General features: G+C 40.6%; 4 protein-coding genes across 4 annotated transcripts; 2 read left to right on the top strand and 2 right to left on the bottom strand.

Annotated features, from left to right (window-relative positions):
- The first annotated feature begins 7230 nt into the window (after positions 1 to 7230).
- Positions 7231 to 8631, top strand: tmem119a (transmembrane protein 119a). The gene has a single exon (XM_066689938.1). It carries the CDS (start codon positions 7231 to 7233, stop codon positions 8629 to 8631), a length of 1401 nt encoding a protein of 466 aa, XP_066546035.1.
- A 227-nt stretch (positions 8632 to 8858) lies between these two features.
- On the bottom strand, positions 8859 to 13144 carry iscua (iron-sulfur cluster assembly enzyme a). Its single transcript, XM_066690323.1, has 5 exons — positions 12999 to 13144; positions 10468 to 10581; positions 10034 to 10144; positions 9847 to 9925; positions 8859 to 9584 (listed from the first exon to the last, which is right to left on the bottom strand). Exons 1-5 carry the CDS (start codon positions 13095 to 13097, stop codon positions 9487 to 9489), a joined length of 501 nt encoding a protein of 166 aa, XP_066546420.1. The 5' UTR covers positions 13098 to 13144; the 3' UTR covers positions 8859 to 9486.
- A 906-nt stretch (positions 13145 to 14050) lies between these two features.
- On the top strand, positions 14051 to 26504 carry sart3 (spliceosome associated factor 3, U4/U6 recycling protein). Its single transcript, XM_066690324.1, has 19 exons — positions 14051 to 14266; positions 16478 to 16604; positions 16886 to 16990; positions 17150 to 17334; positions 17617 to 17722; positions 18343 to 18467; positions 18826 to 18981; positions 19378 to 19516; positions 19826 to 19933; positions 20300 to 20377; positions 20509 to 20567; positions 20981 to 21090; positions 21393 to 21505; positions 21793 to 21869; positions 21965 to 22142; positions 22321 to 22766; positions 23006 to 23158; positions 23310 to 23497; positions 23777 to 26504. The coding sequence occupies exons 1-19, from the start codon at positions 14072 to 14074 to the stop codon at positions 23970 to 23972; spliced, it is 2844 nt and encodes a 947-aa protein (XP_066546421.1). The 5' UTR covers positions 14051 to 14071; the 3' UTR covers positions 23973 to 26504.
- Positions 26505 to 26799: 295 nt separating this feature from the next.
- Positions 26800 to 31064, bottom strand: ficd (FIC domain protein adenylyltransferase). The gene is made up of 3 exons (XM_066689620.1): positions 30945 to 31064; positions 29987 to 30330; positions 26800 to 29337 (listed from the first exon to the last, which is right to left on the bottom strand). The coding sequence occupies exons 2-3, from the start codon at positions 30252 to 30254 to the stop codon at positions 28259 to 28261; spliced, it is 1347 nt and encodes a 448-aa protein (XP_066545717.1). The 5' UTR covers positions 30255 to 30330; positions 30945 to 31064; the 3' UTR covers positions 26800 to 28258.
- Positions 31065 to 72089: the final 41025 nt, after the last annotated feature.

Consider the following 72089-nt stretch of genomic DNA (forward strand, 5'->3'; position numbering starts at 1 on the left):
CCAAAGAGCTGTCCAAGGATGTCTGGGACAAGACTGTAGACCTACACAAGGCTGGAATGGGCTACAAGACCATCGCCAAGCAGCTTGGTGAGAAGGTGACAACAGTTGGTGTGATTATTCGCAAATGGAAGAAACACAAAATAACTGTCAGTCTCCCTCGGTCTGGGGCTCCATGCAAGATCTCACCTCGTGGAGTTTCAATGATCATGAGAACGGTGAGGAATCAGCCCAGAACTACACAGGAGGATCTTGTTAATGATCTCAAGGCAGCTGGGACCATAGTCACCAAGAAAACAATTGGTAACACTACGCCGTGAAGGACTGAAATCCTGCAGCGCCCGCAAGGTCCCCCTCCTCAAGAAAGCACATGTACAGGCCCGTCTGAAGTTTGCCAATGAGCATCTGAATGATTCAGAGGAGAACTGGGTGAAAGTGTTGTGGTCAGATGAGACCAAAATCGAGCTCTTTGGCATCAACTCAACTCGCTGTGTTTGGAGGAGGAGGAATGACCCCAAGAACACCATCCCCACCGTCAAACATGGAGGTGGAAACATTATGCTTTGGGGGTGTTTTTCTGCTAAGGGGACAGGACAACTGCACCGCATCAAAGGGACGATGGACGGGGCCATGTACCGTCAAATCTTGGGTGAGAACCTCCTTCCCTCAGCCAGGGCATTGAAAATGGGTCGTGGATGGGTATTCCAGCATGACAATGACCCAAAACACACAGCCAAGGCAACAAAGGAGTGGCTCAAGAAGAAGCACATTAAGGTCCTGGAGTGGCCTAGCCAGTCTCCAGACCTTAATCCCATAGAAAATCTGTGGAGGGAGCTGAAGGTCCGAGTTGCCAAACGTCAGCCTCGAAACCTTAATGACTTGGAGAGGATCTGCAAAGAGGAGTGGGACAAAATCCCTCCTGAGATGTGTGCAAACCTGGTGGCCAACTACAAGAAACGTCTGACCTCTGTGATTGCCAACAAGGGTTTTGCCACCAAGTACTAAGTCGAAGGGGTCAAATACTTATTTCCTTCATTAACATTCAAATCAACTATAACTTTTCTGAAATGTGTTTTTCTGGATTTTTTTGTTGTTATTCTGTCTCTCACTGTTAAAATACACCTACCATTAAAATTATAGACTGATCATTTCTTTGTCAGTGGGCAAACGTACAAAATCAGCAGGGAATCAAATACTTTTTTCCCTCACTGTAGACCGTGGGTCTTTCTCATCTCTGTGAGGCGTTATAGAGCTAAGAGTGGTAAAATCTTCCATTTGAGCTGAAATGAGAGGTCAAAGGTCAAAATCAAGGATGTTTTCAAATAGACCACTTATGGTTTCCCATACATGTTCAATACTAAGTGTGAATCTATCTTCAATCTGAAAGCGGTTATAAGGCAAGACAAGACATACTAAAGTGTCAAAGTTCAAACTTTATTTTTTCAGAACATATTTGGCCCCTTATGACATGATGTCGGATGACTGTGATGCCTTTGGACTGGAACTGTAACCCTGAAAATGTACAATGCAGATTAATATATACAAATATTTTTAGGAACATCTGTCTGTTTGTTTAGGTTTGTGGATAGTTTGATTCCTACAGATGTATTACAGAAAAAATACACGAAAGGTTGAATTCTTTAGTGAAAAAGTGGGTTATTAAAAGAGAGGTGGGCATGCATTTCATTTGCTTTAGTTCATATGGGAATTATTTCCAATAATTGTCACCACCGATCAAAAACCCTGCCAGGAGGGAGAAGCAGGGACTGTGTGTCAGTCTGTAGTCTACTCTACACAAAAATTGTATTCCTTGAACAGCACAACTGTTTCTCTGTGCTGGATCCTACTAACTGATTTTATTGTCCCGTGATTCAGGAAAATGCTTTAACAGGAGGTTCAGAACAGAACAGATCCTCTCTGCACTCTGCCAGTCAAAGCCATCGTAGCTCTGGTTTAGTATGTGCTGTGTGGTGCCCAGGGAGAGTGACAGGCAAGGTAGACCACTTATTAAAGCCCAGTTTGTGTATATGGCTCAGGTCGAAGAGAACATCTGTTAGACTGACACTGCATGATATTTGCAGCTGTGCTTAAAATCCTTGAATATTGTAATGCGTGCAAGACTCTGAAACCAAACCACATTTTCTACAAGAAGAATATTGTAGCAATAAAACAACAACAACTTATGATTAAAAGTTCTTATTTGCAAAAGAAGCAGAAAACAACTCATAATTTCTCCTGGGCACTTTGTAACACTACCACTTTCATGCTCATGTTCAGGCTGGTGTTTATAGCTGTTTGCTGACTTTTAACTGACAAGATGCCCGACTTCAGAAAACTATGTACCTACATGGGAAAAAACTAACCATGACTTGGCACCACAGTGACTGGCATCAAGAGGCAGGCTGGCACTGAACAAATCCAATGAATACACTGATGCCAAGGTCTGAAATCTTGGCAATGTTTCAAAATTGTATAAATATTTCAGCAGGTAATTACATGGAATGGTGGACATTGAAATTGAACAAGCACAGAGCTGAATAACTTATTGTTTAACTGATTTGTGTAATGTACTTTCCAGAACTACATTTCTTCTTGTGTGTGTTTAATTATCTAATTGTGATTGTTTTCAAGTGTAGTTGATGGCAAAGGTTAAAATAAGGTCATTAAACAGTTTATCTAATCTTTTTATTTCTTTTTAAAGAAAAGCCAATTTCCCTTCAATGCAAATCCAATACAGTTTGTTTGCATGGCAAGTCTTTGTCTCAAGCAGATTTCCAAAACACATTTTTACATTCCAGAGGATCAGCTGTTATTGGCACACTGTCATTTCTGTGGCACATTAATGCTTCTGTTATCAGAAACACTGCAGTTGTTTTCCAGTTCAGGATTTTCCTGAACAGTTGTTTCAAAACAGAAGAGTAATTCAGATAAATTCAAATAAAAGTATTGTTTGAATTGTATTGAAAGAGAAATTTAGCAATGACAGAATAATTAATTTGGATTTGAAAGTGCCCCTTATGAAAGCTTTTTAATATCACACTATACCCATGCTTTCCCTGTGTTTATACCATGCATCCATCATCTTCAATGTCAACAATATTACATCATTACATATATATATATATATATATATATATATATATATATATATATATATATATATATATATATATATATATCTAACTACATAAAGGTGTGTGTGCTGTACATGTTGTGCATAGCTCAATTTCGTCACCTTGTGGATTCTTTAGGTGTTGCATTAGAAGGCAAATTTAAAACTAGATAAATACCCTGAAACAGCCTTTCCAAGAAGGCTTTCGAAAGTAAGTGCATTGCAACGCAGAGCATGTAACACATTGCTCAACACTATGGTATTTAATTTTTTTTTTTAAATGAAAAAGTAAAAAATGTGATCTTTATCAAAGACTAAACAAAAAACTAAAAAGAATGTTTCACTGAGCCAGACTAAGAGATTTTTGTTTAATGTTTAATTCTTCTCAACAGAAATCCTAAAGGAGGTTGTTTTCTTAAAGAGCAATACATCAGAGATGAAAAGTGACAAGTCATGAGGCAATGTGCAGATCACTCTGTCAGTGGAAACCAAAGGACTTCAAGCTGCCATGTTTCAGTGTCAGATTTCATCACCATATGTCAGTGAAGTGCTAAATAATTCTGAAATATACAACTCCCCACCTGCTTCCTTGGAATCAGCATTTTGGGGAAACTACAGCTCAAGTGATATGAGCCTGTTTCCACTAAAGCTCATGTAGGTTTTCAAATCTAATTCAATGATAAAACTATGATCCCAGAACAGTACAAAGAAAACACAATAAAAATCAAGCACAAAAGTGGCACATTTCCTAATGAAAACTGGTGTTTTAAAATGCAGTCACCTTTTAGAAAACCAAAGCTTTTGATATTTTCAGACTGAGCAACACTTTCCCTGCTCTTGTGTTGGGACAAAAGAGTTCAATTTATACAGATAGCAAAGACACAAACAAGTAATGGAACACCTTAAGATCACATTAAACTTTGATGACTTGCTGCTTGCAATTTGCACAGACCCAGCGCTTTCTGTAAAGCATCACAGACGCCAACTGGGCTGTGTGAACGTCAGATATCCCGATGTTTCAAGATAATTATATACTGGGGATGAGAAGAGCTTCTTTCCTGCATAAACAGAAATGGTATGTAATGTTTTTTTAAACCAGCGTTGCATGTTTTTATTTGTTCACTGTTCCCTGGAGTTTATTTGAGACGTGATTACCTTTGATGCATGTTGAATTAGTACAGATAATTCTGACCAGAACTGCAATGTAAATTAAAAAATGTAATTATCATGCGTCTCCCAATGTAAGAACATAAGAACATAAGAAAGTGTACAATTCGACCCATCGTGCTCGTTTTGTGTCCATTAATAACTAAGTGATCCAAAGATCCTATCCAGTCTATTTTTAAATGTTCCCACATTATCAGCTTCATCCACATCGCTGGGGAGTTTGTTCAGATTGTGACACCTCTCTGTGTAAAGAAGTGTCTCCTGTTTTCTGTCTTGAATGCCTTGAAGCCCAATTTCCATTTGTGTCCCCGAGTGCGTGTGTCCCTGCTGATCTGGAAAAGCTCCTCTGGTTTGATGTGGTCGATACCTTTCATGATTTTGAAGACTTGAATCAAGTCCCCACATAGTCTCCTCTGTTCCAGGGTGAAAAGGTTCAGTTCCTCAGTCTCTCAGTAGGACATTCTCTTCAGACCTGGAATAAGTCTGGTTGCTCTCCTCTGAACTGCCAGCAGCGATATCTTTCTTGAAGTGTGGAGCCCAGAACTGTACACAGTTTCCAGATGAGCTCTAACTAGTGCATTGTACAGTCTGAACATTACTGCCCTTGTTCTCAATTCTACACTATTGACAATATACCCTAGCATCCTGTTTGCCTTTTTTATTGCTTCCCCACGTTGTTTGGATGGAGAAAGTGAGGAGTCCACATAGACTCCTAGGTCTTTCTCATGCGTTACTTAATCTAGTTCTGTTCCTCCCATAGTGTAATTATAGTGGACATTTGTATTACCTACATGTAATACCTTGCTCCTGTCCACATTGAATTTGATTTGCCAGGTGTCGGCCCACAACTGAATATTATCTAAGTCCCTTTGAATAGCCTGTGCTGCCAAGATTGTATCTGCTGAGCCACCTGTTTTAGTATCATCTGCAAATTTGATAAGTTTGCTAACTATCCCAGAGTCCAGATCATTAATATAGATTATAAGAAGCAAAGGCCCTAGTACTGATCCCTGTGGAACTCCACTAACAACCTCACTCCAGTTAGAAGCGACTCCTCTAATCAACACCCTCTGTTTCCTAGACATCAACCAGTTCATAATCCATCTACTTACATTACCCTGAATGCCTACAGCTTCCAATTTGAGGATCAGTCTTTGGTGAGGAACCTTATCAAAAGCTTTTTGGAAATCTAAGTATATCATATCATATGCTTTCACATGATCTACAGCTGCAGTTGCATGTTCAAAAAATTCTAATAAATTAGTAAGACATGATCTGCCTCATCTAAACCCATGTTGACTATCTCCAAGAACATGGTTTTCATTAAGATGCTCCTCTATTTTCTGTCTAATAATTTTTTCCAACATTTTACAGGTGACACAGGTGAGACTGTAATTTCCTGGCTCAGTTTTGTCCTCTTTCTTGTGGATGGGTATGACATTTGCTGTCTTCCAGTCAGTTGGCACATCCCCTGTTTTAAACGTCATTTGGAATATTTTAGTCAGTGGCCTATAAATAATTTATCTCATTTCTTTAAGTACTGTTGGAAATATACCACCTGGCCCAGGTGATTTGTCAGTTTTCAATTCTGCGAGTCCCTTTAGTACCTCCTCCTCATTTATGCTGATCTCTCTTAGGGTTTGACTGGACTGATTGTTAACCTGTGGCATGTTATCTGTTTTTTCTTTTGTAAAAACCTAATTTTGTTTGTTTTCCAAGATACTTCAGTTTTTGCCCTTTATCTGTTTCACTTCCTCCTTTATGTCCTTTTGCTGTTATTGAAAAAAAAGCTCTTTGCATTATTTTTAGCTCCAAGAGCTATGTTTCTTTCTATTTCCCTCTTTGCTTTCCTGATCCCTTTCTTAAGATCTCTTTGCAGCTCAACATATTCTTTGTATTTTGTTTAATCTCCATCCTTTTTGTATGCGGTATACAACATTTCTTTCTCTTGATATTTTTTTGCATACTTCTATTAAACCATTTTGGCCAATGTTTTTTGGTCCTCAATTTGCTACGTTTTGGTACAAATTGCTCCTGAGCCTCAAGCAGTATATTCTTAAAATATAACCATCCATTTTCAACTGACTCTGTATCCAGTGTGCTCCAGTCTACCTCTTCTAAGTGCCGCCTCATACCTTCAAGGTTTTCTTTTCTGAAATTGTAGATCATCGTTTTAGACTTGGTCCCTGTTTTTTGAAAGAAAGCCTCAAAGCTAACCATATTGTGATCACAGTTTGCCATTGGTTCTCTAACTAGTGTCCCTCTGGTCATTTGAAAAGATCAAGTCAATGCATGCGCTCTCTCTGGTTGGTTCCCTGACAAATTGAGTTAGAAAGCAGCCATTTACCATCTCAACCATTTCTGTTTCTGCTTCTGTAGTCCCAACTGGGCTTTCCCAGTCCATGTTTGGGAAATTGAAATCCCCCATTATAACAGACACATCCTTGCTACATGCAGTCCTGATTACACTGTACAGTGCAACATCTTGCTGAATATCTGAGTTGGGTAGTCTGTAACACACTCCTACCACTAATCTTTCGGATCTCTTGTTCAAAAGGTTAACCCAGAAAGATTCTGTTCCGTTACTGGGATCTAATTTGAGTTCTTCTACCTCAATGTAATTTCTGACATATTATGCTACCCCACCATTTTATTGCCTGTCTCTCCTGTCTCCTATCTACAATGATATGATACTCACTCATACATATTTTTTAAAATCGATTCAGCACAATTTTGTTGAACATTTTAGAGAGTATAGATAGTGTGGTAGGTACAGGGTAATGTCTGAAAATGATATTCACCCTGAATATGAAGATCTTATTTTGTATTGCACATTGAATCAAGTTGTTTAAAGTGTACATCTGTATACATGCATAAACAAACCAATTTTTCTACAGTTGTGCCGCACCTTTGCCTTTGTTTGACTGTGCCTCTTCCTTCTCCCACAGTAAGTCATGCTTGGGCGCCACTGTGCCCTGTTACTGATTCTCAGCGCTTCACACACCAACACCGGGTGCCCTGCAGGCTGCTGCTGCCCCAGCCCTGGTTCAGCCGTGTTCTGTGAGGACCTGGCCTTGAGACGTCTCCCCCGATCCTTTCCACTCAACCTCTCCGTCTTATCGCTAGCTCGAAACCAGCTCTGCGATGTGGACCGCGCATTTCTCCCTTTCCCCAGGCTGCAGGAGCTCAGTCTGAGTCACAACCAACTGAGCTACTTCCCACGAGGTCTGCCTTCCAGCCTGGAAGCTTTACTGCTGCAGGCCAATAGGATAAGTTACCTCACAGCCAACAGCCTGAGGAAGCTGGGCAACCTGACCAGACTTGACCTGGAGGACAACCGCATCAGTGTGATCCAAGTCGGGGCCTTCAGGATGCTGAGGAAGCTGCAGATTTTGAGTTTAAAAGATAACAGACTGGCCACCATCCCCGACTCTCTGCCAGCCTCTCTAATACAGCTCAACCTAGCGAATAACTGCATCTCCACCATGGGCCGCAAAGCTCTCTCTGGCTTAGTGAACCTGCAGGTGTTGAAAATAAACAATAATTGCTTAACAAAGATCCCAGACAGAACTTTTGAGAACTTGTCGAGGCTCAGAACAGTCGAGTTGGCTGACAATTCATGGTGGTGCGAGTGTGATATTTTATACCTCTACAGGTGGCTTTTAAACAGCAGGTTGAAGATTGCTGCCCATCTAATGTGCGCGTTGCCCATTCACTTGGAAAGACGTCCTCTTCTCACTTTGTCTGTGGTAGACATGTGCCCCAGTGCACTCGAGTCAAATGACAGAGTCCTGCTCAACACCACAGTGTTGTATAATACCTCACAAAAAGATCACACAGGAGAAGAGGCTTCCCTGGGTCACTCTCGAGTCTCTACAGATACCTCGAAACCTCTCGAGAGCTCAGCCAACGTGACAAACGATCATTCTGAGGTGGCCTCATACTCTAATCAAACCCCTACACCTGAAACATCATCCAGACGTTACACTTTGGACAGAATGAACCATGCAGACTGCCAAGCTCTGACTACAAGTACAAATGTCCCTTCCGAAGCCCCAGCCATTACCACAGCCAAACTAATTCCCCAGCGGCTTCCCCTCTGTTCAGAGGACGTAACAAACTCCTATCACGTTGAAAACGTGACCAACTTGGAATTGAATGGTCCAGTATTCCTGACGATGAAGACCAGTGAAGACCAGCCTCCAACACACCCAGGGCCTTTCAGCCAACAGGCTGTCACAGCCGTCCTGGCCGTGCTGTGTGTGCTGGTGCTCCTCGTGCTGCTGACTGTCCTGGCGTTACTGAAGCAAGCACTACGGAGGAACCAGAGGGTGGCTCCTGCAGAACAGCCTTGAACCAAAGAAGTTAAAAAATGTGACTACACTTCTCTGTACTTTGATCCCAAGTATTCCATGTGGCCAAGTCATGACTACTGGGTCTGACTTTTAAAGCATCCCAAAAGTCTTAAAATAGCCACTCCCTCCCCTTTATCTTTATGCATGAAAGTTTTAGAGATCCGATCTAGAAAAAAAGCACCCCATTCCAACACAACTCTTGATGCAAGTAAACAAAAGCCTTTCACTTCAATTGATATTACATCTTTATTATGCTTCACTCATCCATGAAGTTTCTATAAACACTGCACATTTTGTTATGTTTTATACAGATGTATTTTACAACCATTCAGCCAGCAGAGCACTGTAATGCCAAAATACACAAATAAAAAGGACTTCAAAATGTAAGAATGCTGAGTGGTGTTTTTTTTCCTCCCCCTCTTCCATTACAGAAATGTTAGAATGCAAATTGAAATGCAAATTAATGATTTGATGATTGTGTTGGCTGCCTGTTATGGGTGTGTAATGTTGTGATTTGAGCTTGTGTTCTTCAGTGTAATTTTTTTTCTTTTTTTTTTAATATATATATATTTTTAATACATATCACACAGTAGTACAAATCAGAAAAAGTACTGGCTGTAAAACAACCAACCAGAAAACAAAAACTAAAAAAATAACACAGCTATGCAGTTGGACTACAATAAGGCTTTAACGTCACATCAATCTCCAGTAGAGCTATATTACATTGTGCGTTCCATGTTATACTAGAGTGATTGTGTAAAACGTTCTATGTTGTGTTGGCCTTTGTGGAAAATGCACGGCTTAGTCAGATGTTGGAATGAGAAATCTCTGCATGGGATTCTTCAGAAGCCTGGTCTAATTGCTGGCTGCTGCGGCTGCTGCCGTTTTGTCATTGTCCTGCTGTTTCAGTCTGTAGTCGGCGAGGGCGGCTTTTATAGCGTCTTCTGCCAGCACTGGAAAAAACAAGATAATGCAAACTATTAAGATTGAAGAGTTCACATTCTAAACAAAGGGGGACATCCGATTATAAACCAGACAAAAGAATACAAATATCTTCCAAGTATTTACAAAGGTGTCTGCAAGTCTACCCTCTGGGGCAAACTATCCCAATGTTATTTATATTGATCTTTAAAAAGTACACTTTACCCTTTACTGGGAACACAGATAATAGGTTTTATAATCTACAGGAACAATGGCAACAGTAGCACTACTTACTTGAGCAGTGCAGTTTGACTGGCGGCAGGCTGAGTTCTTGGGCAATCTCTGTGTTCTTAATCTGAAGGGCTTCGTCAATCTGGAAAAAAAAGAAAAAGCAATGAAGTCTAAGACAAACACGAACAAAGGAGTTACTATTTCAAAAGTGCATCTGGGGAAAACTGGATAAATAAATAGGATTACTCACCGATTTCCCCTTAACCCACTCCGTTGCCAATGAACTGGATGCAATCGCAGACCCGCAGCCAAACGTTTTGAACCTGGCATCAGTAATCTTCCCGTCGTCGTCGACCTCGATCTGTATACGAATACAAACAGGCACTACTCAATACGAGAGACTTGATGGACCTGAGAATCTTAAAAATCCAAATATTTTGCATTTAAATATAAATTACAAGCACTAACTCAGTGCCTTCACTGGTTCATTTATAGAGACCATGGAAATCAAGGCAGATTTGAAGCTCACAGAGGAAGTATCCTATAAGTAGACCTGGATAATTTGATGTTCATTATACATGGTGAAAAACTAAGCTAATTCATGAACATAGCAAAATGTGTGATTGTGGTTGAAAAATAATTACAAATCCAGTCAAAGAACATAATAGAAAAAAAATGAGTTACCTGTAATTTCATGACATCCCCACAGGCGGGGGCTCCCACTAAACCCGTCCCCACGTTCTTTGCATTCTTGTCCAGAGACCCTACATTCCTTGGGTTCTCATAGTGATCCACCACCTTCAAAGAGAGAGGAGTACATTTAACAAGATTTTAGGCTGAAAGAACTGTAGTATGTGATTACCTTAATCTTTAATTAAATACATAATAATAAAAAAAAGACTGGTCAAGTGGCTGAATATTTAAGTTGCGGTTTACTGATGTATTTTATAGTAACTGAATATCAAATTTCTTTCCAGCTCACTCCAAACCAGGGTCTCTACTTTACCACAAACTATAAAACCTTAAAACTAGCTGTAATCTGCCATGTTTGTGATCTAACAGCTAGTTAATCTAAGTAGGTTACTGGGACACCCCCCACCCCCTTGCACCTAAGGACACCATTCACCATTCTGTCACCTGTACAACACCGGTGCTTTGGCCATGTCTAGACGCAATCCCACAGATCCCTCTAACTCGATTAAGATGGGGAATACATGGGCAGGATTCAGAGTTTAAACAGAACAGGCACTCCAGTGGTGAAACTCCCTGAAGCGATTTTCATGCACCATCAAATGCATTTTCTGTATCCCAGACACTGATGTCACCGTGTCCCGAAGGGAGCATGCTAGATGGTGCCCTGCCATAGTCTAAACCACAGAAAGAAAATGTCATGATTGCTCCCGTCGCTGCAATAACACCGCAGTAAAATATCTCTGAGGATGAGTCATTACATCTAGTTCTCCCATCCCTGACCTGGGGATTTCAATTATTGTGCCAAACATGTGATGGAGCTAATCAGGGCAGGGATAATGTGCGTTTCCCAGTCTTGCATCAGCAATAACCTTTCCTGCCACCAAAAGGAAGATCTCTTAAGCCAATGAATAGATGTCAGGAACTCTGACCTGCCAAGATTGTTTTGAAGGCAAAATCTACTTAAAGCAACTAACCACCCAACAGAAACACTATCATATCTGAACCAGATAAATGGCAGTTAAATCCTAATAGTGTACAGTTAGAGGCATTCCAGCACCCCACGATCTTTATGCACAAGAGGAGAACACAATTCATCCTCAGTTTTATGAACATATTTCAGTTTGAATGGATATTCATAACAAAATGCCTAATTCCAGCATGCACTGAAGACATGAAAATTAAAAAGCGGGGAAAACAAATACAACAAACATTATCTGTGTACAGTAATCACAATACACAAGATACTGCGACAGCTGTGAAAAGAAAGCAGATTAACTAAAACACCTGGTGGGTGCAACAAAAATACCTCCTGAAAGAATTCACATTTTAATGTACCCAAAGTCAAGAACAAAACACTCCCTTATGTTATTCAAGGCTAAATGTACATTTGTATTGTGGCAAGTCTAAATATAACTGTACACAACTAGAGCCCACATGCCAACGTCATGCAAAGAGACTTGTGCATTTCTACAAAAATGAAGAACTAAGCTTTCCTTTTTCTTGTAAGGCTCAGAAGAATGTGCTGGAAAGTGAAAAAAGAAAAGTTGGTACAATCTGACCGTGACCTTGGGCAGGATTTATGACCATATAAAACAACCCCCCCCCCATCCATCATTTCTTACCATGTATTTTCTCAGAATATCAAATTTCCTGCAAGTCCTACCAAATGCCAGAGCATAACATAGCACTAGTGTTGGTGAGGCGAATAAAACGTAATCTAACCTGATCAGCAATCATTTTGGATGACCCATCTAAAGAGCACTGGGCAGCCCAAGCCTGGTGCTGATGCGGGTCTGTGCTGGCAGCCCTTATATAACTGCTGTCCGGCGCACTTTGCTGCTCGCAGCAGATTTATATAACGGAACTAGATTTGAAATCACACGTGATTAGAGGCCGAAACAAAAACATGGTGATCTGGAATATGTTCAAATGCATGAAGCACTAATGACGCAAAACGAAAAGAATAAACCAGCTATATCCGACATGTATTTAGCTCTCCAGTTGTTTGGCATTTCTTTATCAGGAACAGGAAGAGACCCGCGGGCAGTTTGCTGCAATCTAAGGTATGTAATCCATTGAGACAACTGATGACGAATTAAATATGCAATATCTGTTAAACATTTAAGACACGGAAAAAAGTAGATGCATTAAGAAGAGATGCATGGGTCATTTAAGCAAGCCAAGGTAACCCGATAATGTCATCTGACGTTTTTAGTTGTTGTTGTTGTTTTTTCCAATAACCTGGCTGATCACATAGATTGCTAATTGGAAGTAAACCTCTAACTACCAATAGCTGTGCTGGGAAGTTTGCTGGGCTGTAGAGGCACCACTTCCGTCCCTGCTATTGCATTTTCTTTTAGATCAATAGAGAGGTCGGCGCTGCAGAAACGCAGTACAAGGTAAAGTTACAGCAACGCTTAGGCCACCGTGACAGCTACTGCGCAGACACTAAAACCGTGCGGGCATGGAAACAAACCGCGAAACTGTACAAACACAGCGCGGTCCAAGTCTTTCCACGTTACCTTTTTGTGATAGGGTAGCTGGACACTAATCTCCGGCGCAGACAGTCTTCTGAAGAAGAACAGAGGGGAGCAACACCGCTTGACGATCGCAGCGGCCATGTTCACCCGGCGCAGACTCTCACAGTGCTGCGCGGAGCCGCGCCGCAGCCATATAAAACCTCTGCGCCGTGCGCGTCCCCGAGGGGGCGGGGCCAGGCGGATCTGCGGGAGCGCGCAGCGGAAAGATGATGAAGAGGATCTTCGCTGAGTGTATATTGCAGTTTTCAGAAATAGGCCACCGTGTCTGTGCTTCTCTCTCCCTGTAGTAAGGTGCGATGGACGTATAAAACTCTACGCATTAAAATCTTATAAATATGTTGCATCTACGTCATAATTATTACTGCCATGTACTTTGAAAGCTAGAGGAATATGCACATGCTTCGGTTAGACGTGAGGCGGTGACCCCATTATTATTATTATTATTATTATTATTATTATTATTATTATTATTTACTTTTGTAATACATAGGCATTTGCATATTTTCATTTTACTGTGCCAGTCTCCTGTTAGAAATCTATTCGAGTACCTTGACCTGGTTGTTGGGTATGCCACATATTTTTTATGTAGGCAAAAAAAAAAAACATTTTATTAAATTGTAACAGATGTTAGTTGCTGTTGTATTTTGCATTTAATATACGATATGTATGCTTATTGATTAAATACGTATTTTAAAGGGAAAACACGTGGTTATCATAACTACATAGAGAACGCACTTCGCCCCTTATAAACATGGCGCTGGATTGACTCCTTTCTGATCACATGGTCGCTTATCTCCTGTGACTGGAAGCTGAGGTCGTAAACAGATATTGACGATAGAAGCCACTGAGATTGCCTGAATACATATGTATATACGGTTAACCTAAATTAATAAATATAATTATCTGCTTTCACTCGTTTTTGTTGTTTATTATTTAAAAATAAATAACTACATCGTGTATGATTTCTGTGCTAACCATTAGAGTCTTTTGAAGTAATGAGTTCCGGCGGTTTTTCGGGCAGACCTTCACTGTTACCAGGCAGATCGAGTCCCAACATGGCGGCCACGGGGAGCGAAGAGGAGACGCAGTTGCAAGAGATGGAGGAGGAGGCGGCGGCCGGGGAAGAGAGAGAGATGGAATCCGAGGAGGAAGAAGAAGGAATGGGAGTCGAGGGCTCCGACGAGGAGCAGGACGAGTCGTCGGACGATGAAAAGGAGAACGAAGCGGAGATACAGCGCCTGGAGGAACAGGTAGGGGAAATGAATGAATGGGCTGTGTGTGAGAGGTGTTGCAAGTGCACCATCGGCTCGGAATCGCAAAGGTGTTTAATTAATGTGGAACTAATGAGGTTTTTCTTCCTTAGTCCGAATTCCACGTCAGTTTTAACGAATCCAATATACAAACCTCGTGTATGGTTTCAAAATGTGCTTATCATGAGTTGCAATACCACGCTTCTGAAAAACGAATATTTTCAGCTGCATATTCATACACTCCTGGGGATTTAAATTACTGCGCTGCTCAGTCGCTCCCAACGCCCATTCATTTAGCGAGGACCGTTTGCAGATGCCCTGAATATAGTGGCCCAAACTGTGTTATAGCCTCCCTTCGACTTTACTGTCGCATCACTTCTTGAGTTGCTCACTTCGTAGTTCGTAAGAGTCAAGCTAAAGTGCACGTCCCGTATTTGACCCAACGCGGGCTATATTATTGTGCGCGCTGGGGGCTGGGCAGAGATTTGTCCAGATAGTGCAGTATGTGCCAGTTTGTGTGCCACTCTGACTCGGTGGTGTTTCTCTGTCTGCTTCAGATCCAACGCTAGTGACCCGCGCAATTCCTACTGACATTCACATGTACTCAGGGGATGATCGGAAATGCATGTGTTAAACTATAATGATATAAGGACCGTATGCATGCACCAATACCTGTGTCCACCCCTATAAAATAATACTCATCCTCCACCCCATCGACTGCGCTGCTCTTTTGCAGGGCATCACCCCACGCAGTCGTGACTGGAAAGTAAGCCCTGTTGTCGCCCGCTCGACTCACTGTACTGGCGAGCTGCAGGTCTCAAAAGGTCCCAGACGGCAATATACACACAAAGCAGCCGTAGAGTAGTCCCAAATAATAAGCACTCCTCCATCCTATGTGTGCCAAGGACGATGATGCGACATATGTATTTGTTTCCTGCGACACTTCCCATTTGATAATGTACTGCACCAGTAATCACCATGTTATTCTGTAAACAATGTTATTATGGTAATTATGGTAAATTCCATGCTAGGATTGTACTTTTTTTATAGCTCATCCTATATTACCACAGTTTATCACGATTTTACCACAGCAAATCTTAACCTTTCTGATACATATAATTGTACAGTACCATGGCATTGAATAGTTTATAATTGCAATCTGATCTGCAATGCTTCTTTTTAATGTTAAATATTGTCCTAGAATGTTCTCATTGTAATGCAAAAAAAGTTGTGTTTACTGTGCAAATGCAAGATCATTTTTCTTTTCATGATTTTAACATTGGTTAAATGCTTTATTGCAATAAACCTTATGTATTTATATGTCTCCATTGCCCGTTTGCACCTTTCCTCCTTTTCACTTTCACTGTACATGTTTCCTGAAAAGTTTGTGTGGGGGAATAAAACCACACAGTAAGAGTAGATTCTGCCAAAAATATGCGTAAAATTTAATGAAAGCGAATAACGACTAAGGAGTGAATTAACTGATCAAACGAGCAGGGAGGTTAATTAAATGCACTCAAATGGATTTTAAATCCCCTGTCTTTTATCTCGAATGTGTATGTTGCATACATTGTAACGAGAGGCACTTTACATAACCTAGTTCTAATGATGAATTATGTATTAAGTAATGAGTACCATTGCCTGAAGAGACTGATTGAACATGGGGAAAAATACAAATCTACTTTCCTAGGGGTTTTTGCATTTTTTATATCTATCTACCTATCTCTCTCTCTCTCTCTCTCTCTCTCTCTCTATATATATATATATATATATCTTTAACAAAATTGTTGAAGAGAGCAAATACTGTCATGTGAAATTTTCTATCACTGGAATATGCTTCACAGGGTAAAGGTAAATGTGTTTTCAATCCTTAAACACTTAGGTGTGTGTTGGGGGGAGGTGTTGCTTAACTAGTCTATTTAAAAGATTATAACTTTTCCTTACAAGTACTGTAATAATAAAGCTGGATGAGATTATTTGGCAAACCAGCTTAGAATAATAAAAATAGAATGACATTTTAGCTCAATGAGGGCAGACTAAAGCAATTGAAAATACTCAATTAAGGAAAAGGCATGTAGTGTCTATCCACTTTAGGTAATATTCCTGCAGTTTAAAATGTCATTGCCTTATGTTCTGATTTGCACATGATCCGATTCTTGGGTGGGCTGTTGTTTTTCTAATCGTCCCATTCTGTCTTCTGTTCATTGTCAGCTGTCCATCAATGCGTTTGACTATAATTGTCATGTGGACTTGATCAAGCTACTGCGGCAGGAGGGCGAGCTGGGGCGGCTGCGGAGGGCACGGCAGAAGATGAGTGAACTCTTCCCGCTCACTGAAGGTGGGAGTCTTTTTGGGCTGTAAATGTAGCATCTTTACCCTCCAAATGGCATTTACAGAACTTATTTAACATTGTATCCTTACACTGCACTTTACTGTAATGACACCTAAGATAATGCATGTCTATGTAGATGAAAGAATGGCATACATTACATTTCTTAGTTTAACACCTAATCTAAATGTACTTCCAAATACTGCACATATTTAGCGAGTCCTTTTGTGATGGCTGACAATTTTAGAGCCAAGTACTCGGAATCCTTCAAAAGTTAATTTTCTACACAGAGATCTGGCTGGACTGGCTGAAGGATGAGATTCGCATGGCAGAGGAAGAGTGCGCCCGAGAGAGGACCTACGAACTCTTTGAGAAAGCCGTTAAGGATTACATCTGTAAGTGTGGCAGATTAACTAACTGTAGTAGAACTTGGATTGTATGTATGCTAGCACCCTAAAAATCAAAGGTGTAAAAGTCACCATTAAGTAATTTAAGAGCGGATTCACATTGAGTTGTTAATTTAATTCACTTTGCCTCTGAATTCCTCAACGCAGGTCCTGAGATCTGGCTGGAGTACGCGCAGTATTCCATTGGGGGCATCGGCACACAGGGTGGCATAGACAAAGTGCGGGAAATCTTCGAGAGGGCTCTGACCGCTGTGGGCCTGCACATGACTAAAGGCGCGGCGGTGTGGGAGGCTTATAGGGAGTTCGAGAATGCCATCTTGGGAACTATACAGGTAAAAAGCTCCAGGACTAACTAAGAAAGGGAACACAAATAGGATGGTGTGTTCCATTACATTACTGCCATGAAAAATGGGTGAAGCCAGCCTCATTAATACCAAGTATACGTAAGTCTCCACACGTGATCCACTAACTAAATGGTAAAGTGTTCTTGTCCCCGGAGTCCCAAGCAGAATCACGAGTAAGTCATGCACCGTTCTTGGTCCTATTTGCCCTTACAGGCCTGTAATTTCTGTTCTGCCTAGTAAAACCTGGCATCGCTGTCTCTCTCTCTGCAGCCGGCTCCAGGCACCGTTCCCACTCCTGAGCAGCAGGAGCTCTTGAACACGCAGCTCGAGCGGATCCACACACTGTTTCGACGCCAGCTGGCTATCCCTTTACTGGGTGAGTGTTTTTTTTTTTTTTTGTGCTTTATGGAAAATTAGATGCTCTTAGGAAGAGAGGCACTCTCTTGGATTGTTTTTACTGATGGTGTTCTGGGCAATCAGATTCAAACCTCCCCACAGATGTCCTACAGTCCATCACTCTTAAATTCTGAATGAAAGAGCTGTTTATTTGCCCCACAAGAAAGCAGGGTGATGTTATCCACATATCAAAGCCCTTTTTAAAGCCCAGGGTACCTCTGATAGGTATGCTAGAATATACCCTGTTCTGATGCAAAATCCCTTCAGATACGAACAGATGGTTGTGAATTGTTTGTGGGTTTTTTATTGGGATAACTGTCCACCAGGGGCTTCACTGAGACCACCACTTTAATTTTGCCTGGAATACCAGCCAGGGTTTTAAATGATTGCTCTGGATTTCTGGCTCAATCTGATATTCCTTCTTAGAAGATGTAGAACTGGCAAATCAAAGCCCCACTGCATAATGAAGGAGAACAGGTTGACTGGGGAATGATCTCGGTCATCCTAAAGGACCAGTGACAGGAAGATCTTGAGCACCTCTTTAGGACAGAGGATGAGAGGGAGATCATGATTTGTATTTATTTACATTCCTTCATTCAGAAATGGAGGCCACGTACGCAGAGTATGAAGAATGGTCAGATAAGGGCATCGCCAGCACCGTTTCTCAGCTGTATAAGAAGGCTCTGCAGCAGATGGAGAAGAGCAAGCCCTATGAGGAGGCTTTGGTAATTATCTGCTTGTTAATCTTATTCTTCCTCTCCAGTGCCGGTCACGTAGCTCCCAAGCAGCCCCCTGATCCCTCTGCCCGTCCCCGCCATCTGAACTAGTACACTCCTTTAAGCCTGTTTACTGACCTAATTTCTTCCTTCCTTTGGATACTGTGCTCACATTTCTGGTGAACTTTTAAATCTTCCTCTATTTTAAGCCCAGATCTTAGGATTCTCTTACGCCTTCCCTCTTATGCATGCACACTTACGACTCACAATGTGGTATGTTTTGAAGAAAATCAAGGGAGTGAACAAGTGTTTTTAGTTCACTTGTTCACTCCCTTGACTGTATAATGTAACCCTTAACCTCCTGCAGCTGGTGGCCGAGCCTCCAAAGTTGGCAGAATACCAGGCCTACATAGATTATGAGCTGAAGGCAGGTGACCCGGCACGAATTCAGATCATCTTTGAGCGCACCCTCGCTGAGAACTGCCTGGTGCCTGACATGTGGGCCAAATACACAAAGTACCTGGTAAGAACCCTGTATTGGTGAACTCAATAAAGAGAAAATCCTTTTAGAATAATCTGCATGGTACATTTTCTATGGACCTATTTAATATAGATGGAAGTTCTTGCTCCGAATGAGTGGGCATGTTTTGATTTTATTCTGATTTATGGAGACTGCTGGAGGATAGCTGGTCCAGAAATTAACGGCTAGGGCTTATTTCCAGAAGCATCCTAGTTTTAGCCAATTGCTCTCTGTTTGGTACCCTTTACCAAAGTCATAACCTTCTTGTACTCTGTTTTTCATATCACACTTAAAACTCAATCATTTTGCATTAAAGCATCTATGTACTGAAGAATTGTGAATAAAGGTTGTGTGTTTACTGAAGGAGATTGTTTTTTTTATTTTCCTTCCCATCTCCAGGACCGACAGCTGAAGATGAAAGAATTGGTGCTTTCCTCCCATGAGCGAGCGGTGAGGAACTGCCCCTGGACGGTGGGCCTTTGGAAGAGCTATCTCCTGGCGCTGGAGAGACATGGAGCCGAACACCAGACTGTATCAGGTACTGTGCTGCCAACAGCTTGAGGGGAATTGCAGATAGAGAAATTTGTTGCAGAACATTAATGTTAACCAAAAACTTGTTTACTTTTGTCAGCCTTGCCCGTTTCCTTTTCCAATCTGTGTAATTATACACACATACATCTGCTACAACCTTTGCATAAGCCAGGTTAGAGATAATCCCTTTCTAGGACATAAGTGCAGTCATACACACATACATATATATAAAATCGATAAGATCGTAAGAAAAATGTTTTGAAATGGGAGTGAAAAGTGTTTGTCTATACATTTATTTATATATTTTACCCCCTAGAAATCTTTGAGAAGGCCCTGAATGCTGGCTTTATTCAGGCAACGGATTATGTCGATATCTGGCAGGCTTACCTCGACTATTTAAGGAGGCGAGTGGATTTCAGCAAAGGTGAGATGATGGCCACATGGTTAGTGTATACAAATAGATTTCAGCGTTCTTGGATGGGATAAAGTTAGTCATGCTCTTCCAGTAACAAGCAGGCTTAACTTTCTGTATCTCTCTCATTAAGCTCCCAGTTTCTCATCCAAGACATGGACAAGTTCTCAGAGAATAATTAAAAAGAATAATCATAAAAAAATAAGATCTGACAAATAGTCACAAGATCATCATTAATATTGAAAAGAAAAAAACAAAAAACTCACTTTTAACGTTGATATATAATCCTGGTTTACATACACTGTAGAAGAAGGACTTTGGATTTTAAAGCAGAACCAACAACTTGTTTTCCTTTTGGTTTGTTTGGTTTGTGTGTAGAATCGAGCAGGGAGCTGGAGGAGCTACGCACAACTTTCACTCGGGCTCTGGACTACATGAAACAAGATGTGGAGGAGCGTGAGTGCCCCGTCTCATACCCCCGTTGTGTGTTGTCTGCGTGGAAACGTCACTGATGAACCTGAACTTGCTACATATGTTGTCCGTTTTATTTTATTTTGTGTCCTAATGACCGTGTTTTGCTTCTGTAGGCTTCAGTGAGAGTGGCGATCCATCCTGTACAATCATGCAGAACTGGGCCAGGATAGAGGTGAGCAGGCAGTTAATTTCCTTCTGTGTTTGTGTTAACAGTGTGCTGATTAATCACCAGAATTTCATTAATTAATGGGTTAGTCTCTGTATTCCATTGCATGTGTAATTGTGGTCAGCTGAAATGGTTAGCCTGAGTCTAAACTAGGTGCAATTTTACCATACAAATAGTCTGACACCAGTTAGTGCAAAGTCAATTCTGAAAGGCATCACGTGTGCTTTTCCATTGGTTGCAGGGTTATATATGCCTACGTTAATTTCAGTGTTTGTGCCAGCTTGTTTTATACGGTTAGTGAGATCTGTTAAAGGGGAGAAGTATTCAGGAGTACAGAATAAAGCATCTTGGCCTTCCCAGTATTTCCTTGCTCTCTAACAAGTCTTTTGATGTTAAAGGCATATCTTATTTCTCACCAGGCATTGCACTGTAAGAATATGCAGAAGGCCAGGGAACTGTGGGACAGCATCATGACAAAAGGGAATGCCAAATATGCCAACATGTGGCTGGAGTATTACAACCTGGAGAGGTATGTACAGCTCCCCCAGTGGAGGATCTGAATTCCAACTCTCCTGAGATTTCCTGAGCACGTGTGTGTGTATGTGTCAGTCATTGCCTTAGCTGGTGTTAGTGTTTACCCCGGGTTGTTGCAAATGCAATAGGAAATTACATAGTTGTTGTTTTCCTGGAAATTTAGTTTTTGGAAAGTTGAAGGACAAGTTTCACACGGCTTACGCTGGTTTGTTATCTCAGTGAATCAGACCAGAACCTATTCAGGTCTTTATTGTTGGTGGGCTTCATGTGTGCTGACGTGCTTGGTGTGGGTGGCAGGTCATACGGAGACCATCTGCACTGCAGGAAGGCTCTGCACCGCGCGGTCCAGTGCACCTCGGACTACCCAGAACACGTGTGTGAGGTCCTGCTCGCCTTCGAGAGGGTGGAGGGTGAGTCTGTCACAAACTCTGCATGAGAGTTGCCTGTTGTGTAGATTCCTCTTGCCTGTGTTTTGTTCCGAAAGCGCTATTTAATTAGTATTACAACGCTATAAAGAGAAATAAGGGCTTTATTAAAATCTTTATAGTAATGGTGATAAAGACCTCTCTGTTATTTGCAATGGAAATGCTAGCAATCAGAACTCCTGCACAGTCTTCTGCATTCACACACTAAACTTTCATGTCCAATGATCTTATCACTGATCAACTCTCCTATTTGACTGCTTGTCTTCTTTAAGGTACCTTGGAGGACTGGGACACCGCTGTCCAGAAAACAGAAACCAAACTGAACCGAGTCAACGAGCAGAGAGCCAAAGTAAGTTATTTTCACTGAGGTGTTCATTTGCATGTCATGTGAAGCTAGAGTGTCAGTTCTGACCGCACAGAGGTAACTACTGTCTCCATCCACAGGTGGCTGAGAAAGAAGCTCTCCTGGCTAAACAGGAGGAGGAGAAGGCCGAGCAGAGGAGGAAGTCCAAAGCTGAGAAGAAATCGCAGAAGAAGACCCAGAAATCGGGCCGGACTGGAGAGAAGAGGAAAGCTGAGGAGGAGGAGGAGGAGGATGAGGATGAATGGGGAGAGGAGTCAGGTAGGTGGCCCATGGCACAATCAACAAGCAGGCAGGGCTGCTCAGCCTGAAGTACACAATTCACCGTCTTCTCGTTGAGATTGTAATTAAGGTTTTGCTTTAGTAATGCCCTTAAATCATCAATCAAAACGGTATAATGGTGTTGAATAAATCTCTGCTCGTCTTGAAATGATTTCAGAACAGCCCATGAAGAAGCACAAAGGAGATGCTGGAGAAGAGGCCATGGAGACCGAGCCCGGTGTCTTCGGCCGGAAAGCGCCCTTCACTAAGACTGCAGAGCTACCAGCTGCTAGGAAAGCCCGCCTGGCCGCGGCAGCAGCTAAGCAGGCCCAGCAGGCCAGCCAAGACAAACGCAACAACAACTTGAGCGTCTTCGTCAGCAACCTGGTCTTCAGTATGGAGGACCCAGAGAAGAAACTGAAGGACTTTTTCCAAAGCTGTGGCACCATCGAGGAGGTGCGCCCCATTTATAACACCAGGGGCATCTTCCGAGGGTACTGCTACGTGCAGTTCGAGGATCAGAAATCTGTCGCAGAGGCTCTGAAGCTCGACCGCCAAGAGATGGACGGCAGGCCCATGTTCGTCTCACCCTGCGTGGACAAAACCAAGAATCCGGATTTCAAGGTAATAAAAGAACCAGTTTTGTGCCATTCAGGAGATTATTTTATTTTAGTTAAAGCTGTGAGATTCCAAGCAGTTCAGTGAAAATAATTGCCAGGACCAATGTTTATTACCTTGAATGAAGATTGTATAGCATAGAAGGCTGGAATGTTCTACTTTAGGAAATATAAACAGGGGATCCAACTCAACCAGCTTATAACACCCGTAATTAATAATCAGTTATTTATTTTTCTCTTCTCCAGGTTTTCAAATACAGCACCTCACTAGAGAAACACAAGATCTTCATCTCGGGTCTGCCCTTCTCCTGCACCAAGGAGCAGCTGCAGGAGCTGTGCAAAGACCACGGCTCCATCAAAGACATCCGCCTGGTCACCAACCGATCAGGGAAGCCCAAGGTGAGAGGGAATGCTACTCTGCTCAGAAATAACAAGAGAAAGGGGGATGGAGAATAAATATTCATTTAATTTAGTCTTTGATGTTTCAAGTCATGCCCCGTGGCTTTGTGTGCTTTGGACATCAGTGTCTGAGGTGTTTTTCTCTTTTCAGGGTCTGGCGTACGTGGAGTATGAGAACGAAGGGCAGGCCTCAGATGCGGTCCTGAAGATGGACGGGATCGTGTTTGAGGATCAGACCCTGAAGGTGGCCATCAGCAACCCTCCCCGGAGGAACGTGACAGACAAGCCAGAGTACAGCCGCTCCCTGGGCTCCATGATGCCACGCCAACTCTATGGAGCGTAAGTAGCCCACACTGGTGCTGACCCGTAATAAGACAACAGAGCAATTGTCTCTGAGCACAATGAAGTTTTTGTATTGCATGAAAATAGTCCTTTTTGCTGGTTACATAGAAAAGAAAGTGAAAATCATGACTTAAATTAAAGTCTTAGAGAATAGACTAGTTATTTTCCTATAAATGCTGCTGAACATGAATTCTGCATAGATTTCAGCTCCTCCAGAGAATCTAATTCATGAACAAAACCTGATCTGAATACCATTTGTCCTGTTGTGTTTTGTAGAAGAGGGAAGGGCCGCACACAACTCTCCTTGCTCCCCCGGGCGTTACACCGGCAGCCAGCCTCGGACGTCAAGGCAGAGAACGGGACTCTGCGGGACCAGCCAGGGGCACCGGTCCCAGAGCAGCCAGCAGCATCGGGAGCACCGCCTAAATCTCTGTCCAACGCAGACTTTGCCAGATTGCTCATGAAGAAGTAAATGTGTGGACGTTCAGAGCAATGGGAAATAACTGCAAAACTGCCTTTTTACGGAAGCCATTTTGTGTCCTTAAAATCAAAAACGAAAAACAAAAATAGAGAGAGAAATCATTGTAATTTTGCTGTAAATATGTGAAGACCCCTGAAGCCAATTCTATGAAAGAAAGCCTTAAATAACCAGGGCTCCACTTGTTCTGAGATTGGGATGGGACTTTTTTTATGGGGATAGATAGTGTTTATTAGAGATTGGGAAGCCTGTAAATATTAGTCTATTTTGTATGGAAATGTGTTTGCAGATTTAATAATGCTCAGTTCAGTTTTCTTTTTATACATAAATATATATATAAATATATTTCTCTGATACTTCCTGAGACATTTTATACTTTTTTCCCTTTTTAAGATTAGTTTTTGAAAGATTAATGCTTTGCGATGCTTAGAATTAAAACCTGTACCGATCTTCAAATAGTAGCGCCAAAAAAGTAATTCTATATTCTCCCCTCGCCCGTTTATATCCATGTAAGAACTGAGTTTTATTGAAGCTTTTAGTGTAGGACGCATTAATACATTTAAATAGGTCAGAGGAAGGCTACTAATCTCTAATTTACATTTCAACAAAAACAAAATAAGGTGAAAAACATGATTTACAGAAACGTGTAATCGGTATATGTGCTAACGACAACTCAGAGACATCACTTTGGGAGAGTGAAGACACAGACAACTATAGGCAGAAAACAAACGGATTTCACAATATAAAATATAGAAAAGGCTTGCTTCCTTTTAAACAGTCTGGAGGAAGTGCCAGGGAGAGAGGAGCATTTTAATGGACCTGCTGTATTCAACTACAGCTGTAGGAAACTTTCTTAATATTGTCTATTCAACCAGTTCTGTGCTTGCACCTTTAGTTTCAAACCCCTGGTAGGATTCCTGCACAAGTAAGATGTCCCACACTAACCCCGGCCAAAAAAAAAGCATGACTCCTCAGCCAGTTAACTCCTGTAAGTTTTAATATGACCTTATTTTGTCTTTGCTAATTTAAAGCATACGCTGTTTATAGGTGGTTATGTTTCTTTTTAATTTTCATTGAAACCCAGTGTTCTAATTTAAAGTCTGGTGATGAGATCTCTCACATTGAGGGCGTTTATTTAAAAAGAAAAATCAAGTTTTTGCTGTTTTCCCAGCAGAGGTTTGTTGATGACTAATTAATATTGCCGAGGTACAATCCCAGAAAGGGCCACATGGCAGATGAACGCTGTAAACACATGGAACGGAGCCTCCTGCCTCTACATGGTTTGTACAGCTTTCTGGGAGATTGAGCCAATATCGGGGGCAAACTGGGCTTTCTGAACACTTCTGCTTACTCTTGTTGAAATATATTGTCACTGGCTTCTTTTTACTAGGACTTTACCATATATTTCTAATACAATCCCTAGTAGTAAGAAGTTAGAAGCCTGGCACTGTCCAGTGACTGTGACAGATTCGGGAGAAGTTCAGGGACGGTGATAAGGTTGATTAAACTCCTCAGACTGAATGGTCACTTAAATATCCATTCATTATTGCCCGTGGAAGGGACTTATCTATGCAGCTGTTTATTGAAGGTCCATTCTTCACACACGTGTGTTTTAACGGAATACAAATGTACAGAGTGTTAAATATAATGGAAGAAAAACATCAATGGCTATGACAACCATGATACAATAATGGTTTTGACATGAGATATAACAATCAGTTGAATACAAATGGAGTAGCTCCCATGAATGTCACAGTCTCGTTTGAGATGGTAGTATCAATCTCTCTCCCAGAAATCTATATACAAATGTATATAAATAAAGCCAATATATATTTTAACAAAGGAGAATGATGAAAAAGTGTTAAGAAATCTACTTTACCCTCCACAGGTATTTTCTTCTTGATAGAATACTATTCCACTACTAGATTCACCAGCTAGCCTTTCCATTTAGTTTTATTGAATACTTTTAGAAACTATTTTAGTCTGGTGTTCAGTGCTCACATCACCGATGGTTGGCCATAGTTTTGTATAGCATTTGTATGTTTTAAAACAAAACGACAAAAAAGATAAAATTAGCGATTGCTAGTGACATTTATCACCGCAGTGGCCTATTTTAGTAAAGAGAATACAAAAAGAAAAAAAATTAAAGCTTGTCTGTTTGATGTTCTGTATCAGTGGGTGGTATTCAAATTGTACTGATATTTGAAAATGTATTTCTTTTTTATGTTGTTAATATGTTGGTCCATGTGTTGAGTTGATCCGAGTGTTAGGAATTGTACTGGATATCTTGTTTGAAGCTACTTTTCCAAACCGTTTTGTTTTGATGTGCCAACTTGGCAGTTATACACGGACCATTGTTTTCCCCTAGTAACTATCTTTTTGACTGGTTTTAACGGTTGCCAGAACTTTGTTCTGTTTGTTTTTGTTTCTGGAATATAAACCCAGTCCATTATCTCTTCTTGTAATTGAATTTCTGTGATGTTTCAGGCCTAAAAAATATGCTACATTAAAAGCAATTAAATATTACATTTTTTATAGTTTGTTTGTATTGCACCCTGCTTTTGCCCAGCCAGACTCCTTGCCATTATATTTTTATTGTGCTTCCCTGTAGTACCGTTCACTTCTGTAGTCAACTGCATTTAAAATCATTGATGCCAATCTGTTAAAATATGAAATGACAAGGTTAGAGATAATTCAACTCAAATACAAGTCATTGTGGTTATGCAATAGGTGGGCAGGGCCAATGTATACCTAGAGTATATTATTATTATTAAATAATTAAGGAGATGATAGCCTAACAAGCAAGACACTAGAGATGTGGTGTATGTATAATAAAATAGTTTTATTTTGTAATAAAATAAATTAATGGACATAGCTTTTAAAATAATGAAAGTGCATGTTAGTGTTAGTCACACCAGGAAATGGAAACTAGAACAAACACTTTTTTTCAATACAGGTGGCAAAGCAAATCCCAAGAGGTTCACTGACCTAGGCTTCTGCACACCTGCAACAACAGATGAACAGAGACATGTTCCATGGTTTCTCATTTCAAAAGCCACAATTATTAAACCCTATTTATAATTATCTTGACATTAGACATGCTGAATTAGTTACTCATTCCTCAATGGGTATTTAATCTTAAACTAACCCTGTGATCATGACCCAGTCAAGTGGTCACAGACTCGTGAAATGTGTACTTGGACACTTGAAGCAAACGCGTTCCCTGTTTTTAACAGGACAGAGGTTGTGTTATATCAGCTGTACAACAAGAAAAACCTTGTTTCAAAAGGGGATACACTTTCGTAAGGCACTGCATGAAGAACAGTAGGCCACCTGACATCGTAAATGCTCATATTGAGAATTGACATCAATGTTCACCTTGGTCAATGGGCCAGCATCAGATGCATTTTCAAAATTCTCACACATTTGCCAACAAAACTCAATACGTAAGCCTTTTCTGGGTAACCAAGTATAGGTCTACTTATGGCACCAAGCGAAGGCATTTGCAAATCTTCAAATAAATTAGTTGATCATCATTACTTACACAATACTGTCTAGAATTAATAATGTATGCTACTTCTAAGATCTCAGGAGTGTGACCATCATGCAAAATAAACTGAATCCCTACATAGATTCACCACAATGTGTGATTGTCTAATCAGGGATTTAGCCTATGTGCCGAGACTGCCATGAGAAAAATCAGCAGACTGTCAATTAAAATACTTATTCTAAACAGAAGTCTGTAACTATTTCAAGAAGCTCACAGCAATCTCGTATTACTCCTTCAATAAGGGTGGTCCAGTAGAACTCTTCTTGTTAGGCTGTTTAGCCTGCAATCACAGTACCTACATACTCAAGTAACACAATTCACATTACAGCACTTATTGAATATAAAAATGATTCCCTATATACAGATACATTTTATCTAGTTTTGGTTGTTATCAAAAAAAAAAAAAAAATGGTGTAAATAGACCATAAATAATACAGATCAAAGGGTTTTACGAATTACTCTGCATGTAGCTTATATTTAGAAATTCCCACATGAATGGTAATTTTCACACAGATGCATAGCCTGGCAATCCAACTAGAAGAGGAAAAAATATATATTTTGGCAATTTATGGATATTATATACAAATAAATATATATATATATTTGGAAAATGGAAAATAAGTTATCTGCATTCTGCCATCAAGACAAATCCTTCTGCACAGACAAATAAGTGGGAACACATAACATGATTCAACAGGCTTCACAGGTCGGTGTTTTGGGTGTGTCCGGGTCAGTTCCGCACCGGGATGGTGTGCTTGCAGTCGGTGCAGGGCTTGTGACTGGCCTCGGGCAGGCCCACCGCGTGCTCGGTGGTGGCGATGAGCAGCGTGTCCAGGGTGATCTCCGTGCACTTGGCGATGAAGCGGATGAAGGGCCGCACGTCGCCCTCGTTGGCCATGTCCAGGGTGTTGTAGTACTCGGCCCTCTGCTCCTTGCGGATGGTGATGGGCGGATACCTGGCCTGCATGAGGATGAGGTTCATCAGCAGGCGGGAGGTGCGCCCGTTCCCGTCCACAAAAGGGTGGATGTACACCAGCTTGTAGTGCGCCAGCGCGGCAAACTCCACGGGGTGCAGATTCATGGCCTCCTCAGAGTTCAGCCACTGCACCAGCTCCTGCATGTGTTTGTCCAAGTCCTGGGGGTGCGGGGGGATGTGATGCCCCACGAATACCTGGTTGGTCCTCAATCTGCCGCCTTCTACAGGATCCACGTGGCCCAGAACCCGCCGGTGGATCTCCAGGATGTCGGAGGTGGTGACGGAGCCGATGCGGGACAGCAGGGTGGTGTTGATGTACTTCATGGCGGCGTCCACTCCGATCACCTCGTTCTGCTCCAGCAGGCTCTTCCCGGGCACGGCGTACCGTGTCTCGATGATGTGCCGGATCTCAGACAGGGTGAGCGTGTTGCCCTCGATGGCCACAGTGTGGTAGATGTGGTGGTAGTAGGTCTCCTCCATCACCCTGCGCAGGGCCGAGTTGCCCTTGGGGATGGACATCAGTTTGCGCACCTTGCTGTCAATGATGCTGAAGTGACGCTGGTCAATCTCTTCTACCAGGGGCAAGGTGCGGTCTCGGTTGACCAGAGCCTTCTCGTTGCAGGGGGAAATGGTCAGGGCCTTAGAGTAGAGGTGATCAGCCTGGATGACGTCCTTCTCCTCTTCTAGGATGGTCCCCAGCTCAGTCAGAGCATCCACGAAGTCGGGGTCCATATTGAGTGCGTGCTGTAACAGTTTGTGTGCTTTCTCCCTCTTTCCCTGTCTCTTCATCTCCTGCGCCTGCTGGAGAGCCGCCTTGGCTTCCAATTGGACCTCTAGAATAGAAAAATAGTAGTAACAATCCTGTAATTGTGTCATTGTCAGTGCTCACAACAAGGGCATCAATTGTGTTTCTTGTGATTTAAGCAACCATGAAACTGTCAATCACGTCAAACGTCAAACATCTGTGATGCCTGGTGGCTGTGGGCCAAAACATGAGATAACCATTTTTTGCATTATATCATAGAAATCCAATGTTTCTCTTGCTCTCCAGTCCTTTAAAAGCGACCTTCAACAATTACATAATGGAACAAAATATCCAAGTACCTCAGTTACAAAGAAATCACTCTGAACCAATCCAAAGGCGTCAAAACCTTGCAGTGGTTTCTGTTCCAGGTGAATTGTTTACAGAGGTGATTACACATTCAAAGCTGATAAGATCTGTCCTGTATGAGAAACACTTCCTTCTACTGGGCTCTTAATTCTATGCATTAAGTGTTTAAACTGTAAATGTGGTATAGGTTTGCCCAAAGCAACCAACTAAATCAGTCTCTTTCTGTCTCGGCTTAGCACTTTGTTCGTATTCTGCTCAGTTTGGAACATAAAGGCAAGGATCTTGTCTCAATCACTTGCTTGTAACTCCCTGGACTGACCTGCCACACTGGTAGCACTAGGTGTATATAGTGATCAAAACATCGATCTGACCTGCATTGGGCTTGGGCCTGAAAGGCAACACGTCCAGTGCCGTGTAGGGGACGGTGAGGCTCGTGGAGTGCACCGTAGTCCGCAGATCATTCCCCCACAGGTAGCACCGCAGCAGTGCCAGGCCCTTCAGCGTGGCACGGCAGTGCTCCTCCACTCCCACCAGAGGCAGCAGCAGCGCCAGCAGTGAGCCCACCAACAGGCACAGCACAGGGGTCCAGCTACACAACGCCCTGCTGCTGCTGCCATAACGCACCACCGCAGCCGCCATCACGTCCAGCCTTGACCTCTCCCTGGCAGCTCGCTCGCCATTTCCGTCTCCCTTCTGAGAGGGCAGTGTGGGGCCCCTGGAAGACAATATATGGGTGTTGAATTTAAGGATCCCTAAGGACATGGCATTCATATGTTAAGGGCTATACAAGTATAAATATGACATTCCCCCATAAAAACTTGGTTTTAGATTTTGCATATGCTATAATTATCAAGTGAAAGCCTTTCACTTGATAATTATATCATATGTAAAATCTAAAACCAAGCTTTTTATGTGGGAATGTCATATGTATAAACTGTTTCATAACACACTTTACAACCACAAATAGTTAATGGTATTAACCGAATTACTCGTAGAAACCCTACCCTGAACTTTGGCGTAGCACACAATTCATTTTGAAGCTTATCTAAAGACAGGCAGATACAACTAAATGGTAACAGCAATTCCTTTTCACTTTTTGGAGATCACTTCAAATAGCAAAACTAAATAAAGTGGGATTTTACTGGTGTCATAAACAACTACCACCAAATATAACGACAACAGATGAAAACAATACTGTGTTACATCAGAAGCAAGTGAATCGTGGCGCAAGCAATACATAGCAATACATAGCAAGCACCGGTAGCGTTGCCTCCTGGCCATTTAACTGATGCAATCCTGAGAGAGAGGTGTCTGTAATGAACGACTTACCTGAATCACAGCTGCTTAGCTACTCTGGAAAATAAAATCTTAATAATCACTATAAAAGCAGTATTGTAATCCCGAGTCTGTTACTTCTTTACACATCATCTCAACACCCAAAATGTCAGGAACAGGCTTTCCCGCATCCTCTGACCCCATTGGCCCGTTCTAGTTTGTTTCTTGTCTCCGATTGGTTGGTTCTCCGTGACGACGCGACATGGTTATCTACAGAGGATCCGATTGGTTTATTCTCTGTGATGACGCGTTGTGGTTAGCTACAGAGATTCCGGCTCGTAGAACCCTACCATTGGGCAATTACTTTTCCGTATTCATTTCTTATTGGACAATATTAAGAGCCACCTCCCTCTCTGTAGTTTGATAGGTTAGTCTTTAGTACAGTCTTGGCAACTCAGTCAGTGATTGGCCTTTGACTTGGAGGGTATTGAATTTGAGCCAATTAGAGGCGAAGATATTTAAAGCCTCAGTTTCGCACGGCTTGAAAGTTGGCATTGACAGAAGATAGTAGACTGCAGGTGTCAGTTAAATAGCAGGCAGACCATGGAGTTTGACCGTTTCAGTAAATCTAAAGTTAGAAAATTGCATCTAATGTTTCTCTGAAAGATATTTTCTTGATATCTGCTTGATTTGAATAAGTATATATTATTTGATTAGGCTATTTGCTTTCTTGGTATTACGGGTACGTGCTAACATAAATGCCTTCCCAGAACCATAACTAACTAGGCCTATATATTTTTTACCTATACATTTCTTTTCTTGTTCATTGCCGTTCATTTACCAACAACCTAGAAACACTTGAGGGTTCAAAGAGAAAATAGTCTGTGCCCTAGATGGCACTGTTGCACTTGCAGACAGAAGTAAATCTTCAAATGCAATTAAACAAAGATCGTTAACAAGATTTAAAACTTGGATTTATACATACATAATTCATGTAGAGTACACAGGCACATTTTAATTCCTAGATTTTGCTTGTATAATTTTATTGCACTAAATATATTAATATATTAATTCAAATAGATTACATTTTACACAATGCTACGGCATATGATCGAACACATCTTGACATCAAGTTTCTGAATTAGAAATATGTGATGTACTGATTTCTGTGCTGTTATTTTAATCAGATATGTTTTTCTTTGACAAACCTAATACGTTAAACAAAACATTCTAATGATCACAATATAGATTTGATAAATACAGAATTTATTGATTGATTGATAGATATACTGACAAAAATGTAGGATGTATTCATGTAATATCACAAAACCCAACAAACCACAAAATCACTCAAAGGGAGTTACAGGAATAATTACAGTTTTAAACATTGGAATCTATAGTGATTTTGCTTATTGGTAGCAGAAATTCAAACTGGGCGGCAGTGACTCCCACCTCTGAGTTGGACCAGCTGTTACTTTGGCTGTCTATTGAAAAGCCAAGCCACCGATGTAGGGAGAGGTCAACACTGTCATCAACTGCTGGACAAGGTAAGGTGTGAATATTCCACCTCCGATGATGGTTTCTTAACAAAATGAGCAAGTTACGCTTTCTGTGTTATCTCGGAAAATGACTCTCCCATTATGAAGGCACCATGAAACTAGATTATGTTTTGGTGGTGTGCCACCCTGGGGTATGAATGAGTTTGACCAGATATTGCAATATTTTCTATCTATCTATAAGAACAACTGCAGGTGGGCTGATCTCCTACTCTATGCCACACACTAGGATGAACCTCAATTTTTCCAAGAATGTGACCACTGGAATGCATGCCATCAGTGATGCTTTGGAAACTGTGCTTTTACTGGCATTGTCTTACTGTCCATATGTCTTTGTTTGGGCAAGTGTACCAGGAGATTCTGCCATCAACAACGAAATAGCACACGAGATCCAACGTTTGATATATATATATGTATATGTATATGTATATATATAATATATTATCCATTGTCGAAAAGTGGAGCAATAGGACCTGTTCTAGTTACATCTGTCTGGCTCCACGTCTTTAGGGAGAGCAGTAAACATCTGGAATGAATTGCTGAGTCAGTTTTTACAATGCTGATGTATTTCACAATTCATTACCTTTCCTGTGTTCTTATGCAGTTCTACAAGATTGGTTCAGCATTACAGAGAGCGATCTAATTTGCAAAACTGACAACTGCGATTTCTTATTTGAAAACCGAGCTAGCAAAGCACTGGGCTAATCAAGATCATTGTGTGATGTGTTACTCAAAACAATCGTATTGGGATATGCTTAATTATGCTCAAGACAAAGTGAGTCACTTTTTGCAGCATCCTGGGTTTGCTACAAAAATGGCTGTGTGCCTTCCTTTGTTAAAACATATTATTCAAAGTGGAACTCCCACGCTTACTTTGAAATCTACATAAATATATGAATGTGATATGCCATTATTCCTAAGTGCTGTCAAGTCAATAGAAAGCGCTCCCATCTTTCAGTTGAATGGATTTTATTTTAGGTATATCAGTGGATGTATAAGCCTTTAATGAAACTGTGGGTTTCCTATATCAGGTATTGACATTCTCACATTCAGCCCAGGCAGGAGTCTTCGCCTAATGATCCTAATAAATAACAGATTAAGTTGATCGGGGTGCCCTTTTGTGTTGCCTGGAAACCCCAGCTAAGAAATGAAAACCTTAATCCTTTTCCTTTTGTGCAGGAGAGAGACCAGCTTGAAAATGCTGGCCAGTGCTCATATTTATATTTACTCCACTGTCCAGAAAGGTGGGGCTATTGTTTTCAGCCAGTGGGTAGAACGCCACCGTTAACTAAACGAGTCTTTTATCCTCAGTTGTTTGCTACTGATATGTATCAATGCAAAAGCCAGTGCTTTCCATCACTGTCTTTGCAAATGGGCTCCCAGCAGAGTTGGACAATGAAGGCATGAACAATGCAGCAGCTTCCATCGAGGGTAAACAGAGCGATTAGTCATGTTTAGCACGGCAGGGTTGTTTATTTGTTTTGGTGATTGATTTAATACAAATTTGAAAATCCACTGTTTCCCCTTTTATAGTTTTAGGAACGTCAACAACTATTATTCAGCTTGAATACCCTCACACTGACCGGAGAAAACTATACACATACACCTACACACACACCTTATTGCTATTGCTGTTTTTTCCCTCCAAAATTGCCTGGCATTAATACACCAGTTGAAGGTCTAGAAGCCCTGTCTCTATAGCCCAATCCTACAGAGTGTGCTGTTGACTCCTCAGGCAGACTTCATCTCTGTATAACTGATTTAAACATGTATTATATTCTATATATGTAGTTAAGTCCCTCTATATGCACTGCAACAATTTTACATTTTCTTCTACTTCCGCCTCAATTAACAACAACAGACAGTTTTGCCTGGCAACGGGGAATCCATAAACAGCCAATGATAACACCTGGATTCTACATGCCAGATGTTTTTCTAACACTAGGAAGTGCAACTGTGTGGTGCAGAATAGGGTGAGAATGACACTGAATGGATTAGTATTTATATTAGTATATTTATGACTGAATATAGGAGAACATTAGCAATAGGTTTGCAAGTAGCTCTAATATATTCTTTAATTGCACCCATTCAAATTCAACATCCTTCTCACTTGGTTATCCTGCAGGGTAAGTGCTGATTTCTGGCCTCACAAGCTTTAGACACATCAGTCTTCTGAAGATAGGAAACCCATAACCTTAAGGTAGAATGGACTGATGTGTGAGGTAAGCAGCCGAGTTCCCCTGCCAGCTCCACTTCTCCGGTAGGGCTCTCGACCTGTCATTTGATTAGTCCTGAAAAGATAGGCTGATTGCTTCTGAATCAATATTCTTAGTTAAGTAGCAATTACTTTCTGGAATGCATTGATTTTTTCCTCTCTCTCAGCTCACATCAACCACAGAAGACTAATTTGATGACTAATAAAGTATTAAACTTTAAAAAAATATGTATATAAAAAGATAATGCTGAAGCTTGAGAATTCAAAATTGTATATCTTTATTGCCATGAATTATTTGTTTTTAATCTTTGAGCAGAAAATGCTTTAACCCAAATGGAAGCTTGCATGAATTACTTGAATGAATAATATTTAATCCAGAAAGCAAATATAAGAATCTGACTGAGCTAATGCCAAGATGAGCAAAAAATAATATTCACAAAAGAAGAAAGAAGAAATAAACCATATGCATGACATAGTGTCCTTCTCATATGTGACGGATACTCACCTATGCATTTAATACCCTTTTTATTTGAGAGGAGAAATGATTTATGTTGCAGATGTTTGACCAAAATAAGCACATGTGGTGTTTAAAAATGTTGCTGACTTTGTGGCACTGTTTTTCTACCACAAAATATGTTTACAAATATTTGTTGCAAATTCTAATGCAACACATTTTTAATAAATTGCCACTAACCTCTGCGTAATTTGGTTATTGCTGCTTTTGACCAGATCAACATAAAAATGTAAAGTGCAAGATGAAGGCAAAGCTCGCATGTCTGTTGTTTAAAACTGGCCCCCACTTCACCTGTATGTTATGGTTTTGGAAATTCTCATATTCCTTTTATACTTTTTATAAAAATGAAATGTCTTGCACATCACACCTACAATTCTGTGTGCGTGTGTATGCGTGCAATCCAGGAAGAACTCCAGTGAAATGATATTAATTTTCAATTATCATGTGCATTACTCAGAAAGTCTGATAAGCCTGTGAAAAGAGGCTACCAAGCGTGCACAGTCTAGGAAACAGATGTGCAAACAGAGATAGGCAGCATTCCTCTGAAGTGTCGGTTTCTACATAATCAAGAGTTGGTTTCAGTCTCCACAGGTGTTGATCGTGTAATTGAACACAGAATAAAAACCAGGAACACAAACCTGGTGCCAGGCCACAGTTATCAAAACACAGCTCGGAATCGCAAGATTGCGCTGGCTGTTCATCACAATGCATAATATCTCATTAATGGGCTTCTGCTTTTTTACCTTCCCTGTTTTATCTGTTTGATGCAGACATACACACATCCTGGAAAATTAAGCATTAGCAGGATTTGGGTGATTGGGGGCAGCCAGTTTCAGCACCATTTGCTTTCAAAGTTCCTTGCTTTCACAATACCTAATGATGCATTTTGATAATACCAATTGTACTGGGATCAAATTCCTCACACCTCCTATCTGATCATATTTAGTGTTCATGGATGGAGTGTCTGAGAATAATTTATCTGGCATCAAGTAACAGCACTCCCATGCAGTATTGACTGCTTAATGCAACTAAGCATTTTGGTTGTGAAGGATAAGAGCAGTAAACATAGAATTGGAAAGGGCACTTTGCACTGTTTTAAAATTGGCTTTGCTCTTATATTTAATCTCAATAACCAAATAATCTAAAAATGTGCATGAAGAATGTGATTTATTGTACACAATCTACCTAAACATCCACTTGAAAGTTGTAATCTTAATTGTGAACTTTAGTTATTGGTTATGATTAGCAAGTACATTATTCTAGACTACTGGCAGATATTATATGTAATATTTATCATGCAGAACATGGGATAAATGTAGCACTTACACATGCATAACAGTCTAATGGGTTAGTAGGTTTAGATGTATTTAAATAACATTATCTTAAAAATCTGTTTTGCAGTGAAAAGGCTTTTTGCCTGCATTTGATTTTTTTAAATCTAAGTTTCACACACAAGTTAAAACAAAGATGCATTAAACTTAATATTAATCAATCAATCAATCCATCAATCATTTTTTATTTGTATAGTGCCCTTTGCAGGGTAGCCACAATGTGCTTGAAAGATTAATAAACAAACAACAAAATAAATAAACCATAAACAGTTAATAAAATAGTCTGAATGCATTCCACTGGGTTAGAATAAACTCAAAAGCAGTCTACAATGCTGTGCGAGTTAGAATGTGAATTTAAATGGATGAGACGATGATGTGTTTATAGAGGGTCTGGTGAGGAGCTCTATCTGTGGGGTTCTGCGTGGGCTTGAGCTGTTCTTATGGTTTATGTCTTTTTCTTTGTGCCTCTAGGAGAAGGAATAACATTTCAGCAGCTCTGCTTTTTCACTCTACCAGTTGACCTTCTTGCTAACCATCAGTAAAGTAACACTATAGCTTCCCGCTGTTCTACCAGCAGAGTGGACAAAAGGACTCCGGTTAGGGTCAGGGAGATGTCTGCAGTTGCCTTTTGAAGGTTAGATTCATGTAGTTTCGATCCGAAAAGAATGGATGCATTTGAATAAAATGACATTTATATTTATTGACATACAAAACCAAACGAACACAAACAGCCATCTGGGCGTTTCCTGCAGCTGTATGAGAATCCTGTTGCCATCACTAAAACTTAGTTTGTTTTTCTTTCAATCCTGTTGTTCTAACATGCATTCTTTCCTATACCTTGTTTGTATCTTGCTAATGCACAGCCCCAAAGAGAATTATGCCTGACTGGTTCTCTTACTATTAGACTTGATTGAAAAGAGCAATTAGACAGCATGATTTGTATTTATTTATTTTTTGTGCAAAGGCGTATTGGAGGCACGTTTCACATCGACAGCCCACTACAACCCCTGTGAGTAAAGTGCTGTTTGATTAGACTAATTTTGGAAGAAAGGATGTTTAAATCAAACCATGTCATACATGTCATGTAGCTCAGAAAGCCAGAAATGAGTTTATAAATTCTTCCCATGATGCATCAAAATAAAGTCCTTCCTCTCTCAAATGCAGAACACACTCTCTTAAATACACTGTCTCCTCCTGACAGATGAGGGATAAAGAAAAAATAACATATACGAATAGGGTTCAGGGCTATTTTTTATATTCTCCAAAACCACTTGCAGAAACCATTTTAAATAGATTTGTTCAAAAGAAGGGGGTTGGTCACATGATTGGCAGCAATGTTGAGTTTTAAATATATCCCAGCCATCACTTATTTGAAACCGTTCGTGCGATTGAAGTTAATTGCATTACTTGCATACTTTGCTTTATATTTCTGTGAAACAATACAATACACTCACAAACCATCACATATCTCCTGAGATCTATAGTAACTGCAATCACAAACTGAAACCCCTTTCAATTCTTTATTGGTTTTGTTGCATGGTTAAGTAGCCATATTGTGATTTGGAAACTACTGCAAAGTGGATAACCTTTTCTGAATCCACTTGTAATATATAATATAGATGTGAAATTTAGTTAAGTGTTGCATTGTGGCCTTCTTTTAGATTTGTTCAATGCAAATTGTTTGCTTGCATTTTTGCCAATAAATAAATAAAAATGTCTTGGAGGCCATTTTGTATTTTTTGACCAACATACTTCTAGCACTTCTCATGCAATATACACTTGAGACTATCCAACTGATACATATTGCTATATGTTTGTTTTACTATGCTTGCTAGGCCACTGATAATTGCTGCTTTCGGCTAAATATATATACTATTTACTGTTTACATGTTCTAAGGTTTTGAGCTATGGGGAAAACAGATGGTATGTCATACAAAATGTGTGTTGAAAAACTGATTTTGAGTAGTGAGATGCATTGACCAATATGAAGAGACATATTGACTTTTTTTAATGTCAGCTGTGATAATCACTGCAGTTTCCGCTGTGGACAGCAGGGGGAGGTCTTTACATGGCTTTTACTCTTCGTTTTCCTTGACTGCATAACAAAACAAGCTCAGCAAGACTCCGAAGTCTGCCTGGCTTGGCTGTATTTACATCCATTTGTCTTGTGGTAATTTAATAATGAAGTGTGGCTATAATGGCGGTTAAGAATGCGTTTTCAAATAACCTTTGATCTAAATGGATTCTTTCTTTGCTTCTGGTCATCCTTATTCTCGAATGCAGCTGTCGGCCATCACACTGTATATCCTGTCAAATGTTGTGGCGTATAAAACTGTTGGCGAAAGTGTGTGGAAGTAGAAAGGGCATTCTTTGGTGTCTCTTCATAGCTTGCCGCTCCAGAAACACACCGAGTGGCAGCAATGCCCTATTACGCCGGAAATCTGGAGCTTCCAATCTTCAGCAAACACTGACGTATAAATCAATAGACTCTGGGCTGGCTTCCCAGTGCTAGTGTTTCTCAAAATGCCTATTCTGAGCTTTTATTACCCGTTTCTTCTCTCTTTAATCCACTGACAGAACATTAAGTTTCACTCACACAGGTTTTAACATTCATTGTTTTTCCAAGTGCTGCATCATTAAAAAAAAGTGCATTTATTTATTTGTTAAATATGTAATCGAGTGCAGTATGGACTATAAAAAGAAAAGCATTAAAAAAAGCCTATACATTTTCCCCAGTGGCCTACAGGAGGATGACGTCACTTGGCCTTCCATCAATAGTCATTTCTAAGACATCCTTCACAAGCAAATGCAATCTGATTGAAGATCCTTTCCAGCAGCCGAGCAATCCAACTTCATTCATCAAGTGACACGATTCTAGCTTTTCTCTCTAATGCCATGCAGCCGTTTGAATCGGTTCCCATTCGTAGTGGAAACTGTCCAGCCCGGTTCGATCCTGGGATGAATGACTGCTCTTCACAGACTGGCTGACAGATGGTCTGGACACGGCAGCAGAAAGCGCTTGGCTCCCCCCCTTTCTTTTCTGTTTCTCGCCGGGCCTTAACGGGTTAAAGCAATAGCTGTCAGATTTCTCTGCATGGTTGTAAAAAGACAAATGAGCAGAGTGCGAGATTTATGACATCTGGGAGATTCTGCTAGTACTTTGTGCCATTTGAGCGGCCAAGTGTATTTACAGATTTCTGTGTGCCTGTGGGGTGAGGTGCCGAAGAGAGCGCAATCCTGGAGAGAACTTTAATCAAAATGTCCGGTATGATTAACGGCTGTTATACAATAATGCCATTAAACTGACAGTCTGTTGTAAAAGAAAGCACCTTTGTAAATGCAAAAGCTTAGGGGGGAAAAAAGGTCGGTACAGCGAAAATGCACACACTACCTCGCCCACTGTTCATTGCACAATAATAGAGGTCTGGCTGCAAGGGGTTTACTGCTGCCCTTTATAAAGTGGGGGCCTTTATTTACCTAGGAAGGTTCTTGATAAATTTTGAAGACAGATTGTTTACTCTCTTAACTCTCCTCCCAACCCCCCCCCGCCCCCAAGTTGTGCAGCCAGCTTCAAATAAAGGAACTCAGCGTACATCCCATTGTGAGTCATATGTGATAGCTACAGAAAGTAAGTAGTGGTACAAAAGTCAAAATATAAGAGACCTTAATCACTGCGGCAATCCGATAGCGGGGGAAATTCGCTGCCATTACTCCCACAGTGCAATTCCGAGTGACAGAAATGGGCCTCTGTGGTCTCTTCCTGATTCGCAATTGCGGTTCATCACTGCGGTGCTGTGTGGTATTGAGGTGAGGGCCATAAAACTCTGCCGAGACCCCAGTGTTACTCTCTCATCTCTCTGATACGGTCTGTAATCATGACTGTAGACTTTTGGGCCCTCCCCATAAAATTCCATCAGCGCTGGCAGTAGGCTGTCCCTCAAACGCTAACCTCTGCACAGCACATGTACATTTACTAATATATATATATTTTAGCAAGGTTTTGAGTGGAATAATTCTGAAGCAGACTGCGCTATGCTATATCGCCAAGCCTACAATTGAATTTGAATGCAAAATACAGGTGCATGGGCCGTAATTTAATATATTTTGTATTTTTTAAAAATACATAATAAATACTCACTTGACGCTTACAGTAGAAGCTACTCGATACACTGTTACCTTACTCTGCCATCATCGACTAGTTTATTGTGGTAATTTATAATCTGTAGAGCCGAAGGCAATGGAAAGCCTGGCACCTTTATAGGCTTGACCATTTATATTGTTCATATTGATCCCGTGCTCCTCACTAATAAGATTAAGTTCCCCCTGGCTGTTTGTATCATGATCAATAAAGCTCTGCTCTCCCAATACAATGCAGTCTCCCATAGTTTTTGCCTTACAGCACCAATGCTCCTAATGCTGGATTAACTGTGTAAGAACGGGGTCTCTCAGTTTGAGACAAAAGAAAAACAAGAGCACTATTTGAGTCTTGACACAGGATAAAACTAATATACATACAGCTGCCCGCATTCGATTTGATCCCTGTCTTTTTATTTCAATGAATATACAAGCCATAAATGATTATAAATAAATTATTCAAGCATTAAATTATTATTGGACCTGAATATCGAAATCTATATTGGGTTATCTTTCATAGCTTGGCTGGCTACACTGGAGCGAAATACAAAAGTGTAGGATTTATGGCTAGTCTACTTATATTCAGTCCCCAGGGAATGTAAATAGAAAGTTATTAAAAAGGGTAAAGAATGTAGCTCATCAAATCTGTCGACAAATGGAGGGAAATAGATATGCCAGAGTAAATGCATCTAAAGGAATCAGGAAAAGTCATATTTCCCCCACTAATCTGAACCACAAATCACACTATTGAAGGTGCTGAACTTCAAAGCTCTGCCTGCCTGTTTTAGAAATAAAGATATTTAGCTCTTCAGGTCTGAAGTGAGCTGAACAGATCAAGAGGATGTGGTTTAACTGTGAGGATGAGTTTGGGCATTCGTAGTGGTATGTAGACACAGGGATCATCTGTGCATTTTCCCCCGATGGCAGCTGGGGATGGATTTCCTACAACATTGTGTGCTTTGAAATGTACAGAAAATATCAGGTCCCGGGAGTCTGCCATAGACTGACTAGAATAGTCTTGTAATATATCTTAATTATTGCTCTTTCTGTCGCAGGTTATGACAACTAACATGGCGAACAGAAATATACAATAATAATAGGTGATAGATATTAATCTTTAAAGGCTAGTTTGTGACCCCTGTACTATTCATTTTCTTGGCTAGGTTATTTAGGGAAAATAGCCTTTCTTGAAGCCAATCAAAGAATAATAACATCACTTATTTATTTTCTCATTTCAATTATTCATCATCTGGGAACAACAACAGCACATAAAGGCATGTCTCAACAGGGTGTTTGCATGGCCTTGGCTAGTGGCTGCATCCGTTTCCTTGAAAATTACCGTGAGAAGTCCAATGGAGTGTGTGCAATGCCATTATTTATTTATCTTTCTTTCTTTTTCTTATTATTTTTCCCCCCTTTACAGTAGGTAATTTTCCAAAGGCAAAGCTCACAATAGCAGGGATAGAAATTGCCCCTACAATGAAATATTGGTGATAAAAATACATAATTGACCACAGGCAAGGACAGCAGAGAATAACGGCGCCTTAAATCGCAATTTAAATACCAGGGGTGCTCACACATTGGTGAGAAGAACAATGAATCCTAGAAAGCACAGAGTTGGAATGAATAGGGTGTTTTCATTGACCACTTTGAATTATTTCTGTTTAGCTGCGGGGATAATTTGAATGTCAATAATGTCACAGCTCAGCAGTGACTTAATATCACATTGGGCAATCTCCCTGGTATATCTAGTGGTTCCTTCGCATCTAATGACATTGGTTTGTGCCTGTTGATGGCTGTGTGCATGACTCACGCGCGTGGCTCCGGACGACCCTCCCTACATTATCCGCATTTGAATCGCAGCAGATGCCTCTGTGTCCTCCAGCCCATTACTGGGAAATGGGTTTATAGGAGGTATGTGAAAAATGAGCCGTTACTGTCTGAGTCTGAATGCCATCACTGACGATTCTCTGAGAGAAAAAAAAAGAGAGAAGGGAAAGGCAAAGTTATGAAATAAAACACCCCAGTTGCATTATTAAATTAGAGCCCTATTGTGATGACATTGAAAGCAGTTGAAATAAAAAGCAAAGGTCTTTTTTCAGGATTGCACAGGAGTATGGATCGCTTGTGCCGAGAAGGCATTATGGGTCTCCTATGCAGCTTGGGGTGTTTGAATTACTGAGAATGCAATCAATATACATATTATGATTTTAAAAAGTAGGGAGACCAGCCTCCTTCTTTCAATAATAAATTAAAAGTGCAGCTATGGTGGTGTATAGAGACGGGTTTTTGTGAAGGAATTGATATTTCTGGCAACAACTTCCTGCTAGCATTGATGGAATTTTACAGTTGTGGGAAACACAACACAACAGAAACATCTGGCAGGGTTGTATCTTATTATATACATGTATATACTCTCGCCTTTTGTGTTTTTTTGGGCATTGAGGAATAGTGAATACATGTCATGGTAGCTGACATTACTTTATACATGGTTGGCTAAGAAGGGAACACATATATATAATTGGAGCCTCCAAGAAACTGGTGCTTCTGAAGATTAATAATCTCTGTTGATTTGGGTGGATCTCTTTTAGTCAAGATGTTTAGTCGAGTGGACACTAAACACTAAAGGTAATCCTGTGTAATGCTATGGGGACTGAGCTTAGTCCCACTGGTAAATCCAGTAGAGGTTTATACAGTGTTTGTTGACTCTATTCTCATAAATCCCACTCCTTATTAGATGTTTTTGTTTCTTCTTTTCTTCTGAGAGTGTCTGACTGCTTTGTAGTGTGTCATACTGGTACAGACTGGCTGCTGAGTTGCACCCCAGAGGTGGCCTCTCTTCAGTTTGCTTCTTATCAGATTTGACTGCTGCGCTGTTTTGAAATGCTTCGGGATCCTGTACAGAAATGGAATTCGGTGCCTCATAGCAAAACCAGAACAGGCTATGTCATGAATGTTAGATTCATCCAAACTCCTGCACTAAGTGATTGTATTATTGTAGTAATTGTAATGCTTGAGCAGCAGTACTGAAAAACGTGCGTCCTAAAAGTCACACTATTCCAGAAGGCTTTTGATTCTCAGTCAAAAAAAATGGGTCTGAAAGAAAAGTAAGAAAGACCAAAATAAAAACAAATCCTGCGCATAACTACTGTCTAAGTGTATTTTTATCCAAGGCATTAAGCACAGGTTTGGCAGCTACACATTGCAGATCAAGTGGGTAACTCCGAGCCTCTGAACATCATATAACAGTGGTTAAATCATAAAGATGGGGAGGCCGGCCCCACTGCCTATAAGACTTAAATGGAGGATATATCTGGAAATAGTCATTAATAATAATAAAGAGGCCTATCCAAAACACCCAGGCTTTTACGCCTCTGCGTTAAAAATGATATAAAGAGGCTATCAAACCGGCCGGGAGCCTATAAACTTTGCATGCAGCAGAGCCAGTGCTGCAGACAAGGAAATGAACTGGGATTTAAAGTCATATTAAAAAACAGCCATCTCATTACAGGAGGAGAGTGCAATGGCCTGACACGCCGTATGCACAGGAGCCCCGTCCCACAGAGTTAGGAAGAAAAGGGTACAAATTAGTATTTTACTATAGTGTGTTGGAGGTATGCGAGGGGCGGGGGGGCTCTGGCTGTCGGATGCTCAGGCAGCGCTCAATGGCTGGCACAAATGATTCGTTTTACAGCGTGACTCCCTGCACTTTTTCTGAGGTCAGATGTGCTCCTGATCTGTCCTTGTGTTTGCTGAGTGGGCTTGGTCCTTTAAAAAGGTTAGATTTCCCATTGTCCCTGTAAAGGCCCAGGCAGATTGAGGTGTTCCAGGCCTCCTATGTAATATTTTGTTGGTCGCATGCAAACAATCACTTTTTATCTCTCCTTGTAGATGAAGATAGGATAAAGAGCCGTTATTTTTTACTCCTGCTGCTCTCCAGGGTGCTGAAATGTTTATACCCTTATTGAACCATATGTCAGCACAATGGGCTGGTCTCCAGTTCGAGAATTTGCGAAACGCCACCGAATTAGAGGCATAAATGCTTGTCTAATTGGAGCAGACGCAGTAGGGGGCAGTCAAAATGTCCTTTCTGTATTTCTCTGGCAGTCTCTGCGTGTGACAACAAATTTGAGCATATGCACCTTGTCCCTTGCATCAATGTCAGCCTGCTTTATACTTCATGCAACCATTTGGCTGTTTGGTTTTGTGCCAGTACACTGAAACACACCAATAGCAAAAATAACTTGTGATTCAGTGTGTCAGCAGCCTCCTCACTTCTTGCTTTAGGCCAGTTTCCATGGCTACCCCAACAACTGTTCACTCCTAGAGAAGTTTAATGGACTCCAGAATGTTATTAATATGTATACTGTTTGCATGTGTGTGCATATATATATATATATATATATATATAGATAGATAGATAGATATATATATAGATAGATAGATATAGATAGATATATTATGAAAAATAAAAAAACCTTAAACTTCATCTGATTGACAGTGATGTGTATCCAATAATGAAGTACTGCAAACATTTGTCTGATGTTCTTAAAAACAAAAATATATATGATATCTAGAGGCATTTTACATGATGAGAAATCAAGTTTATTTTTACATTTATGTTGTGTTTTAGTCAGATTTGCAGTTTGGGGAAAACATAACTGATGTAAAACAATAGATTACAGAGTGCTTTGTCAGTTTTTCAGACGTTCCTAGGGAAATGTTGTGATTTAATAATGTATAGAAAGGTTTTGTCTTTCATGTGACAAGTAGAGTCAGCAGTCACAAGTGGAGCAGTCAACTGCAGGGTGCTTATGTGTAAAATATGCATCCGGAAAGATTTATTGATGTTTGAAAAGGGCATGATAGTGGGTTCCTAATTAGTCAGAGCATCTGTTTCTCAGACAGTAACTGCGAGCAAGAAATTATGGGCCACAGTGCCATGCATCTAATGGCACACAATGCAGAGGGTAACTATTTATAGCAAGAGGTCTGTGAGTGGCAAAGAGTGACTGATAGGAGAAAAGGATATTGGCAGAAATCTTTGACATCTGAAAGAGGTCACTCAGTATGAATAGCAATCTAACCCTTGGCAGAAAGCACACTTTATGACCTAGAGCAGTTTGCAGTCTGTACAGGAGAAGGGAGGGCTGGGTGGTACTCATTAAACAATTCAGAGACAGGACAGCTCACTAACATGAGGTTCGTTTTCAGAGTTTCTTTCACTCTTGATATATACCAGTGTAATGCCTGCTGTGAAGCCCCAGTTTAATTCAGCAATGAAATTAAAGATTCAATACCCAATGGCCCCTTTTCAATTAACTTAACTCCAGTGTCTTAAAATGGTACCTCCCTTTAGAGAACAGGCTTCCGTTGTAAATTCAGCTTGACAGACAGACATATTGTTGTATCTTGAGCATCAATAGCTGTTCTTCATACAGTTTTATACAAGCAGGCTTTAAGTGTTCTTGTGATTATGATTCCCAATAGAAAAATATGCACCATAGTTGCAGATTTTGCTGTCTTGCATAGTGATTAAATGCAAGCTGACAGGTTACTGCGTTGAAAATCGAGGAATGCTAATGCCACTAAAAAGAACAAGATACATACTTCATAAAAGCCTGCCCCTGATTTAATTGCCGAGTAACTAAAGGTATGACTCAGTACAAACACAAAGCTTTTAAGAAAACCGCTCTTGTCAAAGTAGTGTTTATGGCAGAGAGTGACATGCATAAACTGCAGCAGCAGCAGCGAAGATGCTTAGAAAGCCTTCTGGAGAGCAAGTGCACAGGAACTGGAACTATAATTGTATAGCAATGCTGAGTGATGGTGCTTCTGAGAGTAGTTCTCCCATTTTGCGGGTTCAGGGCCATTACACTGTGCTCTTGAGTGAGAAAAAAGTTAAAACACTGTTATTATACAGCAGGAACTGGACTTCTCCTAGATTGCGGGAGACTATGGAATACTGATGCCTTTCAATTGAAAAGAGCTTGTATACATTAGCAGAAGAGACTCTTTAAAAATATATTTTTTAAGCTTTATGATGGAAGACAAACTACTGCACTTTTTTCAAGTACACCAATGCATCCACAGAAGTGAGGTCTCGGAAATGTGTTCCTCCTAATTGATGTTGGTGAATGAAATCAAAACAACATTTAAAAACCAACAAACAAAACAAAACTTCATCTCTGTGGTTCCACTCAAAGATTCACTTATCATCTATTTTGCCTAAATTAACCATTAAAGAAAATAAAATGCTTTACGGTCATTGGCACTGTGGCGCATTAACCAGCACACTGTTCATTGGCACTATTGTACAAATTGTACATGCGTAAAATTATGAATTTGGGATCCGGTATTTAAAAGAAAATCATTCTTGTATAATATATTTATTTACTTGGAGCCCGTTGATCTTCATTTAAATTGCCCTGCATTATGGATAATTTCATTGCAACTGCTGTAGGTAATTGCAGTAATTCACTAAAGGGATTGCGAGCCATGGTTTGCTAACAAAATGGCTTTGTCTAAATTACATTTTAATTGAAGGATAACAGCTCTTGCTAATGACTCAGAAAATATGAATGCTACTTCCACTGTCTGCATTTTTTTTTAATTGTGCATATCGTTCTGTATGTTTTATTACAGAATGGTTTTCAAACATGACCCATGAAACACTTAGCTCATTGTTTATAGCCCTGTTCTGGAAAAAGCATTGTCAAAAAGCAACTACGTATCCACACACAAAGGAGGTACATTTCCTGCACTGCATTAAAACTTGCATATACACTCACCTAAAGGATTATTAGGAACACCATACTAATACTGTGTTTGACCCCCTTTCGCCTTCAGAACTGCCTTAATTCTACGTGGCATTGATTCAACAAGGTGCTGAAAGCATTCTTTAGAAATGTTGGCCCATATTGATAGGATAGCATCTTGCAGTTGATGGAGATTTGTGGGATGCACATCCAGGGCACGAAGCTCCTGTTCCACCACATCCCAAAGATGCTCTATTGGGTTGAGATCTGGTGACTGTGGGGGCCAGTTTAGTACAGTGAACTCATTGTCATGTTCAAGAAACCAATTTGAAATGATTCGACCTTTGTGACATGGTGCATTATCCTGCTGGAAGTAGCCATCAGAGGATGGGTACATGGTGGTCATAAAGGGATGGACATGGTCAGAAACAATGCTCAGGTAGGCCGTGGCATTTAAACGATGCCCAATTGGCACTAAGGGGCCTAAAGTGTGCCAAGAAAACATCCCCCACACCATTACACCACCACCACCAGCCTGCACAGTGGTAACAAGGCATGATGGATCCATGTTCTCATTCTGTTTACGCCAAATTCTGACTCTACCATCAGAATGTCTCAACAGAAATCGAGACTCATCAGACCAGGCAACATTTTTCCAGTCTTCAACTGTCCAATTTTGGTGAGCTTGTGCAAATTGTAGCCTCTTTTTCCTATTTGTAGTGGAGATGAGTGGTACCCGGTGGGGTCTTCTGCTGTTGTAGCCCATCCGCCTCAAGGTTGTACGTGTTGTGGCTTCACAAATGCTTTGCTGCATACCTCGGTTGTAACAAGTGGTTATTTCAGTCAAAGTTGCTCTTCTATCAGCTTGAATCAGTCGGCCCATTCTCCTCTGACCTCTAGCATCAACAAGGCATTTTTGCTCACAGGACTGCCGCATACTGGATGTTTTTCCCTTTTCACACCATTCTTTGTAAACCCTAGAAATGGTTGTGCGTGAAAATCCCAGTAACTGAGCAGATTGTGAAATACTCAGACCGGCCCGTCTGGCACCAACAACCATGCCACGCTCAAAATTGCTTAAATAACCTTTCTTTCCCATTCAGACATTCAGTTTGGAGTTCAGGAGATTGTCTTGACCAGGACCACACCCCTAAATGCATTGAAGCAACTGCCATGTGATTGGTTGGTTAGATAATTGCATTAATGAGAAATTGAACAGGTGTTCCTAATAATCCTTTAGGTGAGTGTATAAAGGAACATTTTAAGCCAGGCTAGAAAAGCTTTTTCTGCCTTCACAACATGTCTGATCCAATCTCTATTCATGACATTTTCTACTTTAGATCCCCTCCCACTCAAAATACCTCCCATAATAATCTGAAGTCATGACCTAAGCAATGTAACTTGCTGCTGTAAAACAAAACAAAAACAGCTTGTGTTTTGTATATGTGTATGTGTGTATTTAAGACAAATGTGCATGCCATAAAATACATTCTGTCAACTAATTTGAACACTGACCGAACCATTTCCTCATGAGTAACCTTTCATTTGCACCCTGAACCGTTTACTGGCCTGCTGTCTGTGTGGATAAAATTGCTTTTCTCCATATTTCCCAAGGAGCAGTAGGTCTTTTATGACCTGCTCTCAAGGTTAGATGTAAAAGCTCCCATTTCCTAAAGTCTAATCAGTTTATTTTCCAATATACGTTAACATTTGAGTTTCTCCTGATGACTGACCTTGATAGTGGCCTTTGAACAAATGCTGAGTGACGGTTTCAGTTGTGTGTGCGCCTGTTTATTCATGATTTTTCACCTCTTCTTTCCACTGTGCTGTACACATTTTTGTAATATATATTTCATCGCTAAGACAAATGTTAGATGTTTCGCTGTGGTTAGTGTCTGAAAACTGAAACCTGAACCAGCTTATAAGTGAAAAGCTGGAAAATGAATGCTAAGCTAAAGCAAATACTGCATTAATACATTCTGTGTAGATGCATGGTTATGTGGTTGTGTCTTATTAGGGATGTGTGAACATTTATGGACAGGGAAAATCTGAGCAAATCAATTTTTTCCCCTGTTGCATATAATAATAATAACAATTTACTAGACAGTTTATGAATTTATCCTCTGGTCCACCAAGTCTATTAACTGATTGCTGCTGTCTGTAATGAGAGAACTCCATAGCAACACCACAGTATCTGACAACAGAGTGTGGGGCCCACACAGTAACAGCATACTGGTATGTGGGTTCAATAAATTAATTCTGTTTATGTTTAGGGAATTGTCAAGACCTATTTTCCCTCATGGCTCATTTAAAACATTTTCCACAGTTTTCAAAACCTCATCAATACCAGAAGCCCTGTAGAGGCACTTTGAAAGTAGCAAAACCCGATGGAACTTTAAAGGGTTCTACAGATTGATTCCTTATGGAAGTGAGCAATGCAGACAATTATATTTTTCTGTACCCACACAACAGCTGTATGCTCTATGTACTTTTAAAGTTGTGGTATTGGTCGCCGTAATGAATCGGATGTCCATTGTGGTTTATTTTGTTTGTTTGTCTGTGGTTAGAAGAATGGGTGCCAGTTGAAGTTACTAGGTACTGCACCTACTATTATGACTACTAAGGCACCCCAAGATAGACTCAAGTATTCCCAAATATGTCTCTTTTTTTTATTCCACCGTGCCTTGTAAATGCACGGAGCAATTGTGCTGTTGAATGTGAGCGTAGGATAAAGCCATCAGCCAAATAAATAATATAAATATATAATAACATATCCGCAGGCTTCTTATTAAATAATTTCTGAGCTCATAATTCCCTTTCCTGTTCTTAAAAAATAAAAAACTGCACACACTCACACATGAGAAACACTACTAGCTGTAATAGCAGTTCATTGACATTTATCCCCTCAAGGAATTGCTTTAGCTTTATTAACAAACTGCCTTGTTAACCTTGATACTAATTTCATGAATTCAGAATGGCGCCATCAATTAAACAGCAAGATGGTTTTCTCGCCTGTCTCAATAAAATCAATTAATTTGTCTATTAATGTGTGGTGCTAATATATTCCGAAGCAGCTTGTCTGTAATATGTGGAATAGTGCTTCCACACATTCTCCTTAAGAACAGGATATTAATATCATTTCTCGTTTATTGGAGCTCAGCACCTGCAGAGAAGAGAAATCGCACATTGTGTTAAAGATACATGTTGCATAACACAGAGTCTAATTGTGTTCTGGGCTCTGAAATAGATTTTGTTATTTAAAATAAAAACAGAGGGACATTTATTTATTTTTCAACATGAACACCTAATCATAAATCAGAATGGTGCATTTATTCATGGTTAATTATATATAAACATTCTCCTTTATCTCCTGCTGTTTTCAAGCTTATAAACAGTGTCAAGTAGCATACTTAAAGATGTTTGTGTTACTCTACATGTTTTCCTTTTATACTGGGAGGGAAAAGGCACAAATACTGTGGGAAATGTTTTGAAAATATTTATTTGGAATCAACTCATACTTTGTACATTGTTAGAACTGATGTTTCCTCCTTGACCTAACCGTTTTATCAGTTTGACACCTCTCTCCCACATTTGCTTCCTGATTTCCATGTGAGTTAATTCCTGATAGTATTAATCCAGTCTCTCCCACAGATGCAGCTGTATCTTTTGATGAAGCTGGCTTTGGTTGTTATAAGCTTTTGTGTGGTCCACTATTTGGAAATAAGACAAAAATACTCTCCTACTTTGGCCAGATTCTTTAAAACAGGGCAGTTTCCCAGGACTGAACAAAGACCTGCCCTGGATCTGGGTCAAGGCATCAGATTGTAGTCTGTGCAGTTGAAACTTAAACCTCTTTTATTCTAATTTGCTCCCGTCCCCCAAGACAAGGTGATTTCAAAGTGGACAGTTATTGACACGTACTTCATGGGTCACTGGTTCCAGACCAGTCCTGCTTTGATATACAGTTCAGCCCTCTTAATAAACATAAGTATCCACTCTCCATACCTTCAAAAATATAAACTTGGTGATTCGGTTACATAAATAAGTCTGTGACAAGCTTCTTATCTCTCCCGTTTTATAAATCGTGCTGTTGATGCCAGAGTTATTTCTTGTACACGTTTCTCTACCACGAACGTACCTTTAAACATGCTGTCTTCCCAGTTCACCTGTTTGAAGAACGTGAATAAGTAATTAGGCAGATTCAATTCCCTGCCTTTTTTTCTCTCTCTTTTCTCCAGGACAAAGTCTGCATGGGTCTTATAACTATTGTATGCCTGAAGCAATTAATTTCATGCGCCTGCAAAATAGCATTTGCTTGTCAGTATCTATTTGAAGTGGCAGTTCTTTTGTAATTACCAAATTTATTTATCTTCTCGTTATGTTATAATTACCAAGCCACTGCTAAGTAATTGCACTGTAGTTCATGATAAATTTAATTATGTCTGTAATGGATACAGGAATGTATGAATCTAGCACATTCTGTACAACTCTCCTCAGAATTCGGGATAGAAAACAAATTGTTTGCAGAGTAAATAGGTTGTTATAAAAATAATGTCACATTCTATAAATTGTAAGTGATTATTTAACTGTCTTGATTGATTGTCTAGTAAATGGATACTACAGGATCCTAAACTCAAGTCAACAGATTGTTTGGACGGGTCATAGGTTGTTTGATTTTCCTGTCAGTAGAGGCAATTTGGCTTCTATCTCGTCCACCAAAATGCAGCATTTGATTTTCTCTAGAACTTTCTCAGCTGTCAGGAGGGGAGAGGTTTCATGATTGGTCCCTCATCCGTGGCTGTGGCTGTGGCATAAAAAATGTCTCTCTCATTATCCCCCTGGTCCTGTACCAGTCAGCTTTCTGCTATAGGATGCAACAAGGCAGAACAGGTTTTGAGGAGTCATTATTTTAGGAGTCTCCAGGCAATCAAATTCTATTTTCAGCCATTTCTCTTGTCCACTGGTCTGCATGAATCTCTCTAACAGGTGCACGCCGAGCCTGTCTTCAAAAGCTGTTTTAGTTCGTCACCAGCCACCGAACGCGCAACAGAAGACCCTCAGATCTCCTCTGTCATCTGCATTACACAAGGTGCTTTCTGTTTCCTGTTTGAAGTCAATAATCTGCCGTTTCTACGCGTATGCGCTTGATAAATGCCATGGTAATGCTACAAGGCCTTGTCAAACGTTTCATCAAATGCTCAGTTGAAAGGGAGAAATTATGTGGGGCTCAGATGTTTGTGTTTGAGCAAACTTAATAATGCAGAACAAGCAAGCACTGATAAAACGGAGTAAGTCACCCGTGTGCAGTGTTAATGCACAGCAACATATTAAGAATGTAACTGTTATGCATAGTTGCCCGTTCAGCTGATGCACCCCTGGGGAGCGCTATAAAACATTGGTGGTGGTCATGGGCTACAAATATAAAACTAGTACCAGCATTTGGGCCCAATCTGTGCTCTGAAGACATCCCTATGATCTTCCATCGAGTCTGTCAGCAGATCAATAGATTCGGCTTTCTGTTTGGTTAAACAAGTGGCTTGATCTATATTTATTATTAATTTCTTGAACTGTAGATCCTAGTGAATGAATTTTACATGCCTGGCTGTGGAAAGCAGGAGGCAAACTAGGAATACATGGATGAACACAGTGGGATGTTACTGGATTACAGACATTAGGTGAGAATTTAAAGTCCACCCTTGTGACAACAAGTTGATTCGACTGTGACCAAAAAAATCATGGTAACAGCATAATAGGAATTGAATTAGCCTTAAAATCAATTCAGAAATTTGCCAGTTCCACTTTCCAGTTCCAGTCATCCTATTCCGTCCTTAAAGGTCTTGCAAATTAGCATTGGTGACAGAGAAATGTTAGGGCAGGAGCTTAACTTACTGCAGAAATAATTTACTGTGCTTCAATCAATATTCCACTATTGCATATAAGCTGTGGCCTTGGATTGTGCTTATACTTGTCATAACCGGACGCCTCGCTGACAGAAAAAAAATTGCGTTGTTTAATTTGACATGCAGTCCGTGTCATATAGGTGAAAAAAATTCCCTCTTCCCGTTTTTCTAATTGATCGTGAATTTTTATCAAGCAAAATCACAGCAGTCATTATGAATGCAATAAAGTTCTGCACGGACATCATGAAGTTGTCGGGTATTGGTAATCCTCTGGTGTCAGCCCTGCAGTCCTGACTTCAGTCCTCTCTGCAACTTAATGAGGACCTCACTCTGATGATCGTTCATCATTTCTTGATGTTGCAACATCCAAGGTGGCAGATGAAGATTGACTGTTTCCATTGGTGTTTGATCTGCCCGCCTCAAACGGATTGTTTTGCTGGTAAAAGACAAACAAGTCTGTCTGACTCATGATTTTAAACTGATTTGCATACAAAACATAAGAATGGTTTCAGAGAGAGAGAGAGAGAGAGAGAGAGAGCAACAAGCAACAAGCAATTATGTATACAAAATAAAACCTCACACAAAGATATACATTTTTATTTTTCCTCACCAAACTGTTTTAACTCCGTCCCTGATCTTTAAAGAAATCAACCCAATACACACAACAAAACAACCATCAGATAATAAAACCCAATAAATTAATTACATGGTTAAAAAACAACTCTCCTCCATACAGTTCGCAAAGGGCATCATTAATACACCAGACCTGTTCACAACTCCAATCATTCATCAGTCTGTAATAGTTAAACTCCAGTTTGACTTTGTACTCTCACTGCATCCCCACTGCCCTCCCCACACAATCTGTTCCTCCTGCTCTTATAGACGGCCATTTTGGCCTGGCCCAGCAAAAAGTTTGCCAGCTGGTCCACATGTCTGGTCTTTCTGGCGTATCTTGCCCTTGACACAGCCTAGCTCTCCAGGACATATCAGAGAGCTGGCCCTGGTGCTGCACCTTCACACAGACCCTGTAAAGGGCCCTGCCCTCCATGGTGGCCAGGGGACGCGCACTCAGGTCGTCACTGTCCAGCAGTGGCCCTAGGGGGCCAGCAGTGTCAGTGATAAGGGTGGACACCAACAGGCTAGGGAACGAAGGCGGTGTATTAGGGAGGGAGCCCCTGAAACAGCTCCTCCAGGAGCAGCGGCTCCTTGGGGCTCCACATAGCGCAGTGAGTGCAGCCCCTGTGCGCCACGCAGACGCTCTGCACTCAGCCACCTGCCCTGCTGCAGACCCAGTAGGCGGACCAACTGGTGAGCCGGGCCACAACCAGCAGGTGGGTGAAGGCGGGAGAGCGGGTGCAGGGCATGTCCAGCCAGGGATTGTACACGATCGGCTCTTCCAGGAGCCCCTGCAGTGTGAGGGCCCTTCCAGGAGCCCCTGCCCCCCCCCCTCTTGGGGCAGGTACAGCACTCCTCTCCTCAGCCAGTGCAAACCATCCCAAAAGAAATCCAGGATGGTTCTCTGCAGCTTCAGCAGCCCAGGCGCTGGCTCTACACACACTAACCGGTGCCACAGTGTGGAGGCCACCAGGTTGTTGACGATCAGTGTCCTGCCTCTATTGGAGAGCTGGGGGATCAGCCAGCAAAGACAGGGCTGAAACCGAAGGACCTCATGGTCCCCCACAAATACTGGTGTGTAACCCGGTCAAATGCCTTTTCCTGGTTTAGAGAAATCATCCCAGTATTCAAACCCAATAACTTAGAGACTTCCAAAACATCCCTGATCAGAAAAATGTTGTCAAAAATTGACCTGCCGGGTACACAGTACGTCTGGTCAGAGTGTACCACAGACCCCATGACCTCCCTCAGTCTGTTGCCAGAGCTTTGGAGAGCAGCTTATAGTCCACACACAGCAAGGTGACAGGTCTCCAGTTCTATATATCACACAGATCCCCTTTCTTGGGAAGCAGTGTGATCACTGCCCTCCTGCAGCTGAGCGGCAGCTCACCCTGAGCCAGACTCTCCCTGTACACGGCCAGCAAGTCCTCCCCCAGCTGTGGCCAAAAGGCCCGGTAGAACTCTGCGGGGAGACCATCTATGACAGGGGATTCAGCGTTGTGCAGTCCACTGAGGGCAATGGAGAGCTCCTCCAATGTGAGCTCCCCCTCCAAACACCTTATCCACTCTTTGAGGACCTGTGGAAGACCTTGGTTGAACCTGCTTGTATGAATCACATCTCCGCCTCCTGTCTCACTGGAGAAAAAAAGACGCTTTGTTGCTCTTGAGGTCCGCAACACACCTGCTATTGCGAGTGGACTCCAGAGCCCATTGGATCTACAGGATGTCCGTCTCCAAAGCCCTTATATACTCATTTATACTCGTGGTGACACTTGCATTGTACTGCTGACAGAACTGGCATCTCTGCACCTTCCCCACATTCCAACACTGTCCCAGAGAAGTAAAACCTTGCTTTTGCACTCTAAAATGCTTGTCATTAGTTAAAAGGGTGTTAAAATGCCAGTAAGCACCACGGGTCTTAACTGAGGGGATTAAAACAGTGCAGTTGACAATGCAGTGATCATATAAACCAGTAGGAGTGATGAAACAGGACTTAAAAGTGCTAAAATGATGTTTAAAACAATAAAACCTATCTAACCTTGCCAAGGAGAGAGCACTATCCCATACCTTGACCCAGGTGTACTGTCTTTTATTCTGATTAAAATTCCTCCAAACATCATCTAGCTCACACTTCTGTGTAAATCCCTGGCAGATTGCGTGTGGCTGTGTGTGATTTCTATCACACCGCATCATTGTCCGTGGAGGTAAAATCTCCTCCTCATACAAGATGTTTGTCTGATTGGCACTTAGCCAGTGTGATGTCTAAAATATTTAAAAAGGAGATTCTTTCCCTACCGTCGGTGGGTGCATAGATATTAATAAAAACAATCATCTTATTCTTAATGACTGCACGGTACGGGAAAGAGATTTAAAACTCTCAGAAAATAAAACAGCAACCCCTGCACTTAGAGAAGACCCGTGACTTAAAACCACATCACCCACCATTCTTTATTCCAGTCAATGTTGTTCATGTCATCACTGTGTGTTTCTTGGTAAAACATTACATTTACATTTTTTGCCGAACCAGCTCAAACATGGCAGTTCTTTTCAACGCATTTCAACATCCATTCAAGTTTAACTCCCAGTTGTAAATTTACCCATATAAAAATGTAAAAGTACAGGAAGAACAAGAGGAAACAGTTCCACGGAGGAGACTGGCCCGTAATTTACCAGTCAGCGCTTTCAATCTCCATCGCTCCAGATCGGTGAAACTGTCAGTGCCAGAGCCCTTTGCCATGAGATGCTTAATAGAAGCAAGAAGGCATGCACGATCTGGGAAAAACTCCGCCAGTACTGCCGACCTCTTTCCCTTCGTTTTCTCAAAAAAAAAAAAAAAAACTCCTGATGCTAAGAAAGCTGTATCCTTCGCTGTAGCTCTGACTCGCCGAGGACGCCGAGGCAAGAGAGGAATCCGTGAAGCCCTCACTGTCACTCTCCAAGCCCGAGGCGTCCCCGGTGGCTGCCATGATGCTCCAGCGTGGAGCCAAACCTTTTCCCAGGTGTGTGTGTGAGTTTGGAAATGTAAGTTTGTGTAGGACAAGGCCATGCGTATGATATTCAAGATGTCCTGAGCTGTTTTAACTGATAACGATCAGACACACTGGGACGGAAGGAAGAGAGCAAATTCACTGGAACTTTCTTCAGTCAAGCAAACCATAGGCCTGCCGGTACAATGATTTCAGATACCATTGAGGATACATGAAAATCAAGTTGAAAAAAAGTGACCAGCAAGTTCACTGAAATATATAATGATGTAAAACTGCACTTATTCATTTGCAAACCTTTTGATGAACTTCAGAACTTCAGAAAAACGGGAATGAGAATCGGTTGGGATTAACAGGTGAACAAGCATTCCTCTTCTAAGGATTGTTAGACAGTGTATCAGCTACGCAAGCGTCTTCCGTATTACAGCTTTTCCCAGTCCCTGAGCCACAGGAAGCCAATCTCGCCCACAACCCGGCACCGCTGAGACCCACAGTCAGTTTCCATTCAGAGAGGAGATAGTTTAAAGGCTAAGCACTGCACACGGGAGCCTGTGAGAATAAATCCTTTAGCCGGCACTTCATAGTCTTCAAAAAGAAAAGGAGTACAACAAAAGCATTTGGGGCAAGAAAAGAGTGAAATGAAACAAGTAAATTTTTCAAACAGCCATGGGGGGAAAGGGAGCAGGCCAGAAAAAAGAAAAAAGAGGTGGCGAGAGGGAGGGAATGGGAGAGTGGGCAATTTAAAGAACAAACCCAAACATATAGTAAGGGAAGATATTTTCACCCTAGACTTGCCTTGAATTCATGTGTGACAATAAATAAATAATAATGTGCTGCATTATGTATGAGCGCACTGTTGAAATTGGTGATATTTTATGAAGTACAGACAAGCCATTATAGAGCATTGAATAAAACAATACTGTAAGGTTGTGAGGCAAAGGCTATGGTTCCTCTTATTATTATCCTATACCCAAAGGAAGATGCCCAGTATACGGTTAACTTTTTTTTGTTTTCCTTTTCTTTTTTCCTTTTTTTTCCTTCCCCCTTCTTCCTACTGCGGCAACATTGTAATAACTCTGCCTGCAGCTGCCAGCTGGTGCAGTGGTAATAATTTGTGGTGTGAAGAAGTTGATGTTTTTCATGTTTCATTACCTCGGTAAGCCTCCACACTTGAAGAAGAAACAGGGGCTGATTTAATTAAGCAAAAAATATTGTCCTTTCCTGTCAGCTTCCGACAGGGGGAAAAATAAATGAAAGTACATCCACGGCTTTCAAGGGAAAAATACATGGCTGTCTGGCTCTAAACAGTGTTTTCTATGTAATTGTTAGTTCAGGAGGAGATGACTGTGGGCTGTTTTCTTCAGCGTAGAAAAACAGTCTGGGCTTTGGGCTTGGAGGGCAGACGAGGGAAGTGCCCCTTCAGAGAGAATGGAAAACGGGTCACATTTCTCTCTGGGTTTCAGTAAAAAAAAAAACAAGGTCAATACATCACCTTTTAATGAAATGCATATCCTTCCACAAACTGGATATTCGTATCTTTGTCTGGCTTGCCTAATCGGATCTATTTTTTTTTTTTTACCTCTTCTCACCATAATTGTAGCCGTTTCTCTATAGTTTGTGCAGCAGTGTTATTGCACATCCGCTGATATGAATTTGGTTATTAATTATGCATTGGATTGTCCCATTACCAAAGGCAGGGAACAGTTAATAATACAATGCATCACTGTATGTAAAATTGAGTATTATAAATTCACTGGTAAAAGAAGTGCATTCTAAATAGAGCAGATCGAGTTATGCAGCTAATGCCAGTTGCGCCAGGAAGCAGCAAAAGAGCAGCTCAAAATTAATTCAGTACATTGCAGAAGGGTCTGTTCAATCACTGAAATGCAACCAAAAACAACTACATCCATTAAATTGTGCAGTAGAGCACGTGCCAAAGTAGAATTACAAGCGATGCTCTGATATCATTCTCACACATGAAAAGCCTATCGGTTCAGAGAGGGGTTGGAGGGGGAATGGGTTACAGACAAGAAAGAGGAGCTCCGAGGCTGCTGGCGAGAATTAGCAGCCTCTTATTGAGCTTCATGAGTATTTAATGTTAGTGAAAGGTCAGCCCATCAGCGGTGTCTCGGAGGGGGAAGGAATCTTTTTCAACACAGCGCCTTTTCAAAATGCCACCAGAATTTAGAGAGCGATAAAAGATGATATGGCTTGAAGGTGGATGCTTTCTTTTGAAGACTCTTTCTTTCATTAAAAAAAGAATGGGCGTTATTAATTCACTTTGGGCCATTCATTGTTCCCTCCTTTGTTTCATGACAGTGTTCCTCTGGGGATGCGGGTCCCATTTTACATCAGAACAGACTTTCTCAGCTGTTATTCACAGACGCTTTTCCTTAAGAGTACTGTGCTGCTTTAGAGAGGCTTCAGCCTTATTTTAACATCATGTAAGATCCTTGGTGCTTCCAAGCAAAAGTAGCAATGGATTGTTCTTTGAAAAAGCCATGTATTTTAGTTGTTAAATGCATTCCCTGTACATTAAAAAAAGATTGAAAAAAATTCCTTTATCCACCACTTCAATTTCATGATTTAGTGTTTGATGCTATGGATGATTAAAAATAAATCGAAACGAAGACCTATGGGAGAATAAAGCAACCGTAACAAATTCAGAAGTTACAGGTTTCAGTGAACCCCCGAAAGCAGTGAAAATGTACTTCCCAAATGGGACCAGCCTCCATCAGTTTGCAGCATGGCAAGTACGCTGGAGCTCGGAGTGGGCCCCAGTCGTCGTCTTAAAAAGTTGTGTAACGGTTCTTGCTTGGTAATTTGTCTTACTGAACCCGCTAGAAAGTCTAATGAGCGCAGAGATCTGTCCTGACAAGACACCCAGGGTATTCTGCCATGGCAACTGGGAGCCAGCAGGGCTGAATTATTCAATCGTATGTAAAGAATTGCAGACACTGCATGGAGAAATGCTTTATAAAAATAACTCGGCTGCAGCCCCCCGGCCCCAGCAGAGCAGGGATTGTGTGTGTTGGAAATCTCTTTAGTCCTAGAATATCCATCCCTACAATCACACTGTGTATTAAACACCTTATAATTTAAACTACAACTGGGAGCAAGTAAAAAATGCCCTGAAATTCACCCCAATTTATTTTAGGAAACCCGAGAGCAATATGAAAACATTTTGTGCGGAGACAACGGTGATGCTGCTTCATGTGACGCCGGGCTATCAGGGTTGGGTTCGGACATTTTTTAGCCAACACTGTGCAAATTATCCAGTGAGTGAGCTTTTCCTGGAATCCAAGGCAGCACAAAAATTGCATTTATTTTCATCGTTATCTGATGATGGATCAGTCTCAGTTGTTTGTATTAGAGTTGTTATTGAATAAGGTTCCTGTGAAAGCCAACATCTGAGGAAACATTTGTTTCCAATACATTTTTTTCTCTCTACTGTACCTCTTAATATAAAAATCTCCATATGGCCTCTCCTTTAATTACCTTTGGTTGTAATGGGATTTTGCACTTAATGTACCACAGTGAACTGTATGTTGAAATTGCGCTATTAATTTTAACTGTAACGGGAAATGTTTTTTTCTTCTCTTCTTCCTTTCTTGCCCACCCATTGTGAAGAGCCATCAAACGGCAGCAAATATTGTTTTACTGCTAATGAGTTTACACTCACTCATTTTCATTTTTTTAAAGATCGATCTCAGAGTCCCCATATAAATGAAAGTAGAGTGTTTGAGTCTTTATTGACACATAACATGAAGCAGGAATTCCTGGTATGCTTTATTGAAGATCTCTCACAGAACCACCATTGCTGTGTGATTCACTAATTGCAAGAGATCTTTACAATATAAGGGCTTGCCATGTAGGCGGTACGGTGGTCAAACAATGGGCATGGCAACAGGCTTCCAGCTCTGCATCTGCCTTTGGCTCACAGTGAGCAAATCACAGAATCTTCTGTAATCTTCCTTCAGACTTGAGACATTGGTAAACCAGACCTACTGGAAGTCCTAATCCAATACTAATGTAATGGAATCCCACCATCAAATACTGGAAATGTAATTTGAGATCTGCAGGTGAGTTGAGATATATTTATTAATAGAAACATATCAATCGTAATAGGATTTCTCACTGGTACCACAGCAGCTGCTGCGTGTGAACAGCAGGAAGAGGTAGCTCCCGTAAGATGGAGCTGCAGTTCGCGAATGGCTTCAGGTTGCGGGGAATCGCTCGAGTGTGAGAAGAGAGACACGCAGCTGCAGCCGCCCGTGCAATGGTGTCACGCAGACCTGTCCTGTTCTGACATGCCTGGGTGCCGGGCTGTCCGTGGTCTTTTTAAACAGATTAAGCCAGACTGGAGGTGATTGCTGAAGAGCACATTTGGCCCGGCTTGAACTCCGAGCAGTTGTTCTGCCAGTGCTGAAGCTGCTTAGAGTTTAGAGACTTAAACGCACAGATTCCATCAAACCCATTCCCATTTCTCTCATGCGATAACAAGCCACCAAGTCAGGGATCGTTCTGGCCTGTGTTCAGCAAGCTACAACTGGTTTCTTATCTCAGTTGAATCCTAGTGGAGTGGTTTTTACCTGAACTAAGAAGAAGGAGTTCCCTGTTAATTTATTTTTACTGTATACATAAAAATGCATGTATTTTAAAAATGCTGGATGTTTAGCAGCTGTGATATTTTGCCTACATTTTCATTGAGATTACTTATTTAAAATATTCTGTGAGCTTTTTGAGATTGTAGACCTCATCTGATTAATAATTGCAAGCCATATGTTGTCTAAAAACAACATGCTCATGTCTGGCAGAGATGCTTTGTAAACTGTCAGCAAGCATGGCAAACTGTACACAGGCCTCGGGCCTCATCAACTCAACATCTGCATCGCGAGAGAATATTTAACACGTTTTGAGGCTGAAGGCTCATGCACGTCCACATTCATTTTGAACTCACAGTCTGCCTGGGTGACTGCAAGAACACTAGTTATGACAAGGCATGTTTGCAGGGTGAAAAAGACAGGGGAAGAACTTTTCACGCATGCTTGACAGGTTTTTACTTTCAATTAATTTAGTAAGCTTTTCACTGATCAACTGGGTTAGTTCCTGTAAATTATAATCAGAGACGTGACCGGAAAATTAAAGATGTTGATTTTTAACACCGACTGAACTGCACGGCAAAGCCAGGATATGGAGGGGGCTGCTATCTCTAGGCATTTATCCTTTTGCTTCAGGGTAAGTGTGCAGGGAACCTGGAATTGAAAGCAATAGCAAGGAATGCGTTTTCTCAAGAACTAGTGAGAATATTGATTTAGCAGCTATTACTGAAAAAACTGTTCCTAAACTTGGACATTTCCAACCCTTACTTTAAAAATAAATAAATCTGTAAAGTGGAACATTTTGGTTTAAGCTTCAAATAAATATGTGAGGGCAAAACTGCACTGTGAGTAAGGATTAGAGTCACAAGACTAGTTTTGGCAATGTGGGAGCTGACCCTACATTTTCTTACAGACACAGGCCATCAGAGCGTTTTACAATCACCTGCCCCATGTTTCTTGCAATCAGTTGACCATTGCCATTTGGAAAAAAGGGATGTGGCGATTTTTATATTGCATAACACAATTATATAAGGAGTGCAGCGTTTCTCTTGGTATATTTCATATTTTACTACTGTGTGTCACTGGCTGAGTCATCCCCCAGAGTTCAATGGAGTGCCATGCAACATTCGCGTCAGGGAGGGCTGCCTATTCACTAAGGCTGCTAACAAGCCTGTATGATAGGTCAGGGCTAAAGCATCTAACGCCCCTCCTTAACTTAATAAGCCACAGTGGCAGGTTTTCAATTTCCTGCTCTCTAACTGAAGCATCTGACTGTTCTCAGGCCAAACGTACCACTTGTCAAAAATGATATAAATAATGTAAGCCCCCCTCGTGTTTGGTTGCAGCTATTTATACATCCCGTTGAGACGGCTGTGGAGGCTGCTGCTCAGGGAATCTGAGCTGTAGGCGGCTAAGTGGGCACACTAGAGAAGAAAGTTTAGAGGAAGCCATCTGAAATGTAATTGTCTCAGTTTAAATGAACAGGCTGTCAAAGTTATCACTGTGCCCACACACTTGCAATAACGTTATTCAAAAAATGTATTTTTATCTGCTGAATGAGCTTCAAAAAACCACACACACACATTATTATATAATACTTTTCACATTACTGCATTCTCATTATCTTTTTATTTCATTGAAATGATGTATTTTTACCGTGAAACCATGGTATCTTGTCACCACCAGGGCAATAGATCAGATTATGATGTATCAAAAGTATACGCTATATATACACCTAAATAGCAGGCAATGAAAAACGCCAAAATATTGGTTTAAATGACTGACTATCATACCTGTATATTGAATTTAAATAGGGAATAAACCTTAATGTGTTTGAATGTGCTGTTTCATTATATTAATTAGTATATAGAGTTTGGTGTAATATATGTATATATTATTCCAAAACTTTAGTAACATACTCTGCTTTGAGGGATTATTTTTGGAAAAGGAAAAAATCATTGAAACCCAAAGCAATTTCAGATTTCAAAGACAGCTAACATGCTTGTAGGAAAATGGATTTTGTTGTTCGCATGACAAGCTTTTTTATTTCATGTCAGGTTGACAACAATGCCAATAGCATCTTTACATGAAAGGAACTACTTATCCCACACAGTTCGCAGCTTATCTGGAACAACAATGCCTTTGCACTTAACTCAGACTTCAAATCAGTGTATTTTCAGTGGCAGCCTATCATTGACGCTGACAGGGGAATTACCAAAGCAAGGACAAAAGCTTGTCCTGGGTTAATGCAATTTTCCTGTTGGAATATTGAAACTGTAATATGTTGATCGTATTAATAATATTATTATTGTTGGTGTTATGTTTATTGCTTTGTCTCCTATACCCAATCCTGTGCAAATACGACATTATCCTATGTTAGTGCCTTCCCGCCTCAGTCCTCAGTGTTGCTGTGTGGAGCTTGCATGGCAACAGCAATCACCCTAAATCAGACAAGAATGATGAGATTCAGAGACCAGCTACTTTGGCACCAGACCAAAGCCCTGTTGGCAATTAGTATTGTCTGCAGCGAGAAAGAAGAAAGAAGAATTAGGCCACAGTGGCTCTCTGAATAATTTGCACTCTGTCAAGTAACAGCTTCAGTGGAAACTGCGGCACGTTCCTCCAAGACATCTGAACTTTGACCAGCTTGTCACTTATCTACATCCCTTTCAACTTCACAAAAGCCCTTGAGAACATGTAAATGAACACTGTAGCCACTGTAGGAGACCGGGCATTATGAAATTGCTGGAGCCAGTGCAAATAATCCAAACTGGCTTGTTATTTGTACATAATGGCTGACTTTGTACTATCAGTCCTTTGACTATTGTTATTCAGCTAGCAGGAGCTGAACTGAACCAATAACGTATTCAGACTTGACTGCTTTATAGACAGGACAAATATCTATAAACAAACAAGAACCTAAATATAATTGCATTCCAAATATAGAAACTCCCAAGCTCAAAATATGCATATTCATGTCTCTTTCAAGAGGAATCTGTGTGTGTGCGTACTGTTTACCCTCAACAAATGTGTACAAAATCCTTTGCACTGCATTGCTTATGAGATTGTAGCATTGAAAACTGTGGGGACTCATATTGTGGTTGTTTTCAGATGGCAGCAGTGTGGATTAGTGGTCAGGACTCTGGACTCTGGACTAGAGGGTTGTGGGTTCAGCTACCTGTATAAATGGGTAATCTTTTGTAAAATGTTATATATTGTGACACTTCTAGTCATGTATTTGTTAATCCAGATGCTGTACTCTACCTCAATGACAAATGGATAACTAATGTGTTTAGCTACTGATGCCAAATGAGAAGTCATTTGTCAGTATCTAAAATAATAATGATCATACAGTGAGTTGGTTAATTACAGCCTGTGAAGCAAATTATAATGTGGCTGTGCTCTGTAATGCTATTATGGATGGGTAAAGAACAGAGGAACTATAAATTAAGTTAAGAAAATAGCTACTTAAAATGTGCAGATGCTAATGCGGAAATAATACGTAAATAATTTATGCTCTGGTCCACATTGTATTCTTGATGTTCTGTTTAGTCGTTCAGTAAAACTGCCAGAGGTTCAGCTGACAGAGTTTTGTCTTTTAATAACTGATGGATATACCCAGCCAAGGGGTGCTGTACAGCAGGAGCTAAACACACTGCCTCCCAAAGTCAGAAGTTAATGTTGTGCAGTCCTTCCTCTCTCCCGCTTACCTCAGTAAGCCACCTCTGTCTGTTATTACATTTGCTGGCTGTGTAGCAGACTCGCTGGCAGCCCTTCACCTAATGACGGGGGATTTTTATAAGCCGCTTAAGCTGCACGTTGAAAAGGCAATACGAAGACATTTCATAATCTCCTGAAAGATATTTGTTTCAAGAGGGTCGGATACAAGCAGTATTATACCCAAACACCCACTTTGTTGTCAATTCTCTTCATTCACATCTACCCATTTTATAGTAACGTGCTGGTTTTGTTTTAATTCAATCTTTGTTTTATTTGGAAGTATTTAACACTTTGGGTAGAGGTATATGCCAGTACAAATGTTGATCTCTTCATAACAATACTCCTTTGCTTACGTTAATGTCTAATGCCCTGTTTTCCACTTACATCATGAGTGGAATATGCATGGCATTCCCATCAGAATTACAGGTTTCACATCGCTGTGACCGGAAGTGCTGCCTTTGTGTAAGACAGGCGGGTGGTAGGGTTCAGAGGTAAAATATAAGGTGAATCACTGTGTTGAACACTTCTATATGTGGCCTTGTGTAACTATAAAACCCACAATGGGAGAATAGCTTTCAAAATCAAGCTGCATTCTTCTTGCGGAAGACGGATGAGCTCTGAAACCTTTGACTAGAGGTCTCGTTTTGATCAAAGTCTGTGAGCCTCACGGACACTCCAAGTTTCAATTAATGGTGTTTATTAGGAAATGTCAGTGTGTCTTATCTCTTGGATTACCACTCTCCCAACAGACAGTTCACTATGTGTTCACTCTAAGCAACAAGCACTCTTTTTTCAGATTGCAGATGCATTACTTATTAAAATGCATAAGCTTTTACAGAACATAATTTGTGTTAGATCATAATGTGGTTTCTTCTAATAAATATTTGCACTGAAATTGATTTTTTCCACCTCTTTTTTCTTACAATAAAGTGTGCACCTCTCTATTTTCACACGTTAGCAAATATAACATTGAAACCAATTAGCATATTTTGTGTAACTAAAGCATGTGGCATTTACTGAGCAGCAGAAAGCGCAGCAGACGTGCTATATAGAAGTCTTCACAAAATCTAAATTAAAAAAAAGTGTATTTATAGGACCGTGAAAGCTTCAAGGGCACCGTCTTTCCCATTTATTTCTTGCTGGATAAGTGTAAAGGAAGTATAAATTACTTGAACATTTCAAAGACTTCAGTTGAACCCATTTTTTTTTTTTTCCTCAGAGGTATCAAAAAAATAAGAGAAATAAAAAAATAGATGAGGCAACCATATAGATGGAGATTTGGCTTTGTGAGACCGTGACAAGGAATTTTAATTATCCGTCTATTGCAGGAGGACACACTTTCTTTTCAATCAGTTCAAGGCTACGAAAACAAGTGAAATTACTGAGGCCTGTCTGACAAGAAAAAAGGATCTACCACAAGTTGTTCCACGGAATGAATTCCCTTTGGCTTCAGCAGGCTCCTGTTAGAGACGTTACTCTTCACTCTTGCGGGTGGCAGCTGCTGTGCAGAGAAAATAAAACGGCGTGATGCTGATGTTTCTCTTGCTAATATGAGCCAGGACTGAGCAATAACTTTTCATCATGCTTCATTAAAGGAAGGGACTGGTTATAGTTTTCCAACTGTCTCGTGGTCATCGGTTTGTGTCAAGATGGAATAAACCCTGACAGACGGGGAGCATGGGAGATTTGTTCCCGGCCCAGCTAGTAATAAGCAATCCTAGGGTCAAGTACTGTGTGAGCTAATGCAATTATTCTGCCGAGGAACCTTGACATTGGCCCTTTGAGATAACCAGCACATCTGTGTACATCGGTTCTTTATTCCTTCACAGTTTAAAACAATTAGTCTTTCAGAAGAGCCCCTCCCAGTAATTTTCCCTTTTTTCAATATTATCCTTGAATTCCAAATATTATAAAACAGTTGCCTTACAGAATATGTATTTTTTGTGAAAACTCCAGGCTAAGATGAAAGTGATGATCTCATCCTCGGCATTAATTCATGTATTTATTTTTACAGGAAATTAGGTAACCCTTTACAATATCTTTCAGTAGTTTCGGTTTATTAACAGTTTATTAACATAGTAACTACACAGTAACAACATCTTAAGAACAGTGTAATTATGCATGTACTTAAAGTGTAAAAATGATGAACGGTATATAAGTACACATTTGTCTGGTAAGGATGCCTTTTGAGCTATACCGGGCAGGCATGGCCCACTTTGTACAAATTAAATATATGTTAATAATGCATAATTACACTATTCTTATTAGTAACTAAGGTGTAGTTACTGAGTACCTACTATATTAATAAACTGTTAATAAACTGTAACAAGAGAGACCTATTGTAAAGTGTTATCGGAAATTATTTAATGAAAATGTCTAGGTATGTCGAGGTTTAATGGTGTGCATTGACATAATATGATGGACTACTGGTTACTAAGTATATCTGTATGCGGCTGTGAAGAAGCACACACGAGAAGTCTGTTTAATACTTATTTAAACGCATATATATATATATATATATGTGGATGATCAGTCACAGAACTATTCAAGTCGTACACGATGCCTTTGCATAGTGGTTTGGAAGTTTTCAGAGCCAACAGCTTTAGATTTATGATGAGTCACCGCTTAGGTCTCTGCGAGTCGAACACGACACGCTTGAAGCCAATTAAAGATGGCCTAAGACGCGCAGTGGAGCTTGCAAGCCGCCCATCAACCTGCTTCAATGCGGGACGTCATTGGCAGATCAACACAAGCAGTAATCCCTCAGGGCACAGAAACAAAAAGATCAAACTCGGAGAACAGAATGGGCACAGAAGCAAACAAACACATGGGGCACTCAGACTGTCTGTGCTGGCAGCTTGACTGTGCGCGCAGGATGCATGAAATACCCATTGATTCATTCACTTAGTCACCTCATGAGCTTAGAGCTGATCACGGATAAAGCTTGTTAATGTAAAGATTAAACACAAAAGCATGTTTGCCCATCTGTGATTATGACTGGGGGCCCATCGCCAGCTCTAATCCTCCAGTGAGTCAGTGTGCGCTGCAGCGAGCCTGTGCTTCTGTAGGTAGCCGTAATGCCAGTGGCTGGCAAAGCAAATTGCAGAGGAATTTAGGGGGATAGGCTGGGAAGTATTGGATAATCGACTCAGCAGAGGTTTAATTGCAATAATCAAAGCCCTCAAGCCTAGCAGAGGTCCATTGTGAAGTGAAAAGGTTTGTCACATGTGCCTATTTATAGAACGAGCCTCTGGAAATTAAACTCTGCATCTGTGAATGTGTGTGCCAAAGGAACAGCCCTTCACCAGCCAGTGCAGTAACACTTATTAGAGTTCAGTTCTCATCATTAGAATCAGATTGGTATCTTTTTTCGCCTGTGTGCATGTGTGTGTGCATGTGTACTTTCTAATGTATTCTGCATTCTGATATTTCACATGTAGCTCTGTGCACATATAAATATATCTGACTTTCATGTTTATTTTTAGGAGGCAGCTTACCTCGTACATGCCATATTTCCCAGTGAACCAGGTATAATATTGCTGTTCCTCACCAATCTTTGATATGCTTATTTTTTTCTCATGATATTGAAAATAGTAAAGCCAGCTTACATTATATGCTCCATTTTCCCTCATTAAAGAAGAACTGAAGTCAAACTTTTTGGATTTGCTATTGTAAAAGAATGCGAGAACGGGGCCAGCAGAACATTACTTCTAGAACATTAGAAAGAACATAAGAAAGTTTACAAACGAGAGGAGGCCATTCGACCCATCGTGCTCATTTGGTGTTCATTAATATCTAAGTGATCCAGGGATCCTATCCAGTCTATTTCTAAAGCCATGGAAGAGGGTGGGACTTCTAAAAAAAAAAAAAAAAAGTTAGGATGCAGAATTAATTAAACAAAGACCCTCCAGGCTGTATGAACACACAAAGTCTGCAAAAGAAGACAGAATCACATCCCAGGCAGTCATCCTATTTTAATAATTTGGTGTTCAGCCAAACGCATCCGCCGAAATGAAAATGCAAAAGCTACCCAATAGCCAAGATAAATCCAACACTCAGGCTAATCCCAAAAGAAACTGACGCCTCTCATTCAGGCGCTGTTATCCAGCGTGTACAGAAATACAAGGGCATTTGCATCCCTCGGGAATACCAACGTAAGCCGGAGATAGACTTCAGATCACTTTTGTTTAGGGGGAGTGTCCTATTCTACATTTTTCTATATACTGCTGTCATTGCAGATGACATAAACAAATCACTGTCAGGAACAATCCAATATATGCAGAGGTGTTATTCTATTCTATATATTTTAATGGCGTAGGTGATGCGCCCTCTACTATAAAAGTGGAACCCTGCAGCACACCTCTTTCTTGTTATTTTTGTTTTGTTTCTACTTGGATTTGACACATCTATCACGTTGGTAGGCCCATGTCACTTCTCATTTCTGTCACACGCTGGAAAAATCTTTAGTACAAAAGCAGCACTAAGCCCTATTACCAGACATGGCTTCAGGCCCCACTGAGTGCTGTGAACTGCATGTGAAACTCATAGTCGATATGTAGGCAGTGATTCAGAAGCACCAAAGGGGTAGAGCAAGTGACGACAGCCGTCAGAGGAAGCCATTCTGATTTAAAACAGGGGTGCCAACAGTTGGTGTGACAAAAAATATATAAAAGAACAAAGACGAAAGGCGCTAATAATAAATACAGGGATATCAAGGGATGTAAATTGGGTCCATTTGTGAAGCGAGGTAGACACGACCTTTTAATTTCAGCAGCAATTGCATAACATTTTTTTAATGAGCGTGTTTAGCGGGGAATGAAAAGCGGGCCACAGAAGCGATGCTGTAGTTCAGAAGCAGCTACACAAAGTTATAAACATCTGCCATGGTTACATTATGATCTTTGATCTATGATCTCCGTAATATTTGTTTGAACTTGTCTTCATATGTTAGTCATGGCTGACATTTTGGGCACACTGTTGCCATAAATATTTCTTCTCAAAACGGCAAGTTATATAAGTTGTTGCGGCTTTATTTCCGCTTGTATTTAACTCCACGGTCTGGTTACATCGCAGTTTTTTCTTGTTCCTAATGAGAAAACAAGACCGTGAAGTTTTACAATATCACATCAGTCTTTCAAGGTGCTAATTTAAGAGTCCCTGTTGGCCATTTAAAAGGTCCTTTGTGAACTGTCAGGAGAGTTATTCCTAATTTACCAAAGAGGCTCTTAAACTGAGCATGGCTGCAAATTGTGTATGGCGGGGGTATATATACTGCTGTTTAATTGGAATGACCTGAGGTAATTTTTTTGACCTGCATAAAATAAAAAGGTGACCCAGCCTCAATAACAAATTAACAGTCTGATGATTACAATTTACATTATTTAATTATTTCTCTCCTCATGCAACAGAAATGCGCCATCAAGTTTCTGGTTTTACTGGTTTTCCACCTTTACGTGAAATATGTACAGGAACTTTTTTCTTTGTAGTTGATCTTACAGGTGTGCCTAAGTGTGCTTCAGAAAGCAGTCAATTTTGAAATCCATTTCCTGTAAACAGTATCTGGTCTACAATGCTCTCCAGAAATAAGCTAGCTCTTCATTAGTACATTCAACAAGTGACAGCAAAAAAGATAAATCGGATGGAAATCTGTGAAAAATGACATTCCTAATTAAATTAATTAGGGATCCTCTTTGCATCTGGAAATCAAGAACTACATATAAGGCTACATAAACGAACATGAGATGCCAAGTCCATACATCTCATCTGTAGAGTTGGTGTTGTTGTTTTATCCTTTTTGGTCATTTCCTTTGATAATTCCTCATTTGATGGGTAAAATTAATCCTTTTCTTTTTGCTATGTAAGGATGATAAATTACTGCAGGGGACAGACTGTTAGTGACATAAGAACAATACGAAAGAAAGAATACACAGGATAAATAATAATTTAGAATTTCTCAGACGCCAAGATTGAAAGGATTTCTAACTAATACGTAACCTACGTAAGGGGCGTTGAATAAGTGTATAAATAACAAATAAAATAAATTGAAATATTAGAAATATGCCCTGTTTGTATGCTCCTATTTCTTTACAAAATGGTTTCTGAAGTGTTAAACAAAAAAACAGGAAAAAAGTCTGTTACAAATTGTACATTTTTCAGGCATATTGTTAAGAATGACTGCTGACTCAATTTTTTTTTTTTGTATTATTATTTCCATACATGTTTCCGCCTGCTTGCCTCAGAATAAAAGTGTTTCTCAAGCACTGCTACTCGTAATACCGGAGACATAAATAAATAAATAAATAAAATTAGACATTTGGTTGAGCACATTCATCGGTAGATTAGTTCCCATTAGTTTCATATAGAAAACTTGCAGTCCGTAAAGTCATTACTTCAAAGACATCCTTCTCAATGCTGGGGCTGCGTCACTCAGCATTTTCTGTTCAAAGGAGTGGAGATTTTGCAGACGCCAGTATACCAGCAACATGGCAGTCAATAGAGCTGCACAAAACCACCATTTGGGTTTTGTTTTCCAAGATGAGATTCAAATGTCTGGGGAGAAATTATACATTGATTGACATTTCTGTGTATAAGTGCTGAGAAATTACTTGGTTACACTGTAGGTAATGCGATGTTGTTAAAATAAATACTCACTTGCATGTTTAATTACACAAAGCCATACATAATTACACATTACTTACATTGTAACTGTGACTAACTAAGGAGTAATTACGCAGTACTTCAAACGATACGTTCCCCACTTAATGTTAAGTGTTACCCATTGATCTTCCTGAATATGTTTCTGATTTCCCCAGATACGTGGAAATGTTTAGGAGGTAAATTATTCTTTTGTCGAGCATTCATTCATTGCACA

The sequence above is a fragment of the Amia ocellicauda genome, chromosome 17 (genome assembly GCF_036373705.1).
Source record: "Amia ocellicauda isolate fAmiCal2 chromosome 17, fAmiCal2.hap1, whole genome shotgun sequence".
In the NCBI taxonomy this organism is placed as follows: domain Eukaryota; kingdom Metazoa; phylum Chordata; class Actinopteri; order Amiiformes; family Amiidae; genus Amia; species Amia ocellicauda.

Coding starts and splice junctions, on each gene's coding strand:
- ficd (XM_066689620.1), bottom strand. CDS start 30,254: ATGGCGGCTGCGGTGGTGCGTTATGGCAGCAGCAGCAGGGCGTTGTGT. Junction 29,338..29,986: donor CAGGCCCAAGCCCAATGCAG/GTCAGATCGATG, acceptor TTTCTATTCTAG/AGGTCCAATTGGAAGCCAAG.
- sart3 (XM_066690324.1), top strand. CDS start 14,072: ATGGCGGCCACGGGGAGCGAAGAGGAGACGCAGTTGCAAGAGATGGAG. Junction 18,982..19,377: donor CCAAATACACAAAGTACCTG/GTAAGAACCCTG, acceptor TCCCATCTCCAG/GACCGACAGCTGAAGATGAA. Junction 22,143..22,320: donor TGAATGGGGAGAGGAGTCAG/GTAGGTGGCCCA, acceptor AAATGATTTCAG/AACAGCCCATGAAGAAGCAC.
- tmem119a (XM_066689938.1), top strand. CDS start 7,231: ATGCTTGGGCGCCACTGTGCCCTGTTACTGATTCTCAGCGCTTCACAC.
- iscua (XM_066690323.1), bottom strand. CDS start 13,097: ATGGCCGCTGCGATCGTCAAGCGGTGTTGCTCCCCTCTGTTCTTCTTC. Junction 10,145..10,467: donor GGGATGTCATGAAATTACAG/GTAACTCATTTT, acceptor ATTCGTATACAG/ATCGAGGTCGACGACGACGG. Junction 9,585..9,846: donor AGTCAAACTGCACTGCTCAA/GTAAGTAGTGCT, acceptor TGTTTTTTCCAG/TGCTGGCAGAAGACGCTATA.